The sequence below is a fragment of the Chlorocebus sabaeus genome, chromosome 8 (genome assembly GCF_047675955.1).
Source record: "Chlorocebus sabaeus isolate Y175 chromosome 8, mChlSab1.0.hap1, whole genome shotgun sequence".
Taxonomy (NCBI): Eukaryota; Metazoa; Chordata; class Mammalia; order Primates; family Cercopithecidae; genus Chlorocebus; species Chlorocebus sabaeus.
In genome coordinates this window covers 9,505,913-9,575,092 of record NC_132911.1, presented here as the reverse complement: position 1 = coordinate 9,575,092, position 69,180 = coordinate 9,505,913, and the positions used below count along the sequence as shown (strand labels likewise).

At 50.1% G+C, this 69,180-nt stretch overlaps 1 protein-coding gene across 1 annotated transcript; it reads left to right on the top strand.

The window, feature by feature from the left end:
- The first annotated feature begins 39,595 nt into the window (after positions 1 to 39,595).
- Positions 39,596 to 68,823, top strand: C8H8orf74 (chromosome 8 C8orf74 homolog). The gene is made up of 4 exons (XM_007961664.3): positions 39,596 to 39,664; positions 42,704 to 42,896; positions 65,908 to 66,314; positions 68,509 to 68,823. Exons 1-4 carry the CDS (start codon positions 39,617 to 39,619, stop codon positions 68,743 to 68,745), a joined length of 885 nt encoding a protein of 294 aa, XP_007959855.3. The 5' UTR covers positions 39,596 to 39,616; the 3' UTR covers positions 68,746 to 68,823.
- Positions 68,824 to 69,180: the final 357 nt, after the last annotated feature.

Genomic DNA, 69,180 nt, shown 5'->3' with positions numbered 1-69,180 from the left:
GAAAACCAATTGACCAATGTGAGGGGAACCCAGGCTTCAGGACTCTCAACACCCTGTCCTCCCTCTCTCTCTGCCTGTGGAGAAGGGTGCCCAACGGCCTGACCAGGTGGCCCAACTCATCCTGATCCCCAGCTGCAGGCCTGAGGCAGCCTCAGCTCCTACAGCATGGCAGATAGAGCTCAGAGCGTCAGGCTGGACCACACCACAGCTGTCTGAGTAAGAAGAGAAGTGATGGGATCATAACATGGTACGGTGCTCATGTCACACAGCACCTGCCAGAGGAAAAAAGAGTCCCCGGGCTCATCTCTGACACCACCCCACTTATCCACTTCCTAAATGAACTCAACCACGTGCCTGTCACCCTCTTCTGCAAACAGTTCTGAATATGCACTCTCCCAGGACCCGAGAAGGAGCAGCACTGATGATGCTTGAGGGCAGAGCTGCAAGAGGCTGCAACACAGGGACCCTAGGACGAGCCCCACCCTCCAGACAACTGCATCATCATTGGCATCTGCGAGGCTTCTCCCAGCATATGGACCAGTTTTCCGTGATGTGGCGAGTGGGGAAGAGCAACACAAAGAATGCAAAACAGCCAACATGCAGAAAGCGAGGATCAGGTCTGGTGCTGCTGTGTGGAGAGAACTGGGTTTCCATTTCCATCTGGGGACCTCCCCCAGCATTCCTGGCATTGTTGAGGCACTGCTTGCCGGAACTGCAGAAGGCTCTAGGTTTTGCAGAAGAGTGCCAATCACCAGGCTCCTGCTGCATTAGGAACCATCCCCAGGAATGAGTTCACAGGCTCGGGGACGGCTGCTGCAGTGACTGCTATTCCTACCCACACAGAACCCACCAGCCCAAGGGACCCCTGTCCACCTTCAGGTAGAGCAAGCCCATCTGCAGGCATTAGGGTTCTTCCACCCAGTGTGAGTCTACCCAACCCCAACCGGGACTCCCTCTCCTCAAGGGACACCAAGAGTCATTGCCCCTCCAGTCTCCCCAAGACCCTCTTCGCCAGGAATGAGAGGCCCATCTCCCCCAGAAATGCACCCACCACAACCCTGGGAGAGTGCTGGGGCTTCTTAGTCACTCTTTCCCTGCAGTGCAACCTGGGACTGTATGAAAGTGTGTGTGAGCTTTGTCGCATTAACATGGGCTAATCCTCATAAACGCATAGAGCAATGGAACCAGGGAGGAAACAGGCAGAGGCTGGGGACTTGGGTGACGCAGTCTTCATCTGCTTTTGCCACTGGCCAGGGCATGTCCTTGAGGAAGTCACTTTACCTCCCTGGGACCTGACTTTCCCCTCTGAAAAGTGGGGGAGGAAATGGAGGCTCAGGTGCCCTCCAACTGTCCCCTTAGCCTGAGCAGCCTATAATTCTGTCACCTTCTCTAAGAGGGGACCCCTCTGGGCATCCAGAAATGCCCTCCCCTCAGGCTAATCCCTGGTCTTCTTCACCCTGCCATGCCGGGTTACTCCCAGTGCACCCCAGAGATCCAACGCCTCGTGCACTTTCTGCTCTCAGGTGTCCTGACAGAATGCAGCCAGTGCAATCCAGGTTGTATGAGATCAATCCACTCCTCACTCTACAAATCCCTATTGAATACCTACTGAGCCTGGGCACGGTCACGAAAGAAGACCAGGTAACTTCTTTACTCTGTTACTCTCCAGGGGACTGTGGAATTGAGAAAGGGAGGAGTCTTTGATCTACACAGTGCCCAGAGCCTCCACCTTCTCTGCTCTTTTCTTTCCTTCCCTCCCGGCACAGCACTATTGATAGCTAGGAAAGTAAGTGGTAAGAGCAGCAAGTGTTTTTGGAGAGGGTGGTGGATGTGGGAGCCTTTTGTACCATTCTTGCAACTTTGCAGTAGATTTGGAACTAATCCAAGATGAATATTAGTTACTTACAGAGAGTAAGCAGAGAGTGGGGACTCAGGATCAGCAGAAGGCCACCAGGTGGGATGCTTGGAGCCAGCAGACACTGGAAGATCCCCTAGGTCAGGCTGTAGCATCAACCCGCAGACAAAACCATCCCCATTGAAGAGGCTGGCACAGGCCTGAGAGCACAGGGAGCTGGGGTGGGGACGTGAGTCTGGCTCCCTGCCATGGATTCCATCATTCAACAGCTCTGCTGACCACCTGCCTTCTGCAAGATACTAAAATGCTATTTTGGTGTGGATGAGTTGCTTCACCTCTCTGGACTTCAGTTTCCTCATCTGTCAAATGACATTTGCAGTGCAATTGGACTCAGCAATGCTCATGGGCCTTGCCGTTGCTCAGACTTTCTGAGTCTATAACAAGAGTTCTAGGACACCAAATATCTTGGCCTTAAAGAAGGGTGCTGGGGGCATCTGGGGCTGATGACTCTTGCTTTGTCCAGCATGAAGGTGTCAACATGAGGCAAAGGGAAGAGGAGCCCGTCTGCAGGCAGCCAGACCCCTCAGCATCCCAGGGCTAGCCTTTGGCAGCTGTGAAGCCTTGGAGGAATGAACCAACCTCTCTGAGCCTGGTCACCATCCTCTGTAAAATGGGGACATTGCGTCTGCCCTGTGGGGCAGTAGTGGGATTGGCTGAGCCTCGCCTGCGCAGTTGAGGTCCCGCCTTCTTCCCTTCCCCCTAGAATGACATCCCAGGCCCCGGCCTGACCACCAAGAGGACTCTCCTTCACAACGGCCTCCTTGGATGAAAGGCGTGGGGGCAACAGGAAGAGCTGTTGTTTTAACTGCTCTCAGCTTCCTCCCTTTGTCTCGGGCATGATAAACAAGCCTATTCCCCCAAGCCACAGCTGCTAATCCAGCTGCAGGAGGGCAGCGGTCAAGCAATCAGACATGCTCTTCACTGGGATTAGGTAACTCCCAGCCGGGCCTGACCCCTCCCCCGCCCCACAGCAGGTCAGAACCAACTCCCTCCTGGCTATCCCTGGGGTTGCTAGGCTTAGATGCCCCAGGAAGCTGGGCACCTGGATGGAGCTGGAGCAACCAGGACTGTGGCCAGTCTGTCCACATGGCTCCCTGGCTCCCTGACACAACTCCCAGGCATGGCAACCTTCCTTGCCCTGAGGCCATGACAGCAGGGCCCTATGTGGGGCCACTCGGAGGTGTACAAAGCATCCTCACTCACTCTCCCAGGTGGGCCTTGCAGTAGACTCGTGAGGGAGAGAGACAGGCCGAGATTTAGAGAAAAAGATTGCGAGGGTCGCTCAAGGCCATAGAGCAAGCAAGGAGAGAGCTGAGCCTTCCTGATTAGGTTCTCGGACTCAAACTCAACGCTCACAGCAAGGCTGCCTCTCCCCATGTCGTCAGGGGCATCCCCTTCACAGTCCCCAACCTGCGAGGCTTGGCCACGGAAAGCACAGAGTGGCCGGGTCCTCTCGCCCCAGAGCAGAGCACGGGATTTCCTCCAGTAGTTACCAAAGGCACCACAATTAAGCCAATTAGGCAAAAAGACTTAATGAGGACCTCCTGTGTGTGATGTCAATGTAGGGGCCAGAAAACTCCTCTAAGCCTTTTTTGGCATTAAGTGAAGGAATAAACATAGCAATAAAAAATCAAAGCTGGCCACAGTGGTGTGTGCCTGAAGTCCCAGCTACTCTGGAGGCTGAGGTGGGAGGATCGCTTGAGCCCAGCAGTTCAAATGTAGCCTGGGCAACACAGTGAGACCCCATCTCTAAAAAAAATAATAAAATATATAAAAAATTTTAAGAAACCTCCGCGTTTATAGTCCCTTGATCTACTTGATATGTACTAGACACTCTAGTTAATTATAGCTCAGCAGAGTTTTCCTGCAAAGAAAGAGTTAATGTAGCTGTTATTTGTGGTAACTTATCTCCTGCATAGGAGTTTATTTCCCTAGGTTGGTTGAGACAGGAGGGGAAAGAGGGGGGAAGTAGGAAGAGAGAGAGGAAAAATGGATTAGCTTCAAGATCAAAAGATGCTCAGAGATCTGAAAGGAAACAAACTCCAGGGGTGGGGGGGATTTTCAGGACTCTGTATCCTCCTGATAAGGAGCTAGTTCTTGGGACAGCCCCACCCTCCTGCCTGCAGCCTCAGGGCTGGGTCCCTTTTGCAACAAGAACAGGCGATGGTGCCCACCCCAGAAGCTGGTGGCCTGCGAGGCCAGAGCAGCTTACGAGGCACAGCCGCTGATCCTGGGAAGCACGCCCTCAGTTCATGGCGGGAACAACTGGGAAATACCTGCTTTGTTTACACTTTGTCAGGCTTAACACAGTATTTTGTTAGTTTCAGGTAGGGCTTACATCGATTACACACGTGAACACAAAAATATCAGGTAAGCTTGCCCACACAAATGAAACAAACATTCAAACACATTTCCACATATCCACAGGCACGTGTGATTCCCACCGAGGTCTGGTTGAGGAAAAGAGTTTGGGTAGCCTTGATGCTAGAAGTACAAACGGAAGCAAGAAATAGAAACTTCCCCTGAATGCTGGGGACTCAAGGAGGAATCTGAGACAGTTTCATGTGGGAAAAAAAAAAAATCAAAGGAAGAATTGCAATAATTCCCTTGATTATTTTTTTTCCCACAAAATTAGATACAAATTTATACTTGAACTGTTTGAGGGTTGGAATAGTTGGAACTAGGGCTGAGGACAAACAAGGGGGCTCTCCAGATGGAGGGACACAGATAAAACCCCTTTGCTGCCCAGTGAATCATTGAGAAGCTGCAGCTGGGCAGTGGGACCCATGTTCCTGCCTCCACTCCCTGAAAGAGCAAGCAAGCAAGCAAGCATGGGCCAGGCGCGGTGGCTCACACCTGTAATCCCAGCACTTTGGGAGGCTGAAGCCAGCAGATCGCTTGAGGCCAGGAGTTCGAGACCAGCCTGGCCAACACAGCGAAACCCCGGCTCTACTAAAAAATAAAAAATTAGCTGGGCGTGGTGGTGCATGCCTGTAATCTCAGCTACTTGGGAGGCTGAGGCAGGGGAATCACTTGAACCTGGGAGGCAGGGGTTGCAGTAAACCAAAATCGTACCCTGCACTCCAGCCTAGATGATAGGGCGAGACTCTGTCTCAAAAAAAAAAAAAAGGGGGGGGGGGGAAGGAAAAAAGCAAGCCTTGCCTCTGTGGAGACCTTTGCTTGCCCTCAATTCTGCTCCTCAAAACCCCGTCAACAGTGGGAAAGGCTCATGCATCAGAGAGAGAAAGAGACAGGACAAATGAGCAGTGTACAACCAAGGAATCTGCCCACGTGGCTCTATCCTCCATGTGTTAACCTGTCCTGCCTCTTTTCCTTTGCTTCTTGCTGATTGTTTAATTTATTTATTTATTTAGAGACAGGGTCTTGCTCAGGCTGGAGTGCAGTGACACAATAATAGCTTGTTGTAGTCTCAAACTCCTGGGCTCAAGCGATCCTTCTGTCTCAGCCTCCTGAGTAGCTGGGACTCCAGGCATGCACCCCCATACCCGGCTAATTTTTGTACTTTTTGTAGAGATGGAGGTCTCATTATGTTGCCTAGGTTGGTCTTGAACGCCTGACGCTAAGCAGCCCTCTTGCCTCAGCCTCCCAGAGCACTGGGATTACAGGTGTGAGCCCCTGTGCCTGGCCAGTTGAAATTTGTTGAATAAACCATGTTACTGAAGAATCTTATTGCGAGCCTTTCTGTTTCATGACCTCAGGGAAAGCTTGACTGAACTGTACATAGACTACCTTTATTTCAAGGAATCCCCACACAACAAATTTGAAAGATGAATGCCGTTTAACTTGAAAAAGATGAAATGAAAAGTATTTCCAGAAGAAAGGACAAAGTTCCTCCATTATTTTCCTCTTTTCAGGGGATGGTGTTAGTAGAATGTTACATGGGGTGTATTGGTGTATTTATTTATTTATTAAATACATTTTAATACAACATATGCGATTTATTTATTGTATTTACAGGGTTCTAAATGGTCAGGTGTTTTGTTTGTTTGCCTTTTAGTTCTAGTTTGTTTTAAAAACAAAACTAAAAAACAAAGCTATCTCAGGATGACACCCATCATGGGAAAGAAAACATGAAAACAGGCTGGAGGATTTAAGGGTGAGATTGATAATGGCCTTACACTGGCCCAAGGGGTAAAGCTGCATGACCCAAATGACTTCGTTTGTTTCTTTGTCTTAGCAATGATGCTATTCTGACAGTGAGTTCTCGTCTACCTCACATAGTTGGTGAATGAACCATTTTACATAAGTGAATTTCCCAGGCAGGTAACAGAAATTTTCAAAGAAAAGATCAAGATTATTTTATACACTGAAAATCATTATAATTTTGTTTCTTAATACTTTGTGGCCAGGCATGATGGCTCATGCTTAAAATCCCAGCACTTTGGGAGGCCGAGGCAGGCGGATCACTTGAGGCCAAGAGTTTAAGACCAGCCTGGCCGACATGGTGGTCTCTACTAAAAATACAAAAATTAGCTGGGCATGGTGGTAGGTGCCTGTAATTTCAGTTACTCGGGAGGCTGAAGCAGGAGAATCACTTGAACCCAGGAGGTGGAGATTGCTGTGAGCCAAGATCATGCCACTGCACTCCAGCAGTGACATGAGCGAGACTCCATCTCAAAATAATAATAATAATAATAATTATCTATAAGATGTAGGAAAGAGATTGTGTCATAATAGTTTGTGCTATAATATTCCAAGATTGTGCTATGTATTTTTTTGAGACAGGGTCTTTGAGACAGGGTCTGTTACCCAGGCTGGAGTACAATGGTGTAAACACAGCTCACTGCAGCCTTGACCTCCCAGGCTCAAGCGATCCTCTCACCTCAGCCTGCTGAGTAACTGGGACGATAGCTGCATGCCACCATGCCTGGCTAATTTTCGTATTTTTTGTAGAGAGGAGGTTTTTCTGTGTTGCCTAGGCGGGTTGCAAACTCCTAGGTTCAAGCAATCCTCTCGCCTCAGCCTCCCAAGTACCTGGGACTACAGGCATATATCACCATGCCTGACTAAATAACACTAACCCATAAAATAAAATACATTTTTCATACATTGCATGGCAGATGCAGTGCAACGGCTCATCCCACCCTGGGCCATGTTCTTCCATGTTCTTTGCATGTTTTCTTGTCCCTCGCAGTTAGATGAAGTCATAAGAGAAGTTCTCGCCAATGAAATGTGAACAGACATGACATGTGTCACTACCATGTTGCTGTAGTCAGAATAGCAGAGTCCAAATCCTAGAGCAGCTTGGGTCCTGGAGTCACCATCTACAAGACAGCGACCCCTGGGGGTTGTCTGGACTGACAATGACCTTGTATCAATGAGACATAAATGTGTCGGAATAAGCCACTGAGATTTGGGGGTCATTTGTCACAGCAGCATAACTTTGCCTATCCACACAAATGCACATACAAACATGAGAACAAAAACGAAATACACATTTTAAAAAGATGTGAGGAGAAAACACTCCAGACTTTTTACAGTGCTATTTTTAGATGATGGCACCTATAGGTTAAAGAAATAGCTTTTAACCTTTTTGCATATTTTCAACGTTATCATAATGAAAAATGGACCATATGATCAAGCACTTGCACTCTTGGACATTTATCCCAGATAAATGAAAACTTAAGTTCACACAAAAACTTGTACAAAAGTATTCATAGCAGCCTTTATGCCAAACACTGGAAATACTCCAATGTACTTCAAAGAATGAAGACTTAATCAAACTGGTACATTCATATCATGGAATGCTACCATTCAGCATTGAAAAGGAATGAACTATTGATACACACAAAAAATTGGACCCAAATGTTTACCTACACTGTGATTGAATTTACATAACATTCTCAAAATGACAACATTGTAGAAATGGAGAATACATTAACAGTTACCAGGGTTAAGGAGGAATGGAGCTGGGAGGGAAGTGGGTATGGCTATAACAGGCAGCAGGAGGTATCCCTGTGGTGACTGATGGACGTGCCCTGTCTCTTGACCAGATCAATGTCAATGTCTTGGTGGTGATATTGTACTATAGTTTTACAAGATGTTACCAGTGGGGGAAACTGGGTGAAGACTACAGGTGATCCCTCTGTATTATTTCCTATACCTGCATATAAATCTATAATTAATTATTTCAAAATGAAAGGTTTAATTTTTTTCAGAGAAGTTTTTAAAAAGTCCAAAGAGTGACAGAGAGGTATGGTAAAGACTGTTAATATCTACTCTCCTTTTTTTCTTACTCACTGAATTCCTATTTTGGGGGACTGCAATAGATACAGTTAATAAAACTACTGTCCCAAATCCCTTTCCAGGTGAGGATGGTCAATAATTTTCAACTGGAAGTCATTTGGAAGAGCTTCTAGGAAACCTCTTGAAAGGTTGCTAAAACCCTTCCCCCCTTTCTCCTTGCTTCTTCCGGATGCCTGGAACACGTATGCAATGGCTGGGGCTACAGATGCCATTTTGTGACCACAGTGAAACCTAGTACTAAAGACAAAAGACAAAAGGCACTCAGGTGCCAGTGATCACAAAGACAACACAGCAGCGCTGGACTGCCTCTGAATTTCTCGTTTAAGTCACTCAAGTTTTATTTTCCATTAAATACAATCAAATCTAATCCTAATTGGTGCACCATATAATTCATCACATTGCTCTCTGCCTCATTTCCTCCTGCCCATTCCCACTCCCCACAGAGCAAAGGAAATTTGTTGTCCTGGGTTTTGGTTGTGGTTAAGGGTAATAAGTAAGTTTGCAGAATCAAAAGAGTAGAGAGTGTGTGGATTTTTTCACATTAGAAAGCTCTGGAGAAACTTTAAAAATAATAACGATTAGGAAGTTGAAAGTGAAGGAAGAGAGGAGAGAACAATGAGTAGTACCAGCTAAGATCATAAGAAGATTTTAAGTGTTTTGAAAAATTTTGGAGGGAGAAGATAGATGAAGAATAGCTGTGGATGTTTTGCTATGGAATTATCTCCTTGGGGCCTCTTAGGAAGGTTTCAGTAAAGATTTGGGTTAAAAAATTGTTTCAGGCAGGGCATGGTGGCTCACACCTATAATCCCAGCACTTTGGGAGGCCAAGGCAGGAGGACTGCTTGATTCCAGGAGTTTGAGACCAGCCTGGGCAAACATGGCAAGACCCTGCTTCTACAAAAAACACAAAAGTTAGGTGGGTGTGGTGGCATGCACCTGGAGTCCCAGCTACTCGGGAGGCTGTGGTGGAAGGATGGTTTCCGCCTGGAAGGTCAAGGCTGTGGTGAGTCATGATCACACTACCACACTCCAGCGTGGGTGAGAGACTGAGACCTTGCCTAGAAAAAAAAGATTGTTTTAGTATCGGAATGGGGTCTCTCTGATTCTGACTGCAGGCTGAGATGTGCCTGGTACCGTCGGTCTCAATGTTAGTTCTTCCCCTCCTGGGACCTCTCCTAATCCAACATCTGCCATGGGATGGCCAATCTGCTGTAAACTACCTCAAGATTCAGGGATCAGGGATGAGAGATACACTCTCAGCTTCTCAGAAACGAGAGAAAAGCATTTAAGGTAATGTACTGGAAAAGAAAGAAAGAAAAAAAAAAGCTGTCTTTCCATCTGACTCTTTTGCCAAGTAGCAAAGAGTCTGGGAAAAGCTGGAATGTGGTCTTTCCTGCCTGGGAGATGAAAGCCAATCCCTGCACCAGGAAAGAGAAGATCCTGGTGCTGCCAACAACCTAATGTGGGCGCTGGAAAAACACTGCAGCCTTGCCTGGGGCCTCGCTGGCTACCTCTCACCTGGGCAGGTGGTGGTGCAGGGCAGAGCATCCAGTTCCAGGAACATGTTGATAGCACCATGGAAATTCAGAAAATGGAAGCAACCAGGGTGTTACCAGAAACTGATCTGCAAGACCAGGGCAACAAAACTGGCTACAGTCTCTATCAAGCAGGCAGACATGGCCAGGTTGGTGGAAGGAGGTTGGGAGGCGGTCAGAGGAGAAGTAGAACCTTCCCGCGCCTGTCAACAAGGATTATATTGCCAGAGAGTGGTTTGGGAGGTGAAGAAGGCTATGTTGGGTTCCAAGAGCATTCGGCTCAATTCCACCTCTTTCATAAGCTTGCGCTCTGCCCCCTGCCATCTTAACCAACCAGGCCCCAAGCTCCATTCGGGGACAGGGCAACTGGTATCACAGGGTTACTCCCTCAGGACTGGGACTGAGTGACCAACATGCTGGTCTCATTGAGCAGTAAGGACTCAGGGATGTCACATCACACCTCCAGACTTTCTTCTCCAAAAAAAAAAAAAAAAAAATGAGGAGGCTAGACAAGGCAGTTCCTAGAGAATCTGCCCATCCTGAAATTCTATGACCCTACAGGAAGCCTTCCAGGACACAGCAGCCCCAGCTGAGCTTCTGGGCTGGGCTGATCTATTCATGCCTGGCCCTGACCATTGGAGGGTCACACGAGGCCACATCGGTGTAAATCCCCCAGCCCTTGGCTGTGCAGAGAATTGTGATGGCTGAGAATTGATGGATCAAGGTGATGCTGGGTAGATAGAGACCCAGGCACCAGTCCTTCCCCTCTCTAGTTTTGGCCAATTCTTTCACCTCCCTGGACCTCAGCTTTTTAATCCTTTTCCATCAACAAAACCAGAACAAAAACCCTACCCCTCTCACAGGCTGGTGATGCTGTGAAGCTGGCACCAGGAGGATCCCTGAAGCCACACCCACAGCTCCTGCACCAGCCACCCCAGGAATGCAGCCAGGGCTCGTCCCGCAGAGAGGCCTATTCAACTCCTTTCTAATATCTTTCTGATGCTTCTTATGGGGTTCTAATGTACAGCCAGGGATCAGAACCGTATTTTACAACTCTGCACAAGTGCAAGGGCTGTTATTACCAATAATGGTGAAAAATTCAGCCACATAATTTACTTTATACAACACTAACAACCAGTTTGAACGATTTTTAGCACTAATGATCACTTATTTTCACATTGTTTGACACTTCAGTGACCCCACTCACTGACCTCTTAAGTTTCTGTGATGTAGGACTGGGCCTGGTGGCTCATGCCTGTTATTTCAGCACTTTGGGAGGCTAAGGCAGGAGGGTCACTTGAGGCCAGGAGTCCAAGACCAGTTCAAGCAACATAGCCAGATCCCATCTCTACAAAAGATAAAAACATTAGCTGGGCGTGCTGGTGCACACCTGTAGTCCCAGCTACTGGGGAGGCTGAAGTAGGAGGATCACCTGAACCCAGGAGGTTGAGGCTTCAGTGAACTATGATCGCCCCACTGCACGACAGCATGGCTACAGAGTGAGACCCTGTATCAAAAACAAACAAAAACAAACAAACAAAAATGTCTATAATGCCTTAAATTTTGGAAAGAATGAGGGACACAAAAGGAAAAGGTAAAAATTTAAATTAATTTTTATGACTCCCTTCTAAATTAGTGGTTTCCAAACGTCAGCCTTCAACATCAAATAGATCCTAATCACCAGGGGCTGTTTTCCACATCACAGATGTCCAATATCACTTTGTAGAGCAGAGTCCAGCCCTTGGAGGGAGGATGGGAAGTCTGTCAGCAAGCACCCCGGTGACTCGGAAGCACAGTCAGGCTGCGGAATCATTGCCATGGGCATGTCCTGCCAGGAGCAAAGGCCTCTGGGAAGAGAAGGAGTCACGAGGCTGCAAGCATTGGGCTTCCCTGGGCCTCCAGGTCCTCAACCAAGCACAGGGACACCTGCAAGTGACGGCACCAGTGCAAGCGAGTCCAGCCCTCCAGAGTCAATTAGGCCAGTCAGAAGGACACGCTCACCTGTCGGCCACCAGGGACCTCTGATCCCTGCACCGGGCCCCACAGGGCATGACAAGCACAGCACCTGACCTTTCTCTTCCTCCCTTTTGTCTGGGCCACCCTCCCCCTACAGAACGCCTCATCCCTTCAACCCCCTGCGAGCAGCCCTGCCCTCTCCATTCCTTCCCTCCGCAGCGGCAGACTGAGCCTCCCGCTGGTCACCAAGAGAAAAAGAGAGACGCCATCCCAGCACCTCCAAGCTTAAAGTCTAAGCTGGGAACGGGCAAGAACCAGGCTGCACTGGGAAGGGCAGAAGGGTCCTGCGGGCATTGCCCACGAGGCTGCCAAGAGAGCCCGCTGTGCCGAGGATCTCGCATTCCCATGCCAACTTTGTCACCCCACACTCCTGAGGGACACGCTATTCTATCTCCATTTTATGGTGGAGGACGTGGAGGCTCAGAGGTTTAAACTACCTAGACTGATGCAGCGCTAGGGAGGGAGCTGGGGTTTCACCCCAGAAGCAGACACCAGGGCTGGTTTTCTGAATTGCTGGAAGCCTTGTATGCTCTCCTAAGACCTCGCCTTTCATTTAGGAGCCATTTAGGCATCTTAAATGCTAATGGGCATTTAGGATTTTGCCCATCATCGAAGCCCATGAGAGGATGGAGCCAGAGAAGAGGTGACGCAGGCCCTAGAAACATCCAGGGAATTCCAGTCCCCAGTGTGGGCTCCAGATGGGGCAGAGGATAACACGTCCACTTGGCCCTCTGGACTCCCTGTCCCCTAGGAAGTGGTATGAACGGAGGGGACCCAGCCAGCCCCTCTGAAGTCCAGGGCCTAGGCAGGGCCTCTCTTGCCCACACCCACGGGTGGCACACAAGCACTGAGGACAGCTGTAAACCAGTTCAGCCACCTACTAGCTACGTGACTTTAGGCCACTGACTTATCTGCTCCACGCCCTCCTTACAAAACAAGGATAATACTGCTTTCCGCGGAGAGGCCATGAAGATCACAGTGAAGATTAAACAAAGATGGGTATTAAAGGCCTATTGTGTGTCCCCAGCTCTTAGGTACTTGCAGTCCCTTTTCTCAAATGCCAACCTCCCCCCTTCAGTTGTCAGCTTCCTTAGGGGGTCGCTCCAGCGGAAGAAAGCCTCGCCCGAGGCCGAACCCCTGGCAAGGCAGTGCATGACCAACAGAGATCCACGAGGCGCTGTAAAGGCCATGCATCCTCATCCAGCCCCCAGGCTGGGGCAGCAGGAAAGAGCTGTCCCGCCTTCAGAACTCCCTGTAAAAGTGGTTGCATTTCCACTGAGGCGCCACGGCAGCCCAGCTTCTCCCCCATCCAGCCTGCTCCGGGGCCTCCCTACAATGGGGAGTGGTTACAAGGCAACCAAGTACAAATCCTAATGAATGTCTGCCCTCTAACCTTCTTCCCAGGGAACATATCTGTGACAGCTGAGCCTGCTACGGTTGTCGCTGCTACGGTTTGGGTTTTTATTTTTTTTAATTGTGGTAAAGTACACATAACAACATTGACCCTCTCAGCCATTTTTAAGTGTACAGGCCAGTGGCATTAGGCACATTTATTGTTATGCAACCATCACCCCCATCCATCTCCAAAACTCCTTCCATCACCCCGGGCTGAAGCCCTGGATCCTTTGCACACTCGATCTTCATTTATCCTCTCCCCAGCCCCTGGCCACCACCATTTTGCCTTCTGCCTCTGTAAATCTGATGCCTCTAGGAACTTTACAAAAGCAGAATCGTGCAGTATTTATCCTTTTGTGACTGGCTTATTTCACTTAGCATCATGTCTCCAACATTTTAACATGTTGCAGCATGAGTCAGCATTTCCTTCCTTTTTAGGGCTGAATAATATTCGACCTCATGTATATGCCAGTGGTTTTGTTTATCCGTTCACTTATTGGTGGGTCCATGCATTATCTCTACCTTTTGGCTACTGTGAATAATGCTGCCATGAACAAGATGTACAAACAGCTTTTCAAGACCCTGTTTTCAACTCTTCTGGGTATATACCTAGAAGAGCAATTGCTGGATCCTATGACAATTGTACATTTAATTTTTTGGAGTAACCTCCATTCTGCTATTCACAGCGGCTGCATCATTTTATATTCCCACCATGGTGCACAAGGAATCCAGATTCTCCACATCCTTGCCAGCATTTGTTATTTTCTGTTTTTTTTCTTCTTTCTTTCTTTCTTTCCTTTTTTTTTAGACAGAGTCTCACTCCATTATCCCGGCTGGAGTGCAGTGGTGCCATCTCGGCTCACTGCAACCTCCACCTCCTGGGTTCAAGCGATTCTCCTGCCTCAGCCTCCCGAGTAACTGGGACTATAGGCATGTGCCACCATGCCCTGCTAATTTTTATATTTTTAGTAGAGATGGGATTTTGCTATGTTGGCCAGGCAGGTCTCGAACTCCTGAACTCAGGTGATCCACCCGCCTTGGCCTCCCAAAGTGCTGGGATTACAGGTGTGAGCCACCATGCCTGGCCAATTTTCCTGTTTTTTTTTTTTTTTTTTTTGGTTTGTTTGTTTTTTAATAGTACCTATTCTAATGGCTGCTATTGTTTTTCAGTTTAGATTCCCAGTGCCCCCTTAGAGCTGCTCTGTTTATAACGTGTCCTAGGCAAGTCTGACACACACGTGGGCTTGGGACCCACAGCTCTGAAATCCAGCAGTTGCAGTATGTGTTCCAGCACAGATCCGCTATGTGTTTCCAAGCTTTTAAAATAAACATCACAAGGAACAGTGGGGCAGGTCTGGGAATATGCCATCCAAGGCCCTAGGTTCTGTCTCCTTCGAAGTGGCCCCCACGTCTTTGCCAGTAAAATGGGAGCTTCCAACCCAGAGGCAATGAGATCCATTTGGCGTTGCCATTCTCTGACTCTTATATGAGCTTAAGACCCTGACAGGGAACTTAGAATAATCACTGTGGCTGGGAAATCACTAAGATTGGCAGACACCACACACCCGGGGAATTAACACAATGTTCCCCGTTCCCAGCATTTATCCTCCTCTATCCTGCGCATACCATCACTAGAGAAGCCCCTGGTGGTCTCATCCTCACGGTTTCCCATGATGCCTCACAGGAGCTGCGAGGAAGCTTCAGGGCCAAAGACATCCACCGCTCAGGCAGGAGGGGCCAGCGCAGTGAGGGTGTAGGCCCTCCCCCACCAGCCCTACTTTCATACAGAGTGGCAGGGCCACGCCTGAGCCCAGACAGGAGCCTTCTCTGTGGAATAAAAAACCTTGTAGGGGTTTTCCCTTCCTTAGAAAATTCCTGGATTCACCGCTCCAGTGGATTCGCAAAGCTCTCACAGAGGAGGAAGCGTGAGATTCAAACAACCCACAGACATGACTTTCTTCCAGCAAAACCGATTCTACTCTCAAGTCCTTCTTCATTCTCCTCTTCCTCTTGCTGACCCAATGCTTGTACTCACGGCCATTAGCGTTTCTTTCTGAAGCACTCGGGCATGGGTCGGGAGCCTACTCTAGGGACTAGGACTATGTTCAGTTTAGGAGGAAACACAGCACACGATAGCAAGGCTTCAACCTTCATCTGTGAATCCTCAGGATCAAGGACTTTGCCTGAGAAATACTGCGGCCAGCTGAGTCCCATCGGCTGTGGTCTCACTGTGACCTGCTAGACCACAGCCTGCCCCAGCCAGGACAGGAGGCTGCTCGATGGTGGGTTGCTGTCCCTGGCTCCCAGAGAGCTCAGTGTTCTCTTGGGAAGGCTCACAAATACCTATTTAAGAAGCTTCTGGCCAGGTGCAGTGGCTCATGCCTATAATTCCAGCACTTTGGGAGGCCAAGACAGGCGGATCACTTGAGAGCAGGAGTTCGAGACCAGCCTGGCCAACATGGTGAACCCCATCTCTGCTAAAAATATTAAAAAATTAGCTGGAAATTCTGCTAGGGCCCCTTTCTGGCTGTGCTTCGGGCTCCAGGACAACACATGGGATTACAGATGTGCAAGCAATTTCCTGATGCCCGTGATTCTTCCTGGAAGAAACAGATAGTGGATGCAGCTGATACTGTTGGCTGCCTCCCCTTCAGCCACCCCTGTACCACCTCTTTCTTGCTGTCACAAGTCTGTTTGGGTGGCCTGCAGTTGATGGGCCCCTCTCAGCCACAGGGGTTGAACGTGAGCTGGCCTAAGTCAATCAAGCAGTTCCATTCCCCTCATTGTAGGGCACGTGATCCACCCCTGGCCAATGAGAGGATTCTGAGAAAGTGCTTTCATCCATCAAGAGAGACACGAATTTGAGACTCATCTCTTCCTGCTTCTGGGGATTGTCATGTGTGTGTAGAATGCTGGGCGCTGCTGCAGCCCCCACGTGATCATGAGGAGCAGGCCAAGAGAACCCCAGAGTCTCTACTCGTGAAGCCAGAGAGTTAACCCCAAACTTCCCTGCCCCTGGACTTCTTGTTAGGACAACAAACCCCACATTCTTCAAGCCACTTTTAGCTGGGAATTTTGTTTCCCACAGGCAGAAGCATCCTAGCTGGTAATAGTCTCCCAAAATACAGCTTTGACCAAAGGGGCCAACAAGACACAGAGCGGCGTCAGCCAGGGTGTTAAATGCAAACCTGCGTTATCCACATCTATGACAATGAGCTGTCACGTGACCAAGGCTGGCACACCAGTGGACCCAGTGGCCGTTCTGTCACATTGGGGATGCAGAAACTGAGGCTTAGGGCAGTCATAAGAGCAAGACTCTGTGGTTCTTTTTTTTTTTTTTTAATTGAGAAGGTGTCTCGCTCTGTCATCCAGACTGGAGTGCAGTGGCGTGATCTCAGCTCACTGCCAACCTCTGCTGCCCAGGGTTCAAGTGATTCTTCTCCTGCCTCAGCCTCCCAAGTAGCTGGGACTACAGGTGCGTGCCACTACAACTGGCTAATTTTTTTTGTATTTTTAGTGGAGACAGGGTTTTGCCATGTTGGCCAGGCTGTTCTCGAACTCCTGACCTCAGGTGATCCACCTGCCTTGGCCTCCCAAAGTGCTGGGATTACAGACATGAGCCACCACGCCCGGCTGACTCTATAGTTCTTTACACTTTACAAACTGCTTTTATGTAGATCATCTTACTTAATGTTTATAAAAATTGCCATTACTATCCCCATTTTATAGGTGAGCAAATGAAAGCTAATGGGGAACATTAAGCCACTAATAGCTATAGTGTTTTATGGTTTGCAAAGTGCTCTGGGATAATTTGTCTAATTATCACCTTGAGGTCTAGTCTGTAAGGTAAAGGTTGATAAATCAGGAAGCAGGCTCAGAAGGGGCAACTGACTCTGCCAAGCTCCGCTAAACTCCAGGGCTGTTCTTTCCATACCAGAGGTTCTCACAGTGTAGGTCTTGGGCCGTCAGCCTCAGCCTGGACTGGGAACTTCTTAGAAATGCAAATTACCTGGGGGTGGAGCCCAGCACTCTGTTTTACCAAAACCTCCAGGTGATTCTGCTCACACTCACATTTGAGGAGCACTGCAGTGCTTTCTGTGATTTGTCTAAAATGACCTTGCCAGGTGAATCTGGGGCCTTGGTCAAGGACCAAGTGCTCTTTCTAGCACAGCAAATTTATGCTAAACTAAAAAATAGTGTGGAACCCAACCACAGAAATAAAAGCTATGCTCAGGCTGGGCGTGGTGTCTAACGTCCGTAATCCCTGCACTTTGGGAGGCTGAGGTGGGCAGATCACAAGGTCAAGAGATTGGGACCATCCTGGCCAACACGGTGAAACCCCATCTCTACTAAAAATACAAAAATTAGCTGGGCATGGTGACACGTGGCTGTAGTCCCAGCTACAGGAGGCTGAGGCAGGAGAATCCCTTAAACCCGGGAAGCGGAGGTTACGGTGAGCCAAGATTGCACCTCTGCACTCCAGCCTGGCAACAAAGCGAGACTCCATCTCAAAAAAAGAGAAAAAAAAAAGTTATGCTCAGAGCTATTGTTCCACTACTGTAAAATCTCGAGGCATACAGTACACAGTCACGCACCACACAATGGCATTTCTGTCAATGACAGACCTCATCAATGACAGTGCCGCATGAGATAATCATGGTGCTGCCTATACAGCTATGCCATTTTTTCAATCTTTTATACTGTATCTGTACTGTCTCTTTTCCATGTTTAGAAACACAAATATTTCACATCGTGCTGCAATTGCCTGTCGTACTCAGTATAGTACCATGCGGTACAGGTTTGTAGTCTTGGAGCAATAAGCTACGGTGTAGGACCTGAGTGTGTAATAGACAACACCATCTAGTTCTGTGTAAGTACACTCTATGATGTTCGCACAATCACACAGCTGTCTAACAACACAGTTCTCACAATGCATTCCCATCATGAAGCTACACATGACTCCACTATAAATAAAAGACTGTCCTTCAGGGTTGAAGGAAATTATTTTAGGATCAAGAAGCAGGGACTGGCCAGGCGCAGTGGCTCACGCCTGTAATCCCAGCACTTTGGGAGGCCGAGGCGGGCAGATCACGAGGTCAGAAGATGGAGACCATCCTGGCTAACACGGTGAAACCCCGTGTCTACTAAAAATACAAAAAAATTAGCTGGGCACGGTGGCGGGCACCTGTGGTCCCAGCTACTAGGGAGGCTGAGGCAGGAGAATGGCGTGAACCTGGGAGGCGGAAGTTGCAGTGGGCCGAGATCTCGCCACCGCACTCCAGCCTGGGCGACAGAGAGAGACTCCGTCTCAAAAAAAAAAAAAGAAAAAAAAAAAAGCAGGGACTGTAATATGATACACGTCGCAGAGTGGACTCATAGAACTTAGAGCCCCAGCTAACAGTATGGCTGACAAAATAGATATCCATCCAAAAGGGTTGGGGGCCTCTTCAGAAACTGATCCATCATGAGTGGTGGAGAGAAAGCGGATTATACATGTAGATCTCCTGCTATGCACCACACACTTGACGAATGAGATGTCATATAACTCAAATATTCTTCCTGCTGGGTATAACCAGCCCCACAGTATCTTAAAGAATCTGGGACTTGGAAAGCGTCAATGAGTCGCCCAAGGTTCACGTAGCTAGTGAGTGGTGAAATCACTCTTTGAACGAAAGTCTGGTTTTCTCAAAATTCTAAATGTTTCTGGCTACCTCATTTTAGAATTGATCCTTCTGTATTGAAGAAAAAAAAGAATAAAAAAGCCTTCAAAGCAGCCCACATCTGAACACCAAGGTTGCATCTGCAGCCTGAGGGTGGCCAGCTCTACACGTTGAGCTCACGTCCCCCACAGGTTCCCTATCTCCTCCCATCCTCCACGCATACCTGCCCTTCCTGGAGGTCATCATGCTCACTTTTGTAACTAGCACAGTGCCTGGCAGAGCTCTGAATAGAGCAGGTGTCCAGCTAATGTTACCTAAAGTATTTTCACACGTTAATGTTGGAGGAAGGCTCCGGTCTTCGGGGATCGACGACATCCCAGTGGGTGCCCAGTGCCTCAGGCCACTGTTGGACAAATGAACTCCTGGTCTGAGGCAGGGTGAAAACTCTTTTGTTCCTGTGTGGTTGGATTGTATCAGCCCAGCACCTCCAGCAAGCCACAGAGTGGTTGCTCAAGAGCTATTGTTGACAGATTGATTTACTGACTAATTTATATGACATACTTATTCAGTGACACAGGTCTCTTGGAGGGAGTTCAGAGGAAAGTAACCAAGATGATTAAAGGATTGGAAAATGTGTTTTACAGGGAAAGGTTACAGGGACGGGTTATTTAACTTGGAGCTGAGAAAGCTGTTGAACGCTGCAAGCACAGGCCATCGAGCTGGAAAGAACCGAAGGCTTGTTTAGTCCAACCCCCTTGATTTCCACCTAAGAGACCAAAACCCAGAAGCAGAGGAGCAGAGAAGTCTATCGCCAGCCACAGGGGGTCTGTGCTTTGTGACTGCAGGTCCAGGCATCCCTCCAAAACACCAGGTGTCTCCCTCCAACACACACACACACACACACACACGTGCACACACACACCAACACATGCATCACATGCACACACACATCACATGGGCACACACACACCTGTGCACACATGCACACTCATGTGCACACACACACACAAACACCCCCCACACATGCATCACTTGCACACACACACACATCACATGGGCACACACACCTGTGCACACATGCACACTCATGTACACACACACACAAACACCCCCACACATGCATTACATGCACGCACACACATCACATGGGCACACACACCTGTGAACACATGCACACTCATGTACACACACACAAACACCCCCACACATGCATCACATGCACACACACAATCACATGGGCACACACACCTGTGCACACATGCACACTCATGTGCACACACACACAAACACATAAACACCCCCACACATGCATTACATGCACACACACACCTGTATACACATGCACATTCATGTGCACACACCCATACCCACATCACATGTGGACACACACACCTGCACACACCTGCACACTTACGTGCACACCCACTCACCCACACACACACATTAAGCACAGAGGTGCAAAAAACGGCAACCAGCTCTTCTCGTCCCCTCCTGTTAGAAGAGAGCAGCAGGCCTGTCTGAGGTCACTATAATTTGTAAGAGGATTTCTGGAAGATGTTTATATAACTGAGAGGGTACATAAAGAAAGGTGTGGAGTGCCCAACTCGAAGGTGTGTTCTCACCGTCTGAGATGCGTTTCTGGGCTGTGCACCTCCCCCAGGGAAGGAGTCCTGGTGCCTTCCCGCGACCTCCTCCAAGCTTTCACTGTGTAGTAGCTAGGGAAGGAGCCTGGGGCAGGGGGATGAGTTGGCTGTGGGGCATGGCCCCATGGGGAAGTACAGAGCTGAGGCACAGGGACAGTTACCCGCAGCCGCACTGGACCTGGTCTGAGGAACCCAGTCTGGGCCATGGATCTCTGTTCACTTGCCCTTGGAACCATCGATCTCCCCTAAGCCTCAGTTTCTCCGCCAGAAAACTGGGACAGGAGACTGGCACTTGCCCGGCCACTGGGGGTATGTTATTACCATAAAAAGAGCAGACCCCAGTTTGATTTTGTGGCCCTTCCATGATTTCATCTGTCCGGGTCCAGTCTCTTCTGCAGAAATGGGCCCAAGATGCCAGCCTTGAAGCTGGGTAGAGAAAATTCAGTGACCTCATTTATAGGGACCTTCCATGCCCCTTCCTTGCCACTCTCTCTTTTTTGCCCTGGATCTTCAGAGATTCTTGAAGTCTGGGTCCTCTAAGAAGCAAACTGGACCTCTCCCCAGAATCTGCTCCCACCCCAGCCGACCCCACCCTGCAGGAGTCAAGGGGCAGCGGCCCACCTCTCCCTCCTCTCCAAGAGCCCCGAGAACTCCTCGGGAGGGATTTCTCCCTCTCTGGCTCCGGTGACTGCATTGCTCACCCTCCAGGTCCAGGTGGGAGAACCAGACAGGCTGTGATACTAACATCCTGTAAATCAACAAGCAGAAACCTGAAACTCCACTGCGCCGTGTTTAAACATGATCTGCTCCCAAACAGCCCAGCAGGCCTTGCAGAAGAGACCCGATCTTGCGTCACCACAAGCATCCTGTTCAAGACATCCCTCCCAGGCTCTCAGGCTGAAACGCCTCCCCACTTGCTGTGACTTCCCGGAGCCAAGACTCTCTGCCCCTCGGGTGGCTGGCTGACCCTGCGGGACATAGGCAGCTGCTGACTCACCGTCCTCCAGGGAGAACAAGGGCATGGCTCAGCTCCCCCGAGCCCCTAAGCCTCAGGGGGACGTCCTTCGGAGGAAAGTCAGGCCAATGTGGACACCGCCTCCTTCCCTGCCACTGGCTCAGCCCCCCTGGGCCGCAGGGCTGGCCACCCTCCTCCGGACAGTCCTCGGGGCCACTCTCCTTGGCCTGAGAGCCTGAGGCCCCAGTCCCTTGGGCAGGAGCCCAGCCTCCTGAGCTCCAACAGATGGTCCATTTGCACAGAGACCTGCCACCCTGGCCACTCTCCCCAGAGGGAGCTGGATTATGGCAAACCCAAGAGGATTAGCGCGGGAGGCCATCTGCAGAGAGGATAATTAGCTTAGTGGGGTTACACGGATTGTTCCTGGCCCTCTGCCCAAGGGTACACTTTGTCAAGACTGTTAAACACAGCCTGGGGGCTTGCAGAGGAGCCCTCTGAGCACCAGCAAGTCCCACTGTGTTCCAGCCATCTGGGTGGGCCATGACAGGCCTGCAGGACTGGGAGAGCGCCCCGCCACCGTGGTACTGGGCAGGAACTCCAGGTCCTGAGTGGGGGACACCAGGGAAAAGGTGGGGAACTGTTTTCCATCTCCCAGAAGAAAGCAGAGAAGGAAACACGATGATATTGCGTCGGACAGAGGCAGCACATGAAGGCCCAAAAGAAGCAGCCGAGAAGTCAACCCGTCCTCAGCTGTTTTCTCCGCCAAAGTCGAACAGCAGCTTCCCTTCGGAGGGCCCTCCTTCTTCATTTCAGACAACAGGGATCATTTTGGTTTTAGGTTGGCAGCGCCTATGAGGAACCACGGGAGCCTGGAATTTTCAAATCAACTCTCTCGAAGGGCTGGAAATTTGTTTTTTGTTTTTTGTTTGTTTAGAATACATGTTTAGGTGCAGGGCTGCCTGGAGGCAGGGGACAAACTGTGACTTCCAGTCTGGCAGTTTCCTCTTTCCTCCCTAGAAATTAACTAGGTGGAAGGGCAGCCTGTGGAAGTTGTGGGGACTCAGGATGTGTTGCCATCAAGAGGCAAAGATTTAGTGTATGTGTTGTCCGCATTGAACTGATCGGTTCCACAAATGAAATCACTTAAGGCTGGCTTCTGGCCAACAGACACAGCAAGTCAGTCCCAGTGATCAGATGTGCGTGGATGTGGGCTCTGGGGTGCAGACCACACTGTAGGTGAAAGATAGGCTTGCCCAGGTAATTGTAATAAGTTAGCACAAGCATCGTCAAACACAGTAGTGATCAGCTGAAGTCCAGATGCTTCATGCAGAGCACAGAATACAAGTAGCGCAAAGGCATTTCAGATGATGTATGTTTGGTTCACATGTATCGAGCACCTACCTGCAAAGTGTACAGCAGTCATTGCTATTCAGTAAATGCCAGTTCATCCAAATCCATGAACAAGCATAGAGTGGCAATAAAACATTTCACTAGCTTCTTCTCCCCAGGGGAATGTGGGGAAACATTGTAAGTAAAGGGAAAATATAATTTGTTCACTGTCCACACTTATAAAGTAAGGAGAATATACTTAGTGGCCTCAAAGTGGGGTTACCGCGTATTTTATCAGCTAAACCAAGGCACTTTGGGGAGTGAAATAGGACATTATCAATTTCATCTGGAAGACAGGAGTAAACCGCAACTGTCCCCAGGCAATCAGGACCCAGGGCTACCTTACCTTTAAGAATGACCAAGTGCAATATCTCTGATTTTGTGGGTTGCATGATCAAATAGCCTTTGTACTACAGAGAACCTACTTCAATGATTCAAAGCTGCAAGACAGTAGCTAGAACTTTTGAACCTGAGCCTCAGAGGTCTTCGTACCAACCAATAAGAGATTCATGGCTCTATGTTTCCCAAACACCTACTATGTTCCACCTGCCCTCTTAGCCACTACTGAATAGGCAAAGAAACCTCAGAAAAGCCAACATCAAATTGGAGCCGCAAGAGATAAGCCAGTAAGTCAAATACCAGTCCTAGACTTTGACAACCCTTCTGAGTGGCTGAAAGCAGAACATGTAAAGTGACTATTATTGACAGTAAGTGCTATAAATATTCCAAAGCTGGAAAGCCTGTCATGATTGGAAGGAGGACACCATTCTTGAAGGATGAAAAGGAGAGGGCATTCTGATCCAGATGAAGCAGCGTATCTGTGCATGAGTTTACACCTTCTGTTCCAATTTCATAGCCATGAGGGACCAAATGAAACAAAGGAACAACAAAAAGATGTAACTAGGGTTTCCCCCTACACTCCCCAAAAGGTAAACATCTCTATTGCCCAGAATTAGAAGAAAAGCACAAAGCAGTGAGTAGGGCTGAGACCACAAACTGGTTGGGCTCCTGCATACCTTTCAGACACAGAAGCTGTAAAAGGGAATGCTGACCCCTGTGTGGGGCATGGCTTTATGATACTAGATGTCTGCTGGTGGATCAGGGGTTGCCCACGGATCACGTGGCAATGGTTGAAGACATTTTTGGTTGTTTCAGCTGGAAGGGGGCGTGATACGAACATCCAGTGGATAGAGGCCAGGGACACCGCTAAACACTCTGCAATACACAGGACAACCCTCTGTATAACAAAGGATTACCCAGCCCCAAATGTCAGCAGTGATGAGATTGAGAAACCCCAGTTTATAGGAAGCCATTGGTATAATACACATAAACTATCTGAAATATACTTGTGCTACTCATATTCTGGGCTCTGCATGAAGAATCAGGACTTCAGCTGATAACTACTGGGTTTAATAACCTTTATTCTAACTTATAAAAATTACCTGGTTTCTAAGAAGCCATTGGTATTATAAGTAAGAGGAATCAAAAAGATTCAGCTACATGGCTGGTGACTGAGTCTAGAATATCCCCCAATATATTTGCAGAAGAAGAACTCCCAAAATGTCACTAGGAGACTCAGTTCTGACTAGGGAACTGCATGAGGGCTGCCACAAAACTACTACCCAGGGAGGGTAGCAGACAGAGGCGGAGAGAAAACAGAACAAAAGCAAACCCCCTACTGTAGGTGAGCCTGAAACCAACATTTAAAATCACATGACAAACATGATGTAAAGAAAGACAGTCAACAAAATCAGCAATGAGAACATGAATTCACTCCAAATGAAACTAATTTCATGGGATGGTCTGACAAGGACTTAAAATGTGCCTTATCTGGAGCTAGAGAGGGGTAGACAGGAGAGCTCTGGAGGAGAAAGGCTTCATAATTATCATAGAGCAGCCACTGTCTAGAGTTTCAAAAACTGTAGGCGGTAGGTATTATCATACCACTTTCCATATGAGGAAACCGAGTCATGGAAATGAGAACGAATTTCCCAGGGTCATTTGGCCGGTATGTGGCGGAGCCAGAATTTGGGTCTAGGCAGTTTGGCATAGGCCTCCACGCATCTCATCAATACACTGTGCTTTGGGTAGAGAGAACAGCATAGCCCCAAGAAGATATTTTATTAAAGATATAAGAAAAAGAATGAAGCATCAAAAAGGGAATGGAGAGAGGAGTCAAGAAGTAGGAGGGTACAGCAGTGTGAAAACAGGCTAAGCGTGTTTGCAGGGTGCGGGAATGGTAACCCAGCCATGGTTGCTGAGACACCCAGGAGAAGAAAAGGGAAATGGCACCAGCTCTTGGCAGTGCAGGGAGCCCTGGTGGCCTTCAAGAGAGCTGTTCAGTTGAGAGGAGAGGGCAGAAGAGAGATTATAGGTGAGAAGGTGGTGGGGAAATAGAGGCAGGAATTACAAACCTTTTGTTTCGGAAGTAGCCAATGCAAGGCAGGAAAGAAATAAGATGGTAGCCAGAGCACGCAGCCTGTGCCTGCCTAGGGACAGAAGGAAGCGGCCAGTGATGGGGAGAGACTGAGGATGCAGGAGGGAGGGGACAATACAGGTCCTAAAAAGGTGAGAGGAGGAGCCACAGCTTGTTACTGGGGCCTGATTCCCGGAACCAGTATGTAAACCCAGCCACGGGGCATTTACGCACTGAGTAAGAGCTACAGTGGGCTCCACATCACCTGGCACAGCCCAGGACAATGCAGCCTCTGGACCGTCACTTCCTCAGCTGTTCTCAAGGGAATTCTGCCACCACAGGCCCTCCTAGGGATGGGCCGGTTTTCCACAAACTGCCGCTGCAAGGCCATCATTCTCACACGTGGGCACAGCCCCTCCTTCCTTCAAAGGGCACACGCCCTGTCAGGTTCCACCACCATTGGCAGCTCCTTGCTGCCATTGTCCTCGGACCTCATGGACTCACTCCCTCATTCATGAGGAGTTTGGCACCTGGCCGTGCAGTATCTCCCTTTCCACTTTAGAAATGCCACTGTTCCTTGATGCCCCTATGTCTGTGTGGCACCCAGCCCACAACCTGACCTCAGATCCCCTCAACCCAACACCCTCCATCCACACTCCAGCTCACCAACTCACTCCCCATCCGTTCCCCAGGTTTTATCACCCAGATGTGACCAGCTCTAGAAGCCTGAACTCAAAGAGCTCAGTCTCAGGCCACAGTCTCCTGTGCATACAGCTCTCTCCTCTCCCACTCTCAGCACAGGACTGCCCGGTAGCCTTTCAGCCGTGCTGCTCCCGTGCTTTCTCCTGCTTCCCGGCTCTACCGAGGCTCTCTGCCTAGCCCCATTCTCATGGGACACATTCATACACTCTTGCAGATCAATGCAACGACCTACCTTCCTCTCCTCCACTGCACCAGTTGGAAGCTTCTGGAGGAATTTGCTCACTTCTGTGGATTTAAGTTACTTCAAATTCACGGTCTCAGCATTAACTGAGACTTTGATTCATTTCCTCCATGGTTTTCTCATACCCTGGTTCAGTCTTCGATGCTCTTTTCAAGGTTTCTCTCATTCTCTGGTCAGGTCCAGCCCTCACAGTTGCTACTCCAAATCTTCACCAGCTTCCCCGAGTCACCGTCTCCATGGACCTTTGGGCAGGATAATAGGAGGTGAGCTATTATTAACATTGTTCCTCTGCTAGTTGCAGAGGAATAGCAAATCTCCCTGAAAGAAGCTGCTCTCTGTCCTGTTATAGTTCTGTCTCTATGATTGCCTTTACCCAGACACCACAGTAAGCAACATTCTGCAGTCACGTGAGCTCAGATTGACTTCAACAGGAAATCCACCAAGTCTTTACTGCAGAGCTGAGGTGGCTGCTGTGGTTGGATTAGGAGTTTTGTCTTCTTGTTGCCATCTGGATTCTTCTCTTTCCTCCCCCTCTGTACCCCTCTTTACTCCTGGATGGGAAAGATGCTCATTTTTCTTCTCCTAACTTTTGAGAAAGCTCCCAGCTGCAGGCAGCCAGGCCATGCATGAGTGGCCTCTACAGGGCGCCATCACTGGGGGTGTGGCTCACAGGACCCCTCGGAGTTCCCCCCTGGACACAGCTCCCCAAGTGTCTGATCTCTAAGGCCAGACCAATCCTGGAATGAGTGGCAGGGCTTTAGAACAGTGCTTCTAGAAGGAATTGCAGCTAACAGTGAGTTGTGGGCAGTTTGTTACCTACACAAAATGGGACAAGGACAGACATCGTGGGTATGCATTGAGAAACTTAAAACGATTTGACTTTGTGGTGATATCCAAGTGCAAGGACGCTTGGCTCACATTTTGTGTGTCTAATACATTTTTTAATAATTCCTTTCATTGTATTCTTTTAAGTACTGACCGACAATAGATTCACCATTTTTAAACCCAACAAATAGGTTCTTCTTTCCCAGGCGTCGTTGGAGAAGCACGTATCTGCCCTGGGAGCCATCATGTCTTTCCTCTTTCTTTGGAGGGAGCCACCAACCTGGCTCACACCTTTACAAGGCTGGCACCCACACTGCAGTCGGCTTCAGCTCCCGTAACACAGGACCACAGGCCGGGGGCTTAGATAGCAGAAACGTATTTCCTCACAGTTCTGGAGTCTGGAAGTCCGACTTTAGGGTGTTGGCAAGGCTGGTTTCTCTGGGAACCTCGCTCCTGTCCTGTAGACGGCCGTCTTCTCCCTGCGTCCTCACATGGCTGTCCTTCTGTGAGTGTCTGTTTCCTAATCTCCTCTCTTTGTAAGGACATCAGTCCTATGGGATTAGGGCCCTTCCCATATGACCTCATTTTACCTTATTTACTTCGTTAAAGACTCTGTCTCCAAATACAGTCACATTCTGAGGAATGGGGGGTTAGGACTCCAACATGTAAGTTTAGGAGGACACGATTCCCCCCTCACACCATGAGTTCACACACTCAGGGCCCCGTCCTCCCAGCTTTTCATCCTCTCTGTGCGACTCCCACGGTCCCCAGCAGCTCAGCTCTCCCCTTTCAACAGAACCACAGATAAGAGCGGACGCGAGAACCCGGGCTCATTTCCGAAGTGCCCGACCAGTTGTAAACTGGTAAACCCCAGGGCTGCTGCTGGCCAAATTACTGTCATCAGGGGATTCTTTCTTTCATTAATTCAACAAATATGGATCTGGCTTTTGCTTATGTGTCTGACACTGTTCCAGGCAGAAGAGATACCAAATAAACATGTAGTGCTCTCACGGGCTAAGGTTCTGGGTCTCCAGTTCTTCCTTTCACCTCTCTGGCTCCCAGGATTGCTCCCTCCTTTCCAAAGGCTGCTTCAGGCCAACCCTCCCCAGCCTCTGACCTCCCAGCCGCAGCCTCCCCTCCAGGAGAGGCCTTGACTGGAACTCCTCCAGCCAGTGTGCCAGCTCTCCCAGGCATACAGAGGACAGGCTTCGATGAAATTACGTTTCCACGTGGGTCTGAGTACTGCAGGGCCACTCTTGGAATCACTGGTGTCCTGTTCTCTACAGATGAACTTCCAAACCTCTGTAGACCCGCCCCCGCCTCCACAGTGACATCATCTCTGCTCTGTTTTGTAAAGTGGAAATCAGACTGAGGTCTCTCTCTTTTCAGAGATTCAGGTAAACAGGCTCCAGCCCCATCTTACCGGATAGGGAACTTGGCATCTCTCCGCAGATCCATGGGGGCATTTGGGGGTTAACGCTTTCACCTAGTTAGAACCAAGTCTGGTTTACTATGGCCAAATTTCTCATCTATCATCTGTTGGGATTAGGAAAGGCAGCTGAGGTTAGCTCACAGCCCTGCAAGGGAGGACTTTGGGGGTGACCAGTATGCAGCCCTGCACACCAAACCCTCAGGTTCAACCCTCCGTGCATTGAGGAGTGTCCTGGTAGCATCTTCCCTGGAACTCCCTACTGCCTCCACTTCACTCTTGCCTCCAACCTCTTCACTAAGAGCCCTAACTCCTCACCTCTCCTACCCTCCTAGTGTCCTGCCACATCTCTTTTCCAACCAACATTTCCTTATCTCCAGGCAGAAGGTCGATGCCACTGTGGCAGAGGGTGTTGGCTGTCCATGTGACTTCTCTACCTCCTTCCTGGCTGGAGAAGCCACTTTTGTCCAGATATTGGAGCCTCACCCCTTCTTACATAGAGCCCTGAGCCAGCACTGGCTCCAGGAATCACCCACAGCCATCCTTCCCCAACCAAAGAAGCTATTAAAAACAAACTAAAAACCAAAGCTATTAAAACAAGGCATTAAAAAGAAACTATTAAAAACAAAAGACTCTCGCCGGGGTGCATGCCCTAGCGCTAAAGCTCACTTCCACACTGCACTTTCCCACACTAAAGTGAGGGTGGTGCTAGGGATGTCTCCTCTCAACCTCCCCCCACCGCCCACCTCTTTGCCCACCTCACCATTGGTCCCATCACCCTCCCACTTGCCCTGACTCCAGGCACAGTGATCCCCAGCCAGCCCCAGGTAGCTCATCTCCTCTCTCTCTGCCAGACCCTCAGTCCCCAGTTAGTCCTACTCTATGTCGGGTGCAGAGTCACCTTTTGCAGCCAGCTGTCACATCTGGGTCAGGGCCCACCTCTCCTCCATCCCAGTCCCCTGAGGGTTCTGTCTTCACATTCCAGGTGCAGGCTGGTGACATGGTGTACTCCTTCCTTGTCCTGGGAGCTCTGGACACCTGCCTGGGTGCTTTCATTCGACAAATACATTGGAAGGGTCAACTCCATGCCAGGCACTGCTCTGCGCACAGGTCCCCGCAGGGAGCAAAGCCAGGACCCTGCTTTCCTAAGTAACACCCTAGTGGGGAAGACAGACACATAGTAAACCAGTCCAGGGCAAGGGGTAACCTGCTGGGGAGGAGGATGAAGCTGGATGGGGAGGTGAGAGGAAGGGGAGCTGTTGCAGAAGCGTGCTCGGAGGATGCAATCTGAGGATGTGACATTGGATGAAGGCTTGGCCAAAGTGAGCTGGCCAAGCAAGCACCAGTGTTCTGGACAGGAGAAAAAGGCACAAATGCATGAGCAGGAGCATGCCCACAGCATGGAAAGTCCAGCAGTGGGGATTCAGCAGAGGAGATCATGCCAGATGGTGCCGGAAGTCAGGGCAGCGTCATATAAGCCCTCACAGGCCATCTCTGTAGCTCATGCTCTTAGCAGTGTGGCTACTGTTAAGGGCTCAATAAACTTTTGCTGAGTGAGTGAATGAATGAACGCCTGCTTTGAAGCATGCTTAGGTTGACTGTGTCCTGAAAATGTTCTTTCTGGACTGTTTTTCTTCCCCTTGCCACCTACAGGGGCCTGGGCTTATGGTAACCTGGGAGCAAGGCCTATGTTCTGGCTGCTCCTTCCCCAGAGAAATGAAGGTTGCCGACCTGTCTAACAAGCTGCGAGCTCACAAGTCCAAATTGATGTTCTGAGAAAGTGTCCACCATGGGGTAGACTCGAGTTTCAGCACGATGATTTGTCCCTGATGGGAGTTCCTTTTACGTTAATGAGAAGGCTTCCCAGCCCCCACCCCCATGCTCCCACCCTCCCCCAGTCCTGGAAAAGTCTCCCAAGATGACGGCCTGACTGTCCCTTTCTCAGGGACCTGAGAGGAAGTAGGAGGTGCAGCTCACATGGGTGACAAAAGGAGACATCCTGAGGCCTCAACGCCCCCACTTCCTGGCTCTGGCAAATCACTTTACTTCTGCGAATGAGAGCCCCTTGCTGCCTGGGCCACCTCACAACCTCATTTGACCCAACCTGAGCCAAAACAATTCAGGCCTATAGCACCTAGTGCAGCCATGTGGAAACCTAAGCCCAAGCAACAGCGGCTCAACCCAAATGTGGGTGTTTCCTTCTCATACATCATGGAAAGTCCAAGAGTTAGGAATCAGTGATCAGTGCAGCAAGCCTTGGCTGTCACCAGGGACCCTGGGATGGGATGCCCATTCATGTGCTTGCAACATGACTGCCAGAGCTCCAGCAATCATCCCAGCATTCCCTGCTGTAGGAAAGAAAGGGATAAAGGGTAAATGGGCTTCCCAAAGCCCAGAGAAGCTGTCAAGGATCATGTCACGTGACTAGTCCAATCTGCAAGGGAGGCACTGAAATGTCATTTTTTTTTTTAACAGTGTACATTGCTGTTGGCACCCCCCCCCCCCACACACACAAAATGGGAATTTTCTTGTAAAAGGACTAGGAGAGAACAATACTGGATGGATCACAAGCAGTGTCTGCCACAATCCACCCTCTGGAGTGACCCTTCAGCCATAAACATCTTTTTCATATTCACCTACAATTGGCCCTTCCACTAAGGAATAGACAGGGTCTCTGGGAAGGCACTCCTCTCTATCAAGTCTTGATGTGGTCCTTGTAGTTCTAAAAAGTCAAAATCAAAGAGTCTGTCCCTAGCATGTCCTATACACAATGGCAGAAAAGGAAGGGAACTGTAGTAAAAACTTCCTTCAAGAAAAGAGAACTGGCCAGGCGTGGTGGTTCACATCTGTAATCCCAGCACTTTGGGAGGCCAAGGCAGGCAGATCAACTGAGGTCAGGAGTTTGAAACCAGCCTGGCGAAAACCCCATCTCTACTAAAACTACAAAAATTAGCTGGTCATGGTGGCAGGTGCCTGTAATCCCAGCTACTTGGGAGGCTGAGGCAGGAGAATCGCTTAAACCCGAGAGGCAGAAGTTGCAGAGTGGAGATTACACCACTGCACTCCAGCCTGAATGAGAGAGCCAGACTCCATTTCAAAAACCAAAACAACAACAACTATTAAAAAAAGAGAGAGAGAGAATAATGGGAAACACTCAGCAGTCACTGGGCCATGACAATTATCAAATACTCTTGAACAGAAATAATGAGGGATCTCTGTCTTGGCAATGGATTACGTTCTTTGGTTAAAACCAACCTGGCCAATTTGGCTCCAGCTTCTGGGTAAATCTCCCTTAAGCATTAGTCCTCTATTGCTTTTTCTCTGGAAGGTTCCTCTTGGTCTATTATAAAGCTAGCTCGGTCTTCCTAGTTTTGTCTCAGAAGAGTGTTTGGGAGGATAACCTTCTTTATAAATGCACAGCTTTTAAAGCCTACCTCTTATTCATTTGGGTTTCGAGGTTCTCAAATAGTTTCAGAGATTTAAGAGTTAAAGGGTGTTGCGGGTCAGGCTGGGCTTTCTATAGTGAAATGGTTCTCTCAAAACTTAGTTCACTTTAGTTGTAATTGCTTCCAGTTGATTTCATGCAAGTAACACGTGGAACCAAAGATCTTATCCAGGGGTAATTTTGGGGGCTGAAGCTGCTTGTCTTTTACTTATTGGACATAGCCACTGTGCAATCCCCCATTCCCTAGCACTTAAAATATAGCTACCAACTTGAGGTAATTTCTAAACCAATAAGCTCCAGCTAGAAGGTTAAAGCCTGTCTTTGCCAGAAGACCATTGCTTTGTCTGATGAGATAGTTCCTTTATCCCACTGTGGCTGCCATTTTGAAATCACTACTTACACATTGTTCAATTTGGGGTATAGAAGCAGTTGGGCTGCATTGATCCTGCAGGACTCCAAATTGTAGTGTTCTCCTCTGTACACTTAGGTTTATAGCAGCTTATGCACAATAGCTAAAAGGTGGAAGCAACCCAAGTGTCCATTGATGGAGAGGTGGATAAACATAATGTGGTAAATACGTACAATGAAATATCATCCAACCTTTAAAAAGTAGACAATTCTGACACAAGCCACAGCATGGATGAACCTTGAAGACATGATACTAAGTGAAATAAGCCAGTCACAAAAGGACAAATGCTGCATGATGTGTGAGTACTGCAAGCACTCACTTATATGAGGTCCCTACAGTAGTCACATTTATACAGACAGAAAGTAAAATGGTAATTGCCAGAGAATTGGGAGTTAGTGTTCAATGGGTACAGAGTTCTAGTTTGGGAAAATGAAAAGAGCTCTGAAGATGGGTGATGGTGATGGTTGTACAACAATGTGAACGTACTTAGTGCTATAATACAGCACATGTAAAATGGTTTAAATGGTTTAAATTTTATGCTATATTTATTTTGTCACAATTTTTTAAAAGTCATCTTAATATATGAACAACAAAAATTGTAGTGATTTCAGTCAATATAGATTACAGATCACAGGTAGAGGATGTGTCTTCTAGAAAAGCAGTATTTGGCCAGGCATGGTAGCTCATACCTGTAATTTCAACACTTTGGGAGGCTGAGGTGGGAGGATCACATGAACCCAGGAGCTCCAGACCAGCCTAGGCAACAAAGTGAGACCTCATCTCCACAAAAAACAGAAAATTTAAAAACATCAGCCAGGTTTGGTGTCATGCTTGTGTGGTCCCAGCTAAATAGAAGGCTGAGGCAGGAGGATGGCTTGAGTCCAGGAGGTTCAGGCTGCAGTGAGCCATAATTGCACTACTGCACTCTAGCCTGGACAACAGAGCAAGATCTTCTCAAGAAAGAAAGAAAGAAAGAAAGAAAGAAAGAAAGAAAGAAAGAAAGAAAGAAAGAAAGAAAGAAAGAAAGAAAGAAAGAAAGGAAGGAAGGAAGGAAGGAAGGAAGGAAGGAAGGAAGGAAGGAAGGAAGGAAGGAAGGAAGGATTTCTATCTATTTCTGCTTGCAGACTGTCCCATCCTAGTCCAAATTTATTTATCTGTCTCTGAACTTCACTGCTAGCAATCTGGATTCTTCCTACCATATTCTGCAATGCTACAGCCTTGGTTAATGTGTGGTACATGATCCAAGGTACAGCAGGTGACACAGTTTTGAAAAATGTTTTCAAATGCATCACAAGGTCACTAGCTTTTAGTCTGTAATGTTTGATATATTAATATTTCTCTACCTACCTTCTTCATTCAGTCCCTGTCAAATATTAGCTTCTTTCACTTATGGCACCCCACTTCTGGTACCATAGTCATAAGTTAGGAGATGTTAGAACTGTGAGTACCATGACTTAAGTATGGTGGCTTAAACATGAAAGGGTTAGTTTTTGCCATCTGATGAGAAGTCCAGGTATAGTCACTGCTGATATTGGCTCAGTGTCCCATGGTGTCAAGGTCAAGTCCTCTCTGATTAGATTGGTCTTTTCCCTTATGATCCTAAATATGTGCTGAGGCCTCAGCCATAGTGCCCATGTCCCAAGTAGGAAGAGAAGCAGAAAAAAAGGCAAAAATGTGTGTCCCAGCTGGGAATACTCTTCCTAAAAATCTCTCCTGATATTCCACCTAAGAAGTCCTGCTTATATTGGGAGTAATTTTATCATAGGACCACTCCTAGCCAAAATAGAGGCTGAAGAAGGTAGCTTTTGGCTGAGCCTATTGCTCTACCTGCCTCTCCTCCACAAACTATCAGGGTCCATTAGGAAGACAAAAGTAGAGAATAAATATTGGAGGACATAAGCATTCTTTGTATCTTCACTAAAGAAACTCAGGTTCGGCCGGGCGCGGTGGCTCAAGCCTGTAATCCCAGCACTTTGGGAGGCTGAGACGGGCGGATCACGAGGTCAGGAGATCGAGACCATCCGGCTAACACGGTGAAACTCCGTCTCTACTAAAAACTACAAAAAACTAGCCGGGCGAGGTGGTGGGCATCCGTAGTCCCAGCTACTCGGGAGGCTGAGGCAGGAGAATGGTGTGAACCCGGGAGGCGGAGCTTGCAGTGAGCTGAGATCCGGCCACTGCACTCCAGCCTGGGTGACAGAGCGAGACTCTGTTTAAAAAAAAAAAAAAAAAAAAAAAAAAAAAAAAGAAACTCAGGTTCTCTTGACACCATAACCATAAGCCAACATTTCCCAGCTGATCTGTCCACTGTCCTATTAGACTGCTTCCACCTTTTCCTTGGTCATTCTTAGTAGGTAGAAATACTGTTTTGGGTTGCTTTATTATTTTATGTATTTCCTTTAAATTTAAATATGTTGTATTTGTAAACAAAAAGTTACTGTAAATAAAAAGTTACTTGTGCCACATAAGTCCCTTAGGGCAGTATATCTACTAGGGCCTTCCAGAGAAGAAAGCCCAGTGGGATGGATAGATTGACAGATTGTAGAAAGATAGATGATTGACAGATAGTAGTTAATCGATGGTTAGATAATTGATAGATAATAGTTAATTGAATGTTAGATGCTAGATAGATAGATGATAGAAAGATAGATGATAGATGATTGATAGAAAATAGATAACTGATGGATAGATGATTGATAGGTAGGTAGATAGACTGTAGATAGATAGGTAATAGATGATGGATAGATAATAGATACATAGATGGATGATAGATGATGGATAGGTAGATAGATGATAAATGATGGATAGGCAGGTAGATAGATAGATAATAGATAATTAGGAGATTTATTTTAAGGAACTGAATTGGCTTGTATGATCACCTTAGCTGGTAAGTCCAAAATCTGTAGGGCAAGCTTGCAGGCTGGAAGCTCAGGATGAAGTTGATGCAACAATCTTGGGGCAGAAATGTTTCTTTTTCATGAAATCTCAATTTTTTAAGGCCTCCTTTGAGGCAGAATTTTTTTTTCCTGGAAACCTCAATTTTTGTAAGGCCTCCAATCAGTTGAAGGGCTGGAAAAAATTGAGGTTTCCTGAAAAAGAAACATTTCTGCCTCAAGACTTCAGCCTTACCCACAATATTGTGAGCAATCGCCTTAATTTAAAGTCAACTCATTATAGATGTTTACCACATCTGTAAAATACCTTCACAGCAACATCTTGATTCACGTTTAATTAAATTCCTGGGTACGACAGCCCAGTCACACTGACTCATGCAACTGACCATCACAGGCAGGTAACATGATGCAGATGAAGCAGCACTAATACCAGATCAGAGGCTTCAGTTAGAATCCTGACCTTGATACCTGACTACTGGTGCCCCCTTTGCTTCTCTGAACCTCATTCTGTTATCTGGAAAAGTTGAGGGCTTGGGCGAAAGGATCTATGTGCTCGCTTCCAGATGGAATACTTTCAGATAATGTGGCCATCCCAATATACCTTCTTATATTTCCAGCATCCAAGCTCACGTCTTAGCAGGGGCTCAATGACGATGACAATGAAGATGATAAAAACCGTATTGACGATGATAATGATGATAGAGAATAAAAATGGAAAAATTAAGGTCAAATTTTGCATGCAACCAAGGATAGCCAAAAATCCCTATTGTATAGATGATTCTTGTAGCTTGAAGCAAGTGGTGAAGTAAACTCTGCTTTAGCACTAACTAGAAGCCTAAATGTCAAGCCCTACCTGGAAAACTCCTGAATCCTGCAGCAGGGTTGATAGTATGGCCAATTGCTAAGATTAAGTGATTTTTGCGCAAGATATTTAATCCCTCTATACTCAATTTCATCATATATCAAATGGGAATGTTAATAATTATATTCATCTTATAGAACTATTGCAAGGATTAAAAGACAAAATGTATCTGAAGCTCTTGAAATAGAAATATCTACTAACAAAAAACACTCTTCACTGTTGTTTTGTAACTCTGTGAGGTTTTTGTTTCATTTTTATTACCAAACAGGCCGTTAGGATACGTGAACTGAGATCCAAATATTCATCCCACACACAGTAAATGGGAAAAGACACCACAGATGCCACTAAGCTCAAGCCTGCCAGGCCATGTGACTTTTGCATGGCTCTCAGAAGAGATTTGAGAATGTCCATGTTTCTTTAGCAAAAGAACATTGGATGTGGCCAAAATGAGTCAAGAACATAGGTGGGCTCTGTCCATAACCAGTTTTTGCCATCGACATCACTTTGTGATTCTTTTGATTATTCACCAGTAAACTTGTACTGAGTCCCAGCCACCATCCAGGCCTGCAGTGGGCACCAGGGCTCCAGAGGTGACTAAGACATTGTCCATGCCCTTGCAGGACCAGCAGGCTATAGGGGGAAGCCACCATTCAATCAATACACAAAGTGCAATGTCGTGAGAGCCATGACAGAAATGAGCACAGCCATGCAACACAACTGTGCCTACTACGGGCCGGGTATGTACAGCGGTAAATAACACAGTGATAGATAAAACAACATGCCCTCTTTGTCTTCCAATCCAGGAGAAAGCAGCAATAAAGCAATCATCTACATGAAATGAAAAAATCACAACGTGCAAAGTGCTACTGGGGGTGCATTTAGTGCTACAAGAGCACATGACAGGGACTCAGGAAAGATTTCCTTGAAAAAGGGATGATTAAGCTGAGACATGAAAAACCAGAAAGAGTTATCTAGATGAGCGAGGGAGGAAAGAGCATTCCAGGGAGAGAGGGCAGCAGGCAAAGTCCTGGAGGGAGTGTGGGTGAAGCCAAGGCCAGTGGGCGAGAGGCCAGTGTGGGCTGGAGAAGAAAGAAGGTCGCACAAGGCTGGACAGCCACATGAAGGCCTTGGGGCTTATGAATGAGCAGCCATGGAAGGTTTGGATGAAAGAAATTGACATAGTCTAATTTCATTATACGCATGTATTTGTGTGTGTAGAGAAAGGGGAGAAGGTGTAATTTACATAAAATAAAATTCAGAGATCTTAAGTGAGACGTATATATACCAAGGTAACCACCTCCTGAAACACGATGCTACACAGCAGCACCCTATCGAGTGCTCTTGTCAATACCAGTCCATAATTAGATTTTTTTTAGTTACCTCTGGCAACAGTGTGGAGAATGGATGGTGTAGGTGTGGGGATGGGGGCTGGCAAGAAATGCCAATGAACTCTACTTGGGGTGGCCATGGGTTACAGAGAAAAGAATGGGCTCAATAAATGTTTAGGAGGCAGAGTTCCCAGAGCTTCAAGGCAGCTAGAAAGGAGTGAGGGCGAGGAGTCAAGAATGAGGTCTCGTCCGTCGGGCATGGTGGCTCACACCTGTAATCCAAAAGCTTCTGGAGGCAAGGCAGGGGGATGGCTTGAGGCCAGGAGTTTGGGACCAGTCTCGGCAACATAGTGAGACCCCGACTCTACAAAAAAATTAAGAATAATTATCCAGGCATGGCAGTGGGCACCTGTAGTCCCAGATACTCAGGAGGCTGAGGCAGGAGGATCACTTGAGGCCAGGAGTTGGAGGCTGCAGTGAGCCATATTCATGCCACTGCATGGCTTAAGCAGTGAAGGGCACCTGATGAGGAGCCAGGGTTGAAGAGGGATCTGGAGGGTTTTCCAGAATAACTAAGTTTCGTAGAGGCTGTGTTGTGGTGTCAGTTAAGAGTCAGCCAGGTGAGGGGGTTTCGAAGTGCATTTAGGGAGGACCCTGAGAATGCATGAAGACCAGGCAAGCAGAACCAGGGGTCAGGGAGGCGTTCCTCACAGCCCTATGCCGAGCCTGGCCCCCGCCTGCCTTAAGCACACCTGAGACTTCTCAGTCCTGTGAGACAGCACATTTGCATTTGGCCTAAGGTCAGGCTGAGTCTCTGGTAATTGCAGAACAAAAGCGCTGTACTAATACTGACTCTGAGAAAACGGAGCAGGATGGGACAGGGGATGAGAAGGGGTTCTAGGCTTGGGGTATGGAGCCCTATCCCAGCTGCATCCTGCGGAGGTCCTGGGGCCACAGACCTGGGAAGGACTCTAGTGAGGCGCTCCACCTGAGGGCCGAGGCATGGTGTCAGCCTGGGGGACACACCCAGCACTGCATTCAGGACAGCCCCTGCCAGAGGAGCCTGGACATGGAGACCCCTGTCTGACCCTGGATCGGGACTCCTGCCAGTGACACACTCCAAATGCTCAGAAGCCCCCGAGGACCCCTGCAGGCCCGCAGGCATCCGTTCTCTGGGGAGAGGTGTGGTGTGTCACACACCCCAAGGCGAGAAGGGGTGAATACCTCCACTGTGTAAATGTGTGAGTCATTTTCTGTGGATGGACATTGAAATCATGTGGTTGCATAAAGTCATTCAAGACTAGGTGGTCAGGAAGGGCAGTGAAGGCGCTGAAATATCACCATCACGACGGGAGGAAGGTGGGCTGGGCCTTGACAGAGTCACATGGCTGAAGGAGGATGACGGTTCAGGGTGGCTGGAGCCTTTTCCAAGACAACCCACTGGGGAAATGGGGTGACTGGGGAGCCAGGGGTCCTGGGCAGCTGCCCGCCAACCCTAATCAGTAGGCCCAGCTTTTCCTCACTGGGACTCTGGGCAGTGAGGCAGAGGAAGGACTTGACTCTCAGGCGACCGGTGGGTGCCAGGGACTTCCAGGACAGAGAAAAGCAAGGCTGGCCCAGAGAAGGAGCGGACCCCTCCCAAACGTCGCCTTCAGGGGCTTGGGCACTACACTTGGGGACACCCCTGAAGAGCTGTTTGCTGCACCCCAAAGCAAAGTTACGACGCCAGAAACAGGGCCATGGATGCTACTGGCCAGTGGAGGAGGTCGGGGAGGCCAGACCCTAATAGGAGGAGTCAGGGGGGACGTGGAGGCAGCAAGCAGGGGCAGTCTTTTCCGTGGAGACAAACACGGGCCTGTGGGCGGGCAGGAGGCATGAGGCTACAGTCAGAAGAATGTGAGGATGATGGGCAGCATGTGTGCATGTGTGTATGTGTGTATGTGTGCATGCATGTGTATGTGTGCATGCGTGTACACATGTGTACCTGTGTGTGTACCTGTGTCTATGTGTGTGCAAGTGTGTGTGTGTGTGTGTGTGTGTGTGTGTGTGTTTACAGGAAGCCTCAGGACGCTCACTTCCTGAAGGAGAACAGGTTATGAGGGAGAGGCAAGGATTCCAGTCCCTGAGCAGGTGCAGGTGATGAGGCCCAGAGCATCGCAGGAGGGGCCGGGAGGAAAGAAGCCTGGGAGAAACCATTCATGACTTAACAAAGCTGGCACTGGCCACCCCCAGGGTTCCGGAAACTCTGAGTCAGTCTGGCTCGGTCTCCTGGCAACCAGATGCAGGGCCCATGGCACTCTTAACACCCCAGGGAGTGAAAGAAGTCTTCCAATTTCAGGTGAAGGAAGAGAAAATGTGGCTTTTAAATAGAAACCAGCTCACTCTGGGCACATAAGGAGGTGGACACTGGAAGTGCCTCTTCAGGAGACCCTGGGGCAGCCACCCCGGCTGGGCACAGTACCTCTGAGGTGCTGTGACGAGATGTGCGGACCCAAACTCCAGGCCAGGGCTGACCAGCCCTTGGACCTTGTGGGCTGTTTTTCAAGCCCACAGGCAGGCCCAGAGGGGGCAGATCCTGCCTGAAGGGAAGGGAGGGACTGTGCCTGCCTCCCTTGGGACCCTCAGGGTCCTGTGAGCCCCTGTGTGCAGGGAGTGTGCTGGGGGAGGCTCTGTTGCTTTCTAGGGAGTGCTGTCCGGATTAGGCAGAAGAGTGGTGGCAGTGGAAGAGGAGTCTCTGGGGGCCAAGGACATGACTCTGGGCCTCCCTCTGTCACTAAGGCCACCATGGGTCCTCCAGGTGCCTTGGGGTCCTCCCAGCCAGAGGACTCCTTTCCCCAGGAAAGCAACATGCCTGCGTGTGGTGGGTGGGTCTCTGCATCACCCCAAACATTTTTTTGCCACTTTCTTTAAGTGCCACTTGCTTCTCCTACATCTGCTGGTGGCCTATGAGAACTTTCTAGAAGGGCCAGATGAACTCTCAAGTAAAACAGGTTTTTACTTCTAGGCAGGGAAAAAAGTTTACCTTTTCCTCTCGGCCTGCCAGTGTATCTGAATTTTCACCAAGCAGGTCTCATTCCTTCTGCTCATTACATCACCAAGATCCCTCTAGGTCAGTCACTAACACTGCAGTATGAATTTCATTGTCAGTCACTAACACTGCAGTATGAATTTCATTGTCAGATCAATGCCTCCAGTGCAGCTAGTTGAGAGTAGGCTGAGGAAAGTCAAATTTTATTTTAGGGAAACAGGGGAGGGATCATATTTCAGAACCTGAGGCCTGCTGGAGGTACCCAAACCCTGGGCTACAGTGGCCAGCATGAGAACTGTTAGAGGAAGGAAAGTCCTAGAAGAAGAACAAGTCCCAGGAGGAAGAGGGAGTGCTGCCCAGAAATCAAAGCACAGCTCTTCCCACGGGTGCGCGCGTATCTAGTTCCTCTTCAGGGCTATGGAGCACCATTGTGGGGACCCCAATAGTGTCTTACCCAGAAGAGATGGCTTCTTGACTCCTCAACCCCATATCATACCCTGCAACTTTGATATCATACCCTGCAGCCCCATATCATACCCTCCAACCTCCATATCATACCCCACAATCCCCATATCATACCCTACAACCCCCATATCATACCCCACAACTCCCATATCATACCCCACAATCCCCATATCATACCCCATAATCCCCATATCATACCCCATAACCCCCATATCATACCCCACAACCCCCATATCATATCCTCCAACCCCCACATCATACCCCACAACTCCCATATCATACCCCACAACTCCCATATCATACTCCACAACCCCCATATCATATCCTCCAACCCCCATATCATACCCCACAATTCCCATATCATACTCTGCAACCCCCATATCATACCCTACTACCCCCGTATTATACCCTCCAACTCCCACATCATACCTCACAACTCCCATATCATACCCCGCAACCCCATATCATATCCTGCAACCCCGGTATCATACCGCACAACCCCCATGTCGTACCCCACAACCCCCATATCTTACCCCACAGCCCCTGTATCATACTCCACAACCCCCATGTCGTACCCCACAGCCCCCATATCATACACTGCAGCCCCTGTATCAAACCCTCCAACTCCCATATCAAACCTTCCAACCCCCATATCATATCCTGCAACCCCCATATCATGCCCCTCAGCCCCCATATCACACCCTGCAGCCCCCATATCACACCCTGCAGCCCCCATATCACACCCTGCAAACCCCATATCACACCCTGCTGCCCCCATATCACACCCTGCTGCCCCCATATCATGCCCTCCAACCCCCATATCACACCCTGCTGCCCCCATATCACACCCTGCAGCCCCCATATCACACCCTGCAACCCCCATATCACACCCTGCAACCCCCATATCACACCCTGCTGCCCCCATATCACGCCCTGCAACCCCCATATCACACCCTGCTGCCCCCATATCATGCCCTGCAACCCCCATATCACACCCTGCAACCCCCATATCACACCCTGCTGCCCCCATATCACGCCCTGCAGCCCCCATATCACACCCTGCTGCCCCCATATCACACCCTGCAAACCCCATATCACACCCTGCTGCACCCATATCACACCCTGCAGCCCCCATATCACACCCTGCTGCCCCCATATCACACCCTGCTGCCCCCATATCACACCCTGCAAACCCCATATCACACCCTGCAACCCCCATATCACACCCTGCAGCCCCCATATCACACCCTGCTGCCCCCATATCACACCCTGCAAACCCCATATCACACCCTGCTGCCCCCATATCACACCCTGCAAACCCCATATCACACCCTGCAGCCCCCATATCACACCCTGCTGCCCCCATATCACACCCTGCAACCCCCATATCACACCCTGCTGCCCCCATATCATGCCCTGCAACCCCCATATCACACCCTGCAACCCCCATATCACACCCTGCAGCCCCCATATCACACCCTGCTGCCCCCATATCACACCCTGCTGCCCCCATATCACACCCTACAACCTCCATATCACACCCTGCTGCCCCCATATCACACCCTGCAAACCCCATATCACACCCTGCTGCACCCATATCACACCCTGCAGCCCCCATATCACACCCTGCTGCCCCCATATCACACCCTGCAAACCCCATATCACACCCTGCAACCCCCATATCACACCCTGCAAACCCCATATCATGCCCTCCAACCCCCATATCACACCCTGCAACCCCCATATCATGCCCTGCAAACCCCATATCACACCCTGCTGCCCCCATATCATGCCCTCCAACCCCCATATCACACCCTGCTGCCCCCATATCATGCCCTGCAAACCCCATATCATACCCTGCGATTCCCATGTCATGCCCTGCAGAGACCACAAGGTCGGGAGCACCTGCGGAGGCTTCTGAACTGGGAGGAGTTTGACGAACAGAGAGACTCCCGGAGGAGCATCCTGCTGGACACCCTCTACGAGAGCATCATCTTTGCAGTGGGCAAAGGCTTCCCATGGGTGGAGGTGGCCCAGGTGGTCAAGTTCACGGAAGAGCTGCTAAAGGAAACCAAAGGTAAGGGGCATCCAGGGCAGGAGTCAGCAGAGGCTGGTGGGATGGGTGGGTGCACATAGGACTCCCCTGCCATTCACAGCCCTGGCAGCCTGGGAGGAGCCAGGGCCCCTTCCTGCCTTTCCCTGGCATTGGGCCTCCTCACAGGCTTGAAAATTGGTCTCTACCCAGGCTTCCCAAACAACCTCTCTGAGTCTTCACTGGTCTGCCTGACTCTGTAAACCTGAACCACTCCCCGCTGTTGGCACAGCAGCCAGGGGGTTCGCTTTTGGTTTGGTTTGGTTTGGTTTCGCTTAACGTAAATCAAATGTGTCACCTTCCCTGACTTAAAACCCTTCATGGACCCTGAAGGGCTGCATGTTGCTCCTGGTGGGAGATCTGGCTTTGCTGCAAGTCCCAGGGGAGTCCCAGAGCTTGCTCATGCAGAGACGGGGGATGCAGTCAGGCGGGTGCACGCAGGCAGCATTGCTCCCACCCTGGCCCTGTGCTGGGCTTGCATGAGAAAAGGACCTGGTGGCATGAGGAGCTGTGGTCACTCCACCCACCTCTTGGGCAATGAAGTGCAGATTCATTCATTAGGCAAATACATGAGGCAGGCTCTCTGTGGCTCCCCTCACAGTGGTGCTTCATTCCACTGAGAACCATCCGTGGGTGCTAAAGTAGTGGGTGGATGCTTGATGTGAAGTGGGATACTTCCATGCTTTCTAAGAACCTCTCCCACAACATCCTTCCTAGTGACAAAGAGAAAGGAATACTCTTACAGGGAAGAAGCTGACAGCTGCCTGCTTAGTCAAATGATCCAAGTGGCCATTGTCAGTAAGAGGCCACACAGAGAATCCCATGTGCCTGGTCAGGTGCAGCGAGAAACCAGCATCCTCCCATTATGGTTCCAACAAAGACTCACGGCCCAAATCTAATCAAAAGAAAACAGCAAATGAGGAGCATTGCTCAAAGTAGCTCTCCTACCAGACTCAAAGGCCATAAGAGCCAAGGAAAGACTGATAAACCTTTCCAAACTGAAAGCGGCGAAGGGATGTGTTCAAACGTGACCCGTGGCCTGTCTGGGTCTTTTTGCTATGAATGAGGTTATTGGGAGAACTCTGGAAACCAGAGTGAGGTCTGGGGACCTGGCGGTAGTGACACGTTCAGGGTGAGGGTCTGGATCGGATGGTCGTGATGATGAACGTTCTTGCTTTAGAAGATATATGTGAAAGGATGCTTCAGTGGGGTGTGTCGGGTGGGGCACTTCTTTTAAGTGGACTGGGAAGAGTTTCTTTCTACTATTGTTGCAACTTTTCACGTAATTTATTTTGCTTTGAAATTATTTTCCAAAAAAAGTATAATAAGATTTTTTTAAAGTGAGGCACATTAGAGGTCTTCCCTGGCTGTCTGGTCATAATCTCAGTAGCTGCCAATCACACAGGCTGCACGATGCTATGTCTCTCATGCACAAGGCGCCATCCTCAAGGCAGCCATAACTCATCACTCAGTACTGCTGGCAGCATGTCAATGTCCTTCTCTAATCTCACCACTTCTGACCATCCCCAGGGCCAGTACTATTTCCACCCCCCTCTCTTGATTGGTCCACTACTTTCAAATCTTGCATTCTGCAACTGATTTACCAAACTGCGAGTGCTTTTTCAGACACACAGAATGTCCCATGGCACCTCTGTTTGAAGGCATCCAGTGCTCCCAGCCTTAGGCACACCTGGGTCAGCCTTTAATCTCTTCGGCTGCCAGGTTCTCTTCCAATTCTCTCCTGCCAGGCTGCGTTCCTAGCCAGTGGTCCCAGCCTAAAGGCTAGAGCAAGACATGGCATCACTCACAGCCGGACTCAGAGATCCTCGGGACATCTCATCCCCCTCATGCCATCCCTAGCCCCACGGACAGGAGCCTTCAGGGTATCTCTCAGGGTCCCGCCTCCCCACTGCTCACAGCCACATGTGGGTACCGGAGTTCAATCCTGGTGTCTGAGCTCTGGAGGGGTTCGTGGCCAGAACAGACACTGACAACCAGGAAGAGGGATGTCAGCCGCAAGCAAGCAGGTGGGAAGCAAACTCTTTCAAGTCCCCATCAGAGCCTTCACAGGCCAAGCCCTTGGAAAACAGTCGATGATGATGCAAACCCAACTTCAACCCAAGATGAGGGCTCCCTGGAGCTTTCGGCACTTCTGATTGGAGCATGCCTTACCAACACAGCACAGCTATGTCTCATGGACTCTCCAACTGGGTGCACAGAAAACTCCTCTCCCTGACTACAGGGAGCCCCTGGATGCCAACTAAGCTCTTCCAGCTTCTCCTGGCACCCCCTAAGGGACAGGGAATCCCTCCTCCTCCTGCACTTCATTCCCTACATGACCACACTCATCATTAGGAAGTTCTTCCTTGTATCTAGCCTATAGCTGCCTTCTGCCCCTCTCCAAATCTGTCTTCCAGATTCTCAGCAGCCTGTGGGCCCTGAGCATATTTATTGAGCTGCATATAATGCGACTAGTACATCTTTCCATTTGGACTAGGCATCCTAGTACCTTTTATTATTCTTTTTAAAAATTCAAATATTTACTGAAATGCTAGCTAAATTTCTGCTACATACATTTATTTAGAGCTTCCATAAATCATATATATGCCATTTTATTTATTTAACATATATTCATTATTTACCATCGTTTAGTCTTCAGATGCTGTATATAATGAGTCAAATATGCCTGTGTTTACTACCACCCATACCACATCATCTCTTTTTCCATTTTAATGTGATATCCTTCCCATAGACCCTGCCCTCCACCACCTCCTAACTAACCTCTGCCCCCTCTCTCGCTGCCCTCATCCAAGTAGCCTTGTGTTTTTCAGTATTAGTCTTAACATATGGCATCTGGATTCAAACACAGCAATCAGTGAGGTGGTCAGGGATGTGCCATCTCCCCTGTGCTGGTCATGATGCTCCTGTTTATAGAGCCGATGAGGGCACTGGCTTTATCAGCATCAGGTACACAGATTGGCATCAGGCTGGCAGTCCACTAAAGCCCCTGACCATTTCCCCATCCTGCCCTTGTGCCATGGCGATTTCGAATGCACTTGCAGACCCTCACAGTCACCCCCACGGATGCCACCTCGTTCAGACTGGCCTTCCTTTCCTTCCTCCTGAAATATTCTCAGCCTTAATCCTGGCCCATCCAGCTTACGAGTTTCTCCTCTCACCTTCGCATCATCTGAAGAAGTGTGAGGCATGGTTGATACAACACGGACTCGAAACAAGCTCTTAGGTGGGCTTCCCGTGCCTGAAGTTAAACTGGCTGAAAATAGACATCAGGAGGCTGGGGGTTCAGAGGGAAAATTCAGGTCCTACCTGGCCCCTTACTGGGTGCATGATCTAGGGCAAGTCTCATCCCTCTGAGCCTCTGTGAACACATCTAGAAAAATGGGGATGCAGGATCACTCTTCTCCTGGGATTATTAGAAGGATCAAATACGACTGCCTTAAAGCCCACAGCATGGCGCTTGGTGGCTGGGAAGAGCCCAGTGAGTGGCACCTTTATTTTTAGGAGACACAGGGACCTGGGAACTCGAAGGAGCAGGATGTGATCCAGAAACCTGACATAGTCAGGAGTCACCTGCTTCAGAGCAGCCCTAGCAAGAACGAGGCCCAGTAGACACGTGCCAGGGCCCCTTCTCCTCAGCCCCTGCACTGCTCAGTGACCCTGCACTGCAGGAGATGGGGCAGGGTCAGAGCAGGGCCAGGAAGTAATTAAAAAAAAAAAAAAAGCAAACTGCATATTTGTTTCAGCAGTCAGGAGGGAGACAGGAGGCAAATGAGACTGTCCCAGTTCCGCCCAGGGGGTGACTGACCCACCAGGAGAGCTGGCTCCTGAGAGCCATGCCAGGCTGGTTGCAGTGCGGAGAGAGTAGGCAGCCGAGTGCAGCTGGAGCACCCCAGGATGCAGAGCCCCACGAGAGCCAGGCCTCCTGCACCTCGGCTCACCACGGTGCTGGTCAGGATGGTGCCTGCTGTCCCTGAGCCAGGAGGCTGGCCCAGGTGGTGTCCTTGTCAGCACCTGTGTTCTTACTGCCTTGCACAGGGACACTCATGAGAACGTGAACAACCCCACAGTCCCCCAGATGCAGAGGGTAGAATTCCAGCAGCACCTCTTTCCCCGGGTCCTCCTCACTGACAAACGCTGCCGTCACCTCCAGGCCCAGGCTGAGCCCTACATGTTTCTGGGGCCCCAGTTTTGCCATTTCCTAGCTGTAGGACCTTGGCCATTCCCTCTGTGCTTCAGGTCACTCATCTGTAAATTTGGGACAAGAACAGCATCCGTTTCACAGGCTTGTTGAGTTCATTTATGGCCCTGGAAAGGTGGTCAGCATAGAGGAAGCCCTGAAAGTGTGCACTGGAGTCCGCCTGTATGTTACACCCACTTGCAAGGGTCTCAGGAACCCTCCTGGGCTCCACTGTCCACCTGGAACTTTAGGTCCTCTGCCTGCCCCACCCGGACGGCAGTGGCCTAGGCAGTCCTGGGGCACCGCTTGTGGAAACCGCAGGCTTGCCTCCCCTGGCTTTTCTCAGTTGTTTCTGCTCCAGTTCTGCCCAACCCCAGCCCTAACCTTGATCTTCTCTGGTGACATCTAAGTGGCACTGCGCAGGTTTGGACCATAGGCTCTGAGTCACCAGCGCTTATCTATCCTCCATTCCCTCCTGTGCCCTCCAGCCCTGGGTAAATTCCCCTCCTGACTAAGCCTCTGCCCGTCCTTGGATCGCACCACCCAGAGTTGATCTTGGCCCCTCTAGCGCTGGGCCTTACGGGCTAAGCTTCTCTCTCTAGGCCATGGCCATGGCCTGGACACCTCACACCTGCATTTCTGCAGCTGTGTTCCCTCTGGGCCCTGCAGGCGTGCCCAGTCCGGCTCCTTTCCTGTGATGACTGTCTTGTCTGTCCTTCTCATACCCTGCTTCACCAGGCCATCCCCCTTCCCTCTCCACTTAGACCACGGGCCTCCCTGGAGTCCTCAGCTGGAGAGTGAGAAAGGCCTGGCCTGGAGAGGCTGGAGCTGTGGGAGAGGAGTCTGCGCCCTGTACATCTTTGTCCCCTCCGACCCCTGAGTGCTGAGCGACGCATATGGCACAGAATAGGAGTTGAAGGAAGAAATGAATGAACGAACCAATAAATGAGTCAATTCCCAATGCCCATGGAGACAGAGAGTTCAAGATGCACAGAGGAGGCAAGGGCTGGCCTCCAGTGACGCTCCTTGCCCCAGTGACTTGCTCCAATGCCTTGCCCCAGTGACGCTCCTTCCACACTGCACACACCACTGATGTGAGAGGCAGCAGAGCAAACTCTGCAGTCAAGAGGTCTCAGTTGAAATCCCACCGCTGTCACTTCATTGCACAGCCTTGAGAACATTAGTTTCCCTCTCTGTGCCTCTGTTTCCTCCTCTGTAAAATGGGGGCAGTAACAGTTCCTACTTACAGGAAGGAGCAAATGAATCGGACATGCAGCACTCACAGCAGGGTGAACAGCACATAGTAAGTGCTTAATCAATGTTCACTACCCTATGCCTGGAGGCGACACGGGATGGTCCCATGTCCATGTCCACCCATGTCCAAGACTCACCAAGCAGAGAGAAGGTGCCGCTCTCTGCAGTCGTGGTTCAGGGCAAGAAGGAGCTGCATGCGGGCCATCGGGGCGCTCACTGTCTATGCCCTTTCTTGCCTTCCCTTCATTCTGCAGATGGGTTCAAGGCATGGGCCAGCAGAAGGGAGGGCCGGACCACCTCTGGCCTGGACTCTAACCAGCTGCCCACACTCATGCTTGGCCCTGGGCACACAAGGGAGCCATCCTTGCTGCCTACCAGACCAAGAGAGCAGGAAACTGCTGTCCTCAGGAGGGGGCTCAGGTGGCCAGGGGCAGAAAGAGCTGGCGTAGGTGGCAGGTCAGGTCCCTGGCACATTCCAGCTCTTTCCCACCTTGCATCCCACGCTGTCCTCCTGTTGGCATTATGCCTATCTCAGAATGTGGGTGCAGGCAGCCAGGGCAGGGGCGGGGGTTCTGTGTCTGTTTCAGCTAAAATCCATACTGGGCTTTCAGTCGTCTTGGAAGGTGGCTTCTCCAGGGATGTTTTCGTTGTTAGTCTGGAGCTAAGGATGGTTGCGTTGTGTTTGCATTCTAGATAAGAAAGTTGGCAGTCTCAGTGAAGGAGGGTCATGTTTGCACAGCAGTGATTCAGAGCTCTGCCAGGACAGCTACCAGTGCAGCATATCTCCCGGCCCAATCAGGCCTTGGCACAGGGAGGGAAGGGGCCCTTTCTTCAAAAGCTTTGGCTTGCCCTGGCCTGGCAAATGTCTCTCCAGGACATTCTGCTCCCCACACCAGGCCAGAAGAAGGTGTCCTTTCCTTGTGCCTTCTTGGCCAGCCTCCAGGAATCTCTGGGCAGACCATATCCAGCCATCTCCCCCGGGCCAAGGGTGAAGCCACCAGCTGTGACACAGAGCGGGAGTCTTCCAGCTTGGGATGCCCTGGTGGGAGAAAACCACAGGACGGGGGCACAGTTTGCCCACCTTGTCTAACCCTGGTGAGGCTCAGGAGAGGAGAGGGATGTGGGGGCCTTGAGGAGCCGCAGAGATTTAGGGTACCCAGGAGGCCTGCACAGGAGGCAGGGAAGGTGGCAACAGCCTCTCCTGCTTCAGGCTTCGCTTGACAGAAAGCTGAGCCTGGAGGTGTCCCACCTGTGGCCACCTGGCACCTGCAGGACCTCCCCAGCCCACCACCGCTCTGACCTCTGTGCCACTCCACCCTTCATCATCATCACGCGTGGCAGGCACAGCCTCTCTCAGACGCTCCAACAAGACAGCTGAAGCAGGAAGAACCTTTGCATATGGCCAGGCCCCCAAATTCCAGGCCTGGCAGGAGGTGGGCCTTGAGACCGGTCAGTGGAGGCACAGGGCATCCAGGTGAGTGCCTGGTGAAAGGCATCATGGTCCTGGCATCTGCAATTCCACCCATGGTCACTCCTGATTCTAAAGGAAATGTTGCCCAGGTAGCCTAGGACGGGAAAGCAGCCACCTGCCCACAGCAGCCTGGGCTGGCAGGAGGCAGTGACTCTTCCAAGCTCCTGGCACAACAGTTCTTGCTGGGACAATCATGGCCATGCCTAGGGTCTGCCCAGCAGCCCTGAAGTACTCCGCCCTCAATTGGGGAGCCTCCAGCCTCTCAAGACCCGCAAAGCAGAGAGAAGGTGCCACCCTCTGCAGCCTGGGAAAGGCCTCCAGGGACCCTCTTTCCCAACCAGAACCTGACACCCCTCAGGCGAGACCTGAAGGGGTCTTTAAATGAGACTTCATGATTGACGGAGGGTGGAAGTCTCCACGGCAGCTCTAGATCGAGATCTTAGAGGGGCATTTCTTGGGACAAACAGGCAACTCTCCTTTTGTAGATGCCTCCCTGCGGTACTAGTTCACCAGGGCTGCCGCACAGAACCACGTACTGTGTGGGTTCAACAACAAACATTCATTTCCTCATAGTTCTGGAGGCTGGAAGTCCAAGGTCAAGGTCCTGGCAGGGCTAGTTTCTCTTGAAGCCTCTCTCCTTGGCTTGCGGACGGCCACCTTCTACTCCCGTCCTCTCGTGGTTTCTCTCTGTGCACCTGTGTCCCGGCATCTCTGTGTGTGTCCATGTTTTCTCTACTTATGATGACAGCAGTCCTGTTGGCTGAAGGCCGGCCCTAATGATCTCATTTGACCCTAATCAACTCTATAAAGACCCTCTTTCCAAGTACGTCCTGACATACTGGAGGTTAGGACCTCACCACATAAACTAGGGTGTGAGCAGTCCATCTTGTAACACTGAGGGAGGTCACCACTCCTCGGCTGAGCCAGTGTCAGTAAGTAGGCCAGAAATCAAGACGGGGCCATAGAAACCTTCCCCTGCCTTCCGCAAGAGACCATCCATCCCACAGAGGGAGGCCTTGTGTGTCATGTGCCTGGCCTTTTACACAGCTTCTGTAATTGTCACTGCAGTCTGGCATCACAGGTGCCATTTGAAAGATGAAGACACTGAGGTCTGGAGAGATTAGGTAACTTGCCCAAGGCCACACCTCGAGTGAGCGGTGTCGGGATTTGAACCAGGTCAGCACCCACCCAGCCGCGCAACTTTTCATTTTGACCACGGGGACCTGTCCACCCGTCCAGGGGTGCAGGAAGGCCTGAGAAGCAGGCAGCCCAGGAGAGCCCCCACAGCAAGTGGGCCGGGGCTGTGGAGTGCAGACGGAGCAACACCTGGATGAGCCAGGACTGACACCTACTGACTTCCTAACTGGGTCACCCAGAGCTGTTCACAGGAGAGGCTGGGATCCTGGCCCCAGCAGGAAGCCTCCAGGATGGTGAGTGGCCCAGGCCCAGCTGGCAGGGTGAGTTGTGCCCTTTGGCTAAGGTGTCCTGGCCTGGATGTGCCACCTGTGTGTGGGCAGATGGTACACGTGATCTCAGGACCCCTTCCCACATCTGAATTCTCAGGTTATTCCCCCATCAACTGGACATACTGGTCAGCCTTGGAGTCCCCAGCATTAGAGGGGACAAGGTATGAGAATGGGGTAGCCGCATCTCGGCCTGGGAATGGCACTGTGTCCCTGAGACGGTGGGACTGCCCAGTTGCTTTCATCTCCGGGGGACGATGACCATGAGGATGACGAGGACCCCAAGTCAGGGCTTCCCTCACCAAGCTCGAGTCAGCTGAAGGGCTTGGCCAAGATGCACTGGCAGTGCCCCAGTTGTGGCTACAGGGACTGTCAGCTCCGTGGAAATCCCCACAGCTTCTGAGAGTTGAGAGGGGCCCCAGAAGTCTCCGGATCCAACCCCCGCCTGACACACATCCAGGAATCCCGTCTGTCCGGTGTCCGAGCATCCGAGGCCCTCAGCTGTCAGACTGATGGGGAGCACCTCCTCACTTCTGGAGAGGAGACCTACTCTGCCAGTGAGCAGCCGATGCTTCTGGAAAGTTCTTCCTGCTGTTGCACTGAAAGCTGCCTCTTTGAGCCTTCCGCTGGCTGGCCCCTGTTCTGCCCCATTCTCCAGCAAGCCCAGAGTGAACCCAAATCCCTGCATGCTAAGGAGCCGGCCTTCCTGTGAGGCTAGGCAGGAGGTGACCGCAGCAGGACGGGAGCCCCATGCTTCCAGGAGGACCAGGGAAGGGATTGATGATCATAATCTCAGCCATAGACATGGCACACTGAGCCCTCTGCCCATATCATCTCATTTGATCTCCATGGCAGTCTTGGGTGCATGGGTACTGTTGTCTCCATTTCACTAACAAAACTGAAGTTCAGAGAGGTTAGGTAACTTGTCAATCATCACACAGTAAAGCGCAGAACCAATATTAACCTTGGGTCTTTCTGGCCACAGAGTCTGTCCCTTCTGCCAAAGCTTTTTCACATGAATCATTCTAGCTTCCTGATTCCTGAGAAATGGGGACAAGGATTGATGAGGTGCCGAGTCTGCTAAGCGGACCAGGTAGGGGGACCATTGTGGACAAAGAGAAGGGCGTGGACAAGAGCCCATGACAGTCTTTAAAGTATATGGTCCTGGCCGGGCGCAGTGGCTCACGCCTGTAATCCCAGCACTTTGGAAGGCTGAGGCAGGTGGATCACGAGGTCAGGAGATCGAGACCATCCTGGCTAACATGGTGAAATCCCGTCTCTACTAAATATACAAAAAAAATTAGCTGGGCCTGGTGGTGGGTGCCTGTAGTCCCTGCTACTCTGGAGGCTGAGGCAGGAGAAAGGTGTGAACCCGGGAGACAGAGCTTGCAGTGAGCTGAGATTTCGCCATTGCACTCCAGCCTGGGCCACAGAGCGAGACTCCGTCTCAAAAACAAAACAAAACAAAAAAAACCATATGGTCCTGTGCTTGCCCTCTGAACCCTAGGCAAGTGACCAAAAAGAATGTCTTTAAAAGGACAACAAAATATTTCTAATCCTAGTGTTTGAGTAGATTTTCCCTTAATATGGCTATTGGTTTATAGTAGTCCCCTCTAATCCACCATCAGGAATATATTTCAACACCCCCCAGGTGGTGCCTGAAACTGGGGATAGTACCACACCCTATATCCACTACTCACATATTTATTTGTCTCCCTTCACAGTTTCACAGATAGAAGATTTGTTCTTACGTAGTTCTTAGAAACCTCAGCATATGATTTTCTTTCTTTCCTTACGAAATCAAGAACTTTCACCTTTTCACTGAAAGGAAGCACTTGGTAGCTTAGGTCTGGCATATCCAAACTGCCAGCATCACTACTGTTGCGCTTTGGGGCCATCATTAAGTCAAATAAGGGTGACTTGAGCACGAGCGCTGTGATAACTCGACGGTCCTTCTGATACCGGAGATGGCTCCTAAGTGACCAACGGGAGGGTGGCGTTGACAGCAGGGGTCCCCTGAAGGAAGGAGTGATCCACGCTCCATGTGGGACGGAGCAGGATGATGCAGATTCCATCAGGCCACTCAAAACGGTGCAACATCTAAAACTTAGGAACTATTTATTTCCGGAAATTTCTACTTAATGTTTTTGGACTACGGTTGGCCGCAGGTTACTAAAACCAAGGAAACTGGAGCTGCAGTTAAGGGGGGACTACTGTATCTTAACAAATTGAAAAGACATAGTGGATGAAACCAATATGGCGGATCCTCAAAAAGGCAACCATGGAACTGGCATATGATTCAACAATTGTTCCTGTGGGTACACACCCAAAAGAACTGAAAGTGGAGACTCGGGCAGGTGTTCGTACACCTAGGCTCATAGAAGCATTGCTTACAATGGCCAAAAGTGAAAGTCACCCAGGTGAGCATGGATGGATGAATGGATAAGCAGAATGTGGTCTATCCATACAATGGAATATCATTCAGCCTTACAAAGGAAGGCAATTCTGCCCCATGCTACAACATGGAGGAACCTTGAAGACATTATGTTATGTGAAATAATCTAGATGCAAAAGAATAAATATCGTATGAGTCCGTCTATGAGGAACCCAGAGTAGTCAAATTCATAGAGACAGGAAGTAGAATAGGGATTGCCAAGGGCTGGGAGGAGGGGAGTGTGGAATTAATGTTTAATGGATACGGAGTTCTAGTTTGGGCTGATGAGAAAGTTCTGGAGACGGATGGTAGTGATGGCTGCAAAATAATGTGAATGTTCTTAACGCCATAGAACTATACACTTAAAAATGGTTAAAATGGGCTGGGTACGGTGGCTCATGCTTGTAATACCAGCATTTTGGGAGGCCAAGGCAGGTGGATCATGAGGTCAGGAGATTGAGACCATCCTGTCTAACATGGTGAAATCCCATCTCTACTAAAAATACAAAAAATTAGCCGGGCATGGTGACACATGCCTATAGTCCCAGCTACTCAGGAGGCTGAGGCAGGATAACTGCTTGAACCCAGGAGACGGAGGCTGCAGTAAGCTGAGTTTATACCGCTGCACCCTAGCCTGGGTGACAGAGTGAGACTCCGTTTCAAAAAAAAAAAAAAAAAAAAAAAAAAAAAAAGAAAAGAAAAGAAAGAAAGAAAGAAAGAAAAAGAAAACAGTTAAAATGGTCAATTTTAGGTTATGTATATTCACAACAATTGAAAAATTAAATTTAAATCCAAGAATGCTAGTGGACATATTGTAGTGCTGTATATTTCATATATCTTCCATTCACTCCTAAAAAATGACTGTGGTGTACTCTCCTTGGAGTTGGAGGATCTGAATTGAGAACTGATTTCACTACTGAATAGCAGTAGACAAGCCACACGCATGCTCTAAACCTCAGTTTCTTCATCTGTTAAATGGTGTCAAACACGTATTTCATAGGTTGGTTGTGATAATTAAATGAGTTGATGGATAATGTAAATGCTTTATAACTGTAAAATAACACACTAATGTAGTGATAGTATTATTTCCTGAGAGCTTAGCACTGGGGAGCAACCACAGATCCAGAGCTTTCTGGGAAGATTTCCCATTATCTGCCCTGTCGTTCTCATAAGCACCCACATGCTTTTCAGTGCAAGAATCTAGACTTGGGTCTATGGCCATACCACCTTGAACGTGCCCATCTTGTCTGGTCTTGGAAGCTAAGCGGAGTCGGACATGGTTAGTACTTGGATGGGAGACCACCCTGGAACACCTGGTGGTATTTAAAAATTAATTAATTCAATAAAGTAATAGTAAGAAAAAGAGAATCTTGATTTGGATTTGGGAAGTCTGGCCCATCCAGCAGTTTCTTGCCATGGAGGCATCCACAATAGTGGGGAGAAAGAGGATACAGCACAAGGGCCTGTTGAGTTATGTAGTAAGTAGGGGCCTCTTCCCCTACCCTCTGCACCCCATAACTGGGGACCTAGCCCACTCCCAGTTGTCCTGTCCCCTCCACTGTTTGAGTGACCAGGAAAGAAAGAGCCTCCACTACTGTTCAGGTGGGGCTCTGTGCCCGCTCATGGCACCACCATAGGTGAATAGAATCACCGGGCAACTGCCAAGAAGGGATTGGATTGAAGAAATCCAGTCTCCAGGGTTGTTGTCCTAGAGCCATGCTTCATTCCCTGCCAAAGCAGGTTGAGTCCAGGAACCCACACAGCCCACCAGGGAGTAGGAATGCCAGCAGAGGCCTGATGATGGCAATGATGGTGACAATGGCGTTACTTATTGAGTGTTTACTGTGTACCAGGCACTGTGGAAAGCGCCATATATGCATGCTGTCCTGTAATCTTTGAGGTAGATATTTTTATTGTCTCTATTTTACAAGTAAGAGCACTGCTGCCCGTGTCTCTTAGACGGTGCAATCAATATGCACAATGGTTTTTATTAAAAGTCTTGCATAATAGAAATAGATTGCATTATGGCCAGGCACAGTGGCTCATGCCTGTAATCACAGCACTTTGGGAGGCCAAGGCGGGTGTATCTCACGGTGAACCACCTGAGATCAGGAGTTCAAGACCAGCTTGACCAACATGGTAAAACCTCCATCTCTACTAAAAACACAGCTACTTGGGAGGCTGAGACAGGAGAATCGCTTGAATCCGGGAGGCAGAGGTTGCAACGAGCTGAGTGAGATCACATCACTGCAATCCAGCCTGGGTGACACAGCAAGACTCCATCTCAGAAAAGAAAAAAAAAAAAAAAAAGAAGAAAGAAAAGAAATAGATTGCATTAGAAAAACTGCTTCCAGTGTGAAAAGATTCTGCTTTTAAATACTATTTTTTTAAAATCTGTTTACTTTTCTGTGATTTTATCATCATTGCACAAATTAGGAATAACTTATTTTTCAGGATCACCATCTTCTTAAAGTAAATCTTTCATTTAATTATAGCATACACAGAAAAGTGCATACACTATAAATGTTCATCTTGATATTTCTCAGAAAGTGTGCCCATTTAACAGCATCCAGAACTAGAAAGTAGAATTAAAACATTATCAGTAACCGGGCCAGGCGCAGTGGCTCACACCTGTAATCCCAGCACTTTGGGAGGCTGAGGTGGGTGGATCACTTGAAGTCAGGAATTCAAGAACAGCCTGGCCAATATGGCGAGGGCTGTCTCTACTAAAAATACAAAAATTAGCTGGGCATGGTAGTGGGCACCTGTAATCCCCCCTACTTGGGAGGCAGAGGCAGGAGAATCACCTGAACCTGGGAGGCGGAGGCTGCAGTGAGCCAACATCACGCTACTGCACTCCAGCCTGGGTGACAGAGCAAGACTGCATTCCAAAAAAAAAAAAAAAAAAAAAAAAAGAACATTATCAGCAACCAAAAGCCTCTTTCTGACCCTTTCCAGAAACTACTACCGACTTCTAACACATAGTTGTGCCAGTTTTTGAACTTTAATAAATGGAATAAAAAAGACAAAGGAAAAGAACGCTGATGCCCAGAGAGGCAAGATAACGTGTGCAAGTGATGAAGTTGTGCAGCCCGAGGTGAGCCCGCATCTGCCTGAATCTCCAGTCTGTGCTCATACCAGACACACCCCACTGCCCCTGACAGAGGAGCTGAGCTTCAAGGAATGGCCCCAGCGTCAGTGCCATCTTCAGTCCAGGTGTTCCCTAAGCTTAATGGTGGCTGCCGTGTGGCCGTGAATGGTGGCTGAGAACAGAACGTGCAGTTATCGAATCCTTGGTGCCGAAGTCACAGGGCAGGAGGACGATGCATCTCCAGCCAGCGTGTCTTCCTCTGGCCAGTCCAGGCCCATCCTGATGAGGTCACGAGGGATGCGGCGGCCCCTCCTTCCCACGGGAGTGTCAGGCCCAACCAGCCTGTCCTCTCTCCTCTCCCTGAAGTTTACCAGGTGGCTTTGGAAAGGGGTCATCCTGAAGGGACCACTTGTGCTGCAGTAGGAGGTGGGGAGGCCAGCAGTCCAGGGACCCCGGGACAGGCAGGAGCCACAGAAGAGGTCTCAAGCAAAGGTGGCAAGCTCTCAGGGCTGTTGCTGACAATCCTGTCTGTCCCCAGGCCGTGGTCAGCAGGGCAGCCACAAAGCTCACTCCAGGGAACAGTGCCTGGCCCAGTCTCCTGCCCTGGCTCCTCCATTCCCTTCCCTGGGCAGACAGTGCCCCAGCCCACATTTCACAGACACTTCTGACCTACCAAAAAGCACCAGGGCTGGGGCCATGAAAGGAAACAGACACTAACCCCTTCCCTACACAGGGAGTGGTGACGGGGAGGGCAGCTCTACCGCCAGGCTCCTGACCCCTCCCCCCTGGGCGGAGCTCAGGTCCTGACTTTGCCACAGGTTAGCTTTAGGCAAGTCTCACCCTTTTTCTGGGCCTCAGTTTCCCCATTTGTAGAGAAAAATGATTGGACAAGCTCAACATTTCTCCTTGGTCCAGAGACATGTGCTCCTTGGTCCAGAAAGACTATTTGCCCTGAACAGATTTGAGAAACATTGCAAACGCTCCGTGCCTTTTGGTGATCTGCTAAGCTCATTTGCATATTTTGTTGAGTTCATTAGCATATTAAGACTATTTAATCTCCTTGGATCCAACATATCTTAAAGGTCTCTCTGTCTGTGAAACATTCATTTTGATATACAGGTGACTCTTGAACAACACGAAATTTAGGGCCACCAACCTCCCGTGCAGTTGAAAACCCGTATGTAACTTTGAACTCTTCCAGAATTTACTTACTAATAGCCTACCGTTGACCAGAAGCCTTACTGATAATATAAACAGTTGATTCACATATATTTTGTATGTAATATGTATTATGTACTGTGTTCTTACGATAAAGTAGGCTGAAGAAAGTATTAAGAAAATCATAAGGAAGAGGAAATACATTTACCCTTCATTAAGCGGAAGTGGATTATCATCAAGGTCACTATTCTCGTCATCTTCATGTTGAACAGGCGGAGGGGGAGGAAGAGCAGGGGTTGGTCTTATCGTTTTGGGGGTGGCACAGGAAGAAAATCAATGTGTAAGTGGACCCGAAGGAGCATCTGGAGGCCAAAAGTTAGAATTCAGCGCAGGGACTCCTTCCTCTTGCAGTTCCAACCCATGTTGTCCCAGGGTCAACTGTAACAGCTATTGCAAAACATTCTTTGGAAAATGTGACCAATGGGGTTGGAGGTCCCTTGCAGTGTCCACCTCCAAGAATCTACAAAAAGACCTCAAAGCTGCTTGGAGCTGGATGGCCTGGAGTTTGAATTCCTGCTGAGGCACTTACCACCTGAGTGGCCCTCTGCAAACCCCTCAGCCTCTTTGAGCCTCAGTTTCTCTCCTGGGTGAAGAGGGGTTGGTGCCTGTGCCAGCCTCACTGTGCTGGGAGCTGGGAGACCGAGTGACCTAGAGCATGCATGGCACAAGGCAGTGGGTGCTCCCTAACTGAGGGGAGCTCACCTGGGCAGTACAGTCCCTGGCACCCAGGGGTGAAGGAGTTTACTAGTAGAGTCTCCCCAGGAGCACAAAGAGGGCAGAGGGCAATGCGGGGAGACGAAGGATGCGGTTGGGTGGAGATGGTGGGCCCTTGCTTTCGTCTGCTTCCCACCATATCGGGTCAGCCCTGGTAGGCGCTCAGGTGTTGGGAAAGGTGAGCAGTGCCAGGCTGTAGCTTGACTTGGTTCCTGCCCCTGGGAGGCAAGATGGGGGAACCAAACTGGTTTATCGGGGTACCTGGGTCCTCCCGCTCAGGCACACCCAGAAGGAGCAACCTTCCCCATTTCCAGCCCCACAGGGACATGGTGCATCTCCCCTTGCTCGCCCAGCCCAGACTCCAGGTTTGAGGGGCCAAGGAAGCCACTGGAGCCTCCTGGTCCGAGCCGTTTCTGCCCTGATCGTGGAGCTTCTGCTGACATCTGCCCAGCAAGCCTCCCCCGCCCTTCCCCTCCTCATTCCTCCCCTCCCCCACTCCCACTGCATCTCCTCACAGGTGCTGGCCTCCAGGGGCTTGGGGACCATCTTCAGGAAGTTCCCAGCAGCCAATGCAAATGAAGGCCACTCCCTGTTATTGAAGAGCAACTTGCAGGCACAGATCTGTCCGCCCTGCAGCCAGCGGCTTCTCCCTGAGACTTAATCCCTCTGCTTTCTGAGTCACCAGGAACTTCTCAACCCGAGGCCCAGGGAGTGTGGTCCAAGGCCAAGAAAGTATGTCTCATGAGCGGGCTTCCAACAAGCTTTGCTGAAACCCACAATCAGCCAAGAGTGTCTGGGGGCCGAAAGTTAGAATTCAGCCCAGGGGCTCCTTCCCTGTTGACCCAGGACAAGGTCTGCACTTGGTTTGTATGACCTCTTAGGTGCAGGCCACAGCCCGTGGCCATAGTAGGGCATCGGCCAGGATGACAAGCCGCCAGGAAACCCTGGCTCAGCACAACTGCTGAGCGCATTCGCACTACTGAGCCTGGCGGACTTCTCCTTTCAGATCTGGGCTCTGTGTACAGCAGCTGGGGCTGAACAGAGGGGCTCAGGGGCTGGCCTTCGCCAAGGAGGCAGACACAGCCACCCACAGCTGCAGGATGCAGGTGACCCCACCCCATGCTCCGTCAGGCCAGGCCAGGCTGGAGGAGGAGGGCACCTTCCGGTCAGTTCAGAGACGGTGTGATGAGTCACCTGGTGAAGCTCACACACCGTCGCCCCCACACAGGCCCGGAGTCCAGCTTGCTGATCAAAAATGATGGCCTCATGTCTGCTCACCCTCTGGGATCCCTTGATGGGCAGTCTCTGCTGTCCTCCACGTGGTCACCATCTTCCCTCTGGGATGGCACCAGCCTCTCATGTCTGGCCTCGGTACCTCTCCACCAGGTTCTTAACCCTGAGGAATTTGATAATTCTATGTACGCTATCCTCAGAGGTCCTCGTGTTCCGTGATGAAGTCACCTCTTTCACAAGGCACACAGGGCTGTCATGAATGACCCTGTCCACACTGACCACAAGCCCTGGGTCCCCCAGCTCAGTCCCCAGAATCCTGCTTTGCCTCCTGGACAGCTGGGTGTGGCCCTGTGCACACAGCCACGCCGTGCCCCACTCGCCCCAGGCCTTCACCACTGCTGGCCCCTCTGCTTGGGGTGGCCTTTCCCATCGGCCTCTGGACCCCAGCCTGGTGCCTCCGACATGGGGCATGTGCAGATCCCCTGGCCTCTCAGAGCTCCTCCTTCTCTCACTGTGTCCCTGCGGGGAAGCTCCTGCCAACTGACGGCAGGCCTGCGTGCTCTGACGCCCAGCTCTGCGTGAAAGGACGGGAAGGGACACAGCATGTGGGGCCAGGCGGGTCTTTGCTGGCCGGAGGGCAGCAGCAGCCAAGAGCTTCTGGTCAGTGAAGCTGGACCTGGACCCTGCCCTAGGCTGATCCCCTCCGAGGCCTTGGCCCTTCCTTCCGACACAGCTTGTTCCTCCTGCTGCCAGAATTGGCTCCCTGGAACCTGGCTCCACTCACCCCCTACCGGCTGGAAACCCTTCTGCCATGTCGGGGTGGGCCTGGCCTGTGGCGCCTGTTCTGCCAGCCCAGCAGCCTCCATGGTGAAAGCCTTGGCCACAGGCAACATCCCCCAATGCCTGGCACATGGGAATGTTCCCTAAATAAATCCTTTTGTGTGTGTGAAAGACAAGATCTCACCCTGTCGTCCAGACTGGAGTGCAGTGGCACGATCTGCAGCCTTGACCTCCTAGGCTCAAGTGATCCTCCTATCTCAGCCTCCTGAGTAACTGGGACTAAAGGCATGCACCACCATGCTGGCTATTTTTTTTTTTTTAATAGTGCTGGGGTCTTTCTATGTTGCCCAGGCTGGTCTTGAACTCCCAAGCTCGCGTGATCCCCCTGCCTTGGCCTCTGAAAGTGCTATGCCCATTCCCTTGTGTCCATTCAACAAGGCTCTCCTTCTCTGCAGCGCACCTCCTAGGAGCTGGGCACTGCTCTGGCACTTGGTACCCAGCAGTGAACAGAAAAGACGGCCTCTCGCTCTCTCACAGCTTGAGTGCTAGCGGAGGGAAAATGACCAAGAACAAATCACATCAGTAAAATGCGCAAGATCAAAGACCTTGATGAGTAACTCTGGAGAAAGACTCCGTCGGGGGTACTGCCAGACGGTGACCCTGGGGGTGGGACCCCTGCAGGGCAGGGCATGCTAGGGGCTTTCGGGACCTGGCCTACCCAACCTCATCTCCAGCCAGGCAGCTCCTCGCCTGCAGATCTCCAGCCTGCTGACTGCCTTCCTCCCCCACCTTTCAGTCCCTCAGAGGCCCATGCCTGCTTCAACCACAGGGCCTTTGCACAAGCTGCTGTCCCTCCTGCCTCGCTCTTCACCACCTCTTTGCCCAGCAAACCCCTTTGACCCAGTCCATCCCAGCCCCTTTACTGCTCCTCAGGGAAGCCCTTCCTGACCTTCTTCCTGTCCTGTGTGCTGCCAATCCCACAGAGCCCTGTGCAGAGCTAGATATCTGTGCATTTCCTCCCCAGCCCTCCACCACCTCCCTGGAACCTGGAAGAGTTCTTGGCACAGGGAAACCCCGAATAAGTATTTGTTGACAGAATGAATGAACACCTCCACCTTGACATATTAGAGCTGGTTCATTTACTCTGTAGACTTTGACTGGGCCCCTCCTGTGCACAAATCCCAGTGCTGGAGGCCAAGAATACAAAGGTGGCCATCATTTGTTTGACTGTCTCCTCTTCAAGACTGGAATCTCTCTGAGGGCAGGGGTCATGTCAGAAGTCAGCATCTTACCATATGGTATTCTCTCTGTTGGTAGGCCCACTGTCCCTCAAACATCCCCCATAAGAACCTGGGGCTTGTGCCGGTTTCTGGCTTGCACACCCTACGTCTAAGGATGGCCAGGTCCTGCCACTCAGATCCACTCCTTCTGTGCACTGCCCAGAAGACAGAGCCCTGGTTCTGAGTATGGCGTCCATCCAAGGCCCTTGTGTCTGTCTTCCACCCACCTCTCCATGCAGCTCTTGCCATCATCTGCCTCCACCTTTAGATGCCAATGACAACAAGCCTCACCTTGCTCCCACCCAGGCCAGGCTGCTTCCTGCTCCTCTGCTGTCACTCAGCTGGGCTGTGAAGTGGCCCCACCTCTGGGCCTGGCTCAGCCTCACTCTGGGATGCAGCTCACACATCGCCTTCTCTAGAAGGACCCGGTCCTGAAGTCCGTGCTCTTCTTCACCCAACTCTGTTCCTCTTTACTATGCACTGCCATTATCTGCTTGTGTCTCTCCTGCAAGCATCTGAGAGCAGGGGATATGACTTATTTGTTGTCATAGTACTGCCAAAATCTTGCATAGTGCCGAGTAATTAATAGGCAGTAACAATTTATAGGTTCAGTCACCATTTGACAAACTAATCTTGGGTGAATGGAAGGATAAATGTGTAAACCGAAAATATTTGAGACAGGTCTCAATCCATTTAGAAGGTTATTTTGCCAAGGTTAATGACATACCTGGAAGAAAGATCTATTCCTTTCTCAAAATAATTTTGAGGGCTTCAATATTTAAAGGGGAAAGTGGACTGGAGGGGAAAGAAGGAGGGTATGGTGATCCACATGTTGCAAGAGAAAAGGAGCAGGTGCAGAATAATCAATTATGTGTTCCTCCCTTGCTCAGTAAATTGGCACCTTATATAAGATAAGGTGAATATAGAGTAGCTACCTGTAGAGATATTTAACCTTTTATTTGTAGCTACCTGCTTAGGAATCAAAGGAAAGCCAGTTTCTTGTGTTACTCAACTTTCAGGTTAATTAATTTTTTTCTTTTGGCACAGTGAATTGGGTTCCCAAGTTTTTATTTTCCTTTCACAAATGGATAGAAGGATGGGTGAATGGATGGGTGGATAGATCGAAGAATTAATGGATGGATGAATAGGTGAATGGATAAACAAATGGGTGGAAAAATAGATGGGTGGTTGGAAGAATGGATGAATGAATGTATGGATGAATGGATGGATGGATGGGTGGATGGGTGGATGGGTGGGTGGAAGAATGGATGGATGGACGGATGGATGGATAGATGAATGGATGGATGGATGGATAAGTGGAAGGATGATGGATGAATGGATGGATGGGTGAAAGAATGGATGAATGGAAAGATGGACAGAGATGAATGAAGGAAGGAATAGAGGGAAGGCTCTATGGGGGAGGGGAAAGGGGAAGGGAGAAACATTTTTTTGCAAAGGTAGAAATAAATTCTTTCTACAGCATTTATTGCTGGCTTGCATTAGGCTCTGTATGAAGCTGGACATCTTACCCCATTTGACCCTTCCAACAAGCCTATGAAGTCAGTATCACTATTCTGAATTTTACATTTGAGGGAAAAAGGCCCAGTCTCATATCTAAGAGGGACAGAGTATCTCAGACCTCCAAACCTGGTACCCTCACAAGAGGAGTGTAATCCTTGGGCTCCAAGCCTACTGGTTTGCCATCACAGAAAGGAGAAGTACAGCCTCCAGTCTGTAATTATGCATGGTGGAGTGTCCCTCCTTCCCTCCCCCTGGAGGCTGAGATTGCCAGAATCCAGGCGTCACTCCCAGCACACCCTAACATGGCTCCAAGTGGAGTGGTGCCCCTTTTGCTAATATTTTCCCAATACCATGATGTCTCCACCCTCTGGGTACTTTGGGGAGATTCAAGGTGAATATTTCCATACAGAGCAAGACAGTCTCAGGGACCAGCCAAGAGGGAACATGAAGGGACTAGGGGTGGGGGGACTTCAAAACAACCTTGTGGGCAAGGCTGAGACAGTCCCTGCTGAAGGGGCATGCAGCACTCTAGGCGGGGGTGAAGAAACCGCATAGCGCCCCATGGAGGGCTCACACAAAGGAAGAGCAAAGGAAAGGGTCTGTGGACAAGCCAGGTCCCCCACTTTGGGGAAAAGCGTGGCTCCTTGCCTACAACATGCTACTTTCATTGTCAGCAGAGGGAACTGTGGAATTCTCCAAAGTGCATGATCTGGTGGGCGCCTGGCCCAAGCCCTCATTCTTCAGAGGGGGACACTGAGTCAGGGAGCAGGATAGGCTTGGCCAAGTCCACAGTGCAATTCCAGGACAGTGTCTATGAGAACCCAGGTCTCCAAGCCAGGGCCGTGCTCTCCTGCTGCCCTTGACTTGCCTGTCTCTCTGCCTGTTGTCTGCTCATCTACTCACCAGGGTAGGCATGTAATTCAGCCATGGCCCTTCATGAACCACCTCCTCTGTTGAGAACCAAGCAGATGATGGGAGAGCCCTGCCTCCAACCACTGTGCTGAGCACCTGAAAGAGTTGTGAGCAGGAGGAGTGAATGGGAGAGGAGGAGAGAAGAAGTGGGGAGATGGGTCACCCCCCGAGGAGCACTGCCCAAGTGCTACCTTCAGAGCCAATCCTTTGCATGGGGTAAATAATATTTTCCCAACTCTGTAACACAAGCCACCAGCACAACAGTTGCCTGGGCATCAATCACCTGCTTTCACTCTTTTTTTTTTTTTTTTTCTGGCGGGGGGATGGAGTCTTGCTCTGTTTCCCAGGCCGAAGTGCAGTGGCATGATCTCGGCTCACTGCAACCTCCACCTCCTGGGTTCAAGCAATTCTCCTGCCTCAGCCTCCCGAGTAGCTAGGATTACAGGCACCTGCCATCACACCCAGCTAATATTTGTATTTCTAGTAGAGATGGGGTTTTGCCATGTTGGCCAAGCTGGTCTCCAACTCCTGACCTCAAGTGATCTGCCCACCTCAGCCTCCCAAAGTGGTGGGATTACAGTCACCGTGCCCCGCTACCTCCTACTCTACTCTTATGGGAATTCCTTTTCTACATTCTCATCTCCTTCGTGAAGAGAAGTAGAAACAAGATAAAGCACAACTAAAGTACATCTTTAAAACAGGCATCAAAAGACAAAATACTGGCCAGGTGTGGTAGTTTACTCCTGTAATCCCAACACATTGGGAGGCCACGGTAGGAGGATCGCTTGAGCCCAGGAGTTCAGAAAAACAAACAAAAAAGACAAAATACTGGTAATGATAATATGATTATACTGAGATCATATAATCATATTTATATGATTATACTGGGGTAATTATGTAAGAAAAAATGGGATAAGTATAAGTTACTGCAAGTAAAAAAAGAAACGTGGTACACTCTGTATTTTTCAAGAGCTAATGCATGGTAATAAGAATTGCAGTTAGAGCAGGCACAGTGGCTCACGCCTGTAATTCCAGCACTTTAGGAGGCCAAGGCAGGAGGATCGCTTGAGTTCAGGAGTTCAGCCTGGGCAAAATAGTGATAACCTCATCTCTACAAAAAATAAACAAAATTAGTCAGGTATGGTAGCATGTACCTGTAGTCTCAGCTACTCAGGAGGCTGAGGCAGGGGGATTTCTCGAGCCTGGAATTTGGCGGCTGCAGCAAGCTATGATCGCACCACTGCACTCCAGCCTGGGTGACAGAGTTAGACCCCGTCTCAAAAAATTAAATAGAAATAAATATTTTTAAAAATGTGGTGGGGACATGGGCTCTGTGACCAGGCTGTCTAGGTGCAGAGCCCACATCCACTGCCTGGCAGGGCAGCTCTGTCCCACTCCCACTCTGTACCTGGCCCCTGTGCCCACAGGCTGCTCCATTACTGAGGCTGTGATGATCCTGGGGAACAAGCTCAGAGATTACCAGGACCATTTCAACACCACCCACCTGCTGGCCCTCTGTGACTACTTCCACCATACCTTCATCCGCCACTACAAACTCTACCAGTATGTCCTGGGCCAGGACCAGCAGGTCAGCCTGACCGTTGCCCACCTGGAGGTGTGCATGCCACCCCAGCCCCTCCCGCTGGCCGAGGGCATGGACAGGGACTTGTGGACCCACCAGCAGCAGGTGGCCACGCTGACGGAGGCCGAGGCACAGAAGCGCGCCGACGTGCTGCTCCTGAAAGAGGCGCTGCTCCTGGAGCTGGATAGCTCACTGCAGAAGGTGTTCACTGCTGCTGCGCCTGCGCAGCCTGGCCGGGTCCTGGAGAGACAGGTGAGGCTCTGACCACCTGCCATGGGTGGACACCTGGGCCAGCAGAGACATCAGCCAGGTCTGGCATCACTGCAGATGGGAGCTCCTCGTTGGCGCCCATGGGAGGGGGAGAGATGCAGGGAGGAATCAAGGGTCTACCACGGGTTTCTCGGTAGACTAAAGGTAGAAATTCATGTCCCTATTTTAGTGATGAGACGACTGAGGCTCAGAGAACTTTTCAACTCGCCAAGGCCACCAAGCTAGCATGAGGTAGAGTTCACATTTGGACTGAGACTGACTGACCCTGAAGTCTAAGTTCCTTCCTCTGTGTCATTGATCAGTGACAGATTCCACCAAGAGAGGCAGGAAAAAGACTCCAGTTTTGGAACTGCTGCAGTCTCCAGAGCCGGCACGCCCCCAGGCTAGGGGAGAAGATGGAGGAGGCAGGGACATGGGGACAGCTCGGGGAGGGTCATGTGACCAGGGAGACAAAGGGTGGAGCTGGGACCGGGGGAGGACTTGGGACGATCTGGTGGTGGATCTCAGACTTTGGGCTGCCCTCTTGGAGGGTCTGCCAGACCACTGCGGCTCTAGCTGCCAGCATTTCCCACGACCAGCTCATCAATGACCGTGACGACCCAAGCCCCAGGGTAGCTGACTTCTTGAGGGCCTGGCCAAGCCTACATTGGTTTCTTAGCTATACATAGGCACTGAAGTCATCATGGTTGCATCATCTTTGAACATACTTTGAGAGACAAGTATGTGCACGTGTGTGTGCATGTATGTGCGTGTGTTTCAGGCATTGGGGTCGGGGAGTTGCAGGGCCTGTGAGTTCCAAGGGATTTTGGTTTCTGAATCATCAGCTGAAGAGCAAATGGCCCTGGGAAGTATTCCTTTAGGGTTACACACACACACACACACACACAGAGGAAAATCTCTACAGAGCAATGAGCACAGCAGCCTGGATGGTGCTCATCTAAGGTTAAGTCTGCAGACAAGTAGCACATCAGGGGGCCATGAAATCTTAGTTCATGAAGACATTCAATAAAGACCCAACAAAACCCCTGCCACAGTCTACGTCTCTGGTCCCCTGCAGGGGACCTTGCTCTAGCACACGGGGTGGGGCGGGGCATGGCCACAGTGGCCCAAACGGCCCTGCACATCCCACAGCTGTTCCTGCCTGCTCCTCCCAGCTCCCCGCCCAGCCTCCAGCATGGCACTGCTGGCCCCAGCCTGGCGGAGCTGGTGAGCCAGAGCCCCCTACACCATGTGCCCCAGCTATTCACCTGAGATGGGGCACTCAAGGGCATAGAACAAACCCTGCGCATTCTCCTATAGCACAACAACCTTCCCCAATAATTTTTTCTACAAAAACAACCAAGAGGATATGCTGGGGCAAATGCACAATTTTGCATACCTTTTAAGTGAATACAAGATCTCAAAGAAATGCACTATGGACAACCATTTGCTTCCAGTGTGTCCCCTGACAATAGCTCCTCTGCTGTGTGGTTGCTCGGGCAGGGAACCTGGAGAAACACACTTACGTCGTCCGTGTCTCCAGGCTCTGTTGGCCATGACTCTGATGGAGCTGACGAATGGGGTTTCCTGTTTAACTCGGTGGATGGACGGTGGCTGAGTTTCCATTCTTCCTATGGCTGGCTGGGTGGATGACACGCCCAATCTCTGAAGCAATTTCCCCTGTCCCCTCCCATGAAGCTGCCACTAGAACTTTGAGAGGTGAGAATGAGGATGGTTGGGGGCGGGGTATCCAGATGGAGCCTGCATTGACCAGGAAGTAGGGTCTATAGGAAATACGGCACCGGCCAATGGGCCCAGAACAAATGACACACTCAAACAGCCTGGCCATCACTCTAGGCCAAAAGAGAAAAGGGACGGAGTGACTATTGGAATCCCAAAAGAGAGCTTTAGTTATAGGCAAGGGTTGAGGGACAGGAAGTGTGACTACCCATGGTCCGTGGCCATGGCCAGCCCACAGCCGGTCAGGAGAAGATGAGGACCTCCCCATCCTCAGACCTCCTACCCCTAGTTGACTGAAGTCAACCAGAAGCCAGAGGTCAAGGCAGCCATGGCCCATGGGCAGAGTGAGATGGGTGGACAGTGGACACATCCTCATACCCGCAGTAGGGGCTGAGTTGAGAACCAGATCTGGTGAGACCTCCCAACCCCGCTCACCGGCCCTCCCCGTTCCTTCCAGGAGTTGGAGAGCCTTATCCGCCAGGTCATCCACATCCAGATGGAGCTCCTGCAGGAGCTGCTGCAGTGCAAGATCCAGAACACGTTCGCCATCTTGGACCTGAAGCTTCAGAAGAAAACTCTGAACCTCAACGCCCCCACCCCTAACCCGCACCCCATCACCAGTCATGCAGGCCAGGAGGAAGCCCTGAAGCCCCACAGAGTGAACAAAGAAAAGAAAGTGAAGGCAAGGAAGTAGAAGGTCCCGATTGCCACATGAGACTGACTGAGGACCAGTTACCCATAGCCATGAGCCATGCGGCATGGTGAGTTCAGCACCCACCCACAGAGAGACTTCTCAAGATTAAAAGAAACAAACCCATGCCATCAACTGGTCTCTGTCTTGGAAACCACCTGCTACCACCTAAAATCCAATCCAAAGGATTTCCCCTGATGGCTGTGCACCTCTGCTAAGCATGGAGCTTTGCTCTGGGGGTACTTATCACATTCTGACAAGTCTGAGCTCTGCTGAAGATGGAGCCACCCATGGGTGCAAGCTGGTAAGAATGAGGGTGATCCACACACCAGCGAAGCCCTCCAGGGAATCCCATGCCATGTAACAAGAATCTATCCTAGGATTCTTCCTCCTGACATTTAAACCACAGGCTTCATTGCATGCAGCCCAGCCCATAGG

What these genes read in the sequence shown, in the direction of transcription:
- C8H8orf74 (XM_007961664.3), top strand. Translation starts at nt 39,617, where the DNA reads ATGGCACTCTTAACACCCCAGGGAGTGAAAGAAGTCTTCCAATTTCAG. An exon ending in GCTGCTAAAGGAAACCAAAG is followed by an intron (nt 42,897 to 65,907) that starts GTAAGGGGCATC and finishes CTGTGCCCACAG; the next exon opens with GCTGCTCCATTACTGAGGCT. An exon ending in GCCGGGTCCTGGAGAGACAG is followed by an intron (nt 66,315 to 68,508) that starts GTGAGGCTCTGA and finishes CGTTCCTTCCAG; the next exon opens with GAGTTGGAGAGCCTTATCCG.